A 69,280-nucleotide genomic window follows, 5' to 3' on the forward strand; every position below is an offset into this window, starting at 1 on the left:
CTCACCTGGTCCAGCTGGGCTCGCCTCCCTCACGCAGACGCCACGCCGTCACGTGACATTCTTCAAGCAAGACTGCGTCCAGCAGCCGCCCAGCTCATGTTCCCAAGGGCTGAGGGTCCTGCCCCCCTCATCTCGGGACCTCCTCGGGGTCTCCGGCTCGCCTTTAACCAGAGCACCTCAGGGTAAGAGCCAAGGCCAGCGCACAAGGGTCACCGTGCCGGGACGTGGTGGAGGAGGTCATGGAGAGGGCGTGACCGCCGGTTGACCCGTGAGCCCGACGGCCGTGGGAGGCTGCTCACAGCCTCCCCTGTCCAGAACTTTTGAGACCCGGCGGATGGATGCCGAGATCGACTCATCTTGCAGCTGCCCAAGGCAAACCTGTAAGTTCCCTTGCTTATTAAACCCGCCACCTAGCAATCTGCCTCTTTCTTGGTCTCTCCATGCCCTCTGTATTCAGGTCCAGATTCGGATTCCACCAGGGAAGCTCCTGAGACTTTGAACTAACAGGACTACAATGCCTTGTAGTCACCATTTCCACACCTGCCCTCCTCCATCCTCACTTACTCCCCAAACTTGGTCCTAAGAGACCCTTTCTCTGGTGCCAGAACACCTAGGACCCACACTTCCAGAGAGATGGAGAGTCCCTGCACCAGATGCTTTTCAAGAAAGGAGGGGAAACCTGCACATGCATTTGGAACCATCAACCCTGACCTCCCTTCTCTCACCGCATCCTCCTTCCTAGGACCAGCAGCTACTCCTCAAAATCCCCAAGTGTGCCAAACCTTTGGGTTACAAATTACAGATTGTTATTTAAACATAGGTGAATAGCACAAATACATCCTAAACACTATAGAAGAAGTTGGTGGTGTGTTGCCCTCCAAAAGCTTACAATCTGGTTAGAGAAGCAAAAATGGCCCCCCAAAATAGAGCCAGAATGAATAGCATATGGGCATATAACAGTTAAGAAGTGCATGTAAACCAGTGTTTCTTTAGCACACACTAGACCACCTGAAAAACTTACTAAAAACTGATTAAAACTTTTATTTATTAAAAAAATTTAAAAAAAATACAAACCATCACCCAAAAAAAGTTTTTTAAGTAGATCTGGGGTAGGTTTTGTGATCTTTCTAAGAAAAACTGTGGGTGATTTTGATGCTAGGCAGCCAAAGATACTGCACAGATATAGCACAATAAGCATCATAGATTAGTTAGCAGTTATGTTGCAACAACCAAATTACAACTAAAACTATTTAAAACTGTGTGTTCTCTACTAGCGAGTTCCATTACTGTATCAGTCACTACTCTTAGCAAAACCAATTATTCTATTTCAAGAAGGACAATCAAAGCCTGCAGAAGTACCACGCTGTCTGGAAAATCTCAAACACCTTCTTTGCCTTACAAAGCAAATCAAAAGAAACAAATAAAAAGTCCATTTTGTACCTCTGAGCATGAGGCGAAAAAATATATTCACCTTTTCTCTGGAGGAATTACTAAATTTTGTTGCTGTGGATTGAATTAGGTATCTGGGGCAGCTGCTTTAGTTGGTACTATAAAACTCGAATATTTTGAACTTGTTCAGGCCTTAGAACCTGAAACCTTAGAACCAACGCCTCCCCCACCATGTCTTCCTGTGATGTCACCACTTTACCAGCAGGATCCAGCTCTGCATCACTAGGGGGGAAAGCATTCCAACAAAAGAAAGCCTTAATTTGATTCCATCTGTATTTCCAGCTCAAACAGGTTCTTCTTAATAAATGTTCTTTCCTATAGGAATGCCAAAAAATTTTACTCTAACTTGCCCAAATTATTTTTCTGTAACTGAAAGACATCTGAAATGGGAAGGAAAATGAGTTCTTTCAGGGAGGTTCAGGTGAATTTTTCGGTAGAGGAGACTTCTGGCCTCTTGTGGTCTTGATTAATCTGCTCAGCCCTCAGGGCCATCAACCTTAGAGCCAGAAGTGGGGGTGCAGGTGCCACCCCTGCACCCACCCAGCAAACTCTCCTCCGAGCTCTTATCAGTCCCACCTGCTAGGATAGAACCATGCAGTTCAAAGATGGAAGAGATTATGGTCATCGCTTCACCTTTTACCAACCTCTTTATTTTACTAGTAAGGAAACAGAAGCCCAGAGACTCAAGGTCACAGAGCTAAGACCACCTCCCTGGGAAGTGGGAAGGGCCGTTGTGCCCCCTGCAGCCCAAACTCAGTGGCTCCAGTTTTCCCTCTTTGAGAAAAACGGTTACAGAGATGGGAGTGGGTTTCTCTTGCCACCTAGACTTGTGTATTTTGAAACCATCCATTAATCCACTCGGCAGCCTTGGGATGCCCATGTATTTCGCCCCGCTGGGCGCACAGGAAAGCTCGCTCACTGGTGGGATGTGGCTAAATGACTGGCAGTGAGTGAGATGACTCCCCCGGAAGAGAGAGGATGTCAGGAAGGAAACGTGGGCTCGTGGGGCCACCATCTCTCTACACAGAGCCCAGAGTTAAAGGACACAGGGAAGGCCCTCGCCCAGGCAAGGGAGCAGTTTAAGCTCCGGTTGCAGGCTTCCTCTGTGCGCATGGTTGGAGCCTGCAAGAAAGAGGGAGGTTGGGGAAGGCTCCATCTATACCCCCAAAGCTCTGGCAGGGCTGGGTTTGCCTGAGCCCACAGCAGATTCTCAGTGCCCAGTGTAGCCTAGCGCGGGTCTGGGCGGTGGAAAGCTGGCAGGGCCAGGAAGGGAGGCTGGGCTGGCCTTTCGTTCCAGTGCCAGCGGGGTGGGCAGGCGGGGAAGGAGGAGGCCCTTTCCGGCTGACTCACCTCCCCCACCCCCTGCAGCTGCTCTCGCGCCCCACCCTGCCCTCTTCCACTCCCACCCTTTTCTTCCGGCAGCTAACAACACCTGCTTGCTCAAAAACCTGGCGCACGGTCAAGGAACCGGCACAGAATCTACAATTTTGACACCGCACCTTCCCGCGAAGCTAAGATGCTGGAGAGAAAGAGAACACAGCCCAGTGGACTGGCCCCCCGCCACGTGGCCGCCTCGGAAGCTCACAATTGCATCGCCTGCCTCGGCCCCCATCCCGGGCCCTGTCAGTGGAGCACACAGAAACAGGTGGCAAGCATGGCCTCGGGCGGATGCACGGAGCGCCCACGGCAGATGCAAGAGTCAGTCTCCTTACAGGTTTCTTGGCATCTTCCGGCCCTTCCTGAGCCAGCGCCTGGCGGGAGCTTGCTTCCCGGGGCGAGATCCAGCCCCTTCTGCACAACCGTCCAGGGTCTGGCACTCACCCCACAGAAACTGGGCACGGCGTTTTCTAGGTCATGGAAGCCTCTGCCTACACCTCACTGCCGGCAGCTCCTGCCGGGTGGGCCACAGAGACGCCAGGTACAGGAGAGACCTAGATCATGGAGGCCTGGAGGAGGAAAATCATCTTCCTCAGGCAACGGCAACAGCAAAAGGAGGATTCTGGGACCCTCTGGAAGGTGGTCTCCAAATCGAACCACTTCCTTGTCCCACCCTGGAGCAGCCAAATGATGCCCCGTTTTCACAAAGCTCTCCCCCTACTCGCAACGGTTTGGATTAAAAAAAAAATTCTATTGAAATGGCTATTGCGTTTTAGCTTTTAGCTTTCAAATCTTCAAATCACTGGAACTTTCTGTGCATGAAGTCAAGTGCCTGACCTCAAGGCATCTATGGTCTCATAAGAAACTTCAGGTGAGCAACTACAGGTAATGTATGTGTAGCTGGTTTGCTCAGCTGCATGACATGAAAGGCATTTTAAAATACCTATTTCTTTATATTTTTGTCAAATTAAGTCTAATAAGACCTTCCTTTCCAAAAGTGATGAAAAGTCTAGTGTCTGTCACCTCGGAAGGTTCTTTCCTCCTCCCGCGAGCATAAGAAACCATGGAGTTTATGTGATTTAAAAAAAAAAAAAGAGGAGGATTCCGATGATCGCCCAGGACGAGATACACTGCCTTGCTCCTCATCCAGGCTGTATGCTGGGTGTATTCAGTGACAGGCAGTTGTAATCCTTCCTTCATGCCAAGTTCAGCCATGGGGGAGAGTCTTTACACAGCCCAGCAGCCACCGCCTTTGTATGTCTTTTCATCTCTGAGATGTTGAATTCAGCTGAGTCAAGTGAACTCAGCGCTTCCCTGTTTATGAAACTCACAAGCCTCTTTCCAGCCCTGGGGGACTTAGCCGTTGCCTCCCCATCCTTCCAGGCCTCAGCTCAGACAGCACCTCCTGGCCCTCTATGGCCCCAGCTTCTTCATAGCTTAGATCAGTATCTGAAACCATCTGATTTACGGATTTTGTGTTGGTTTTCTGTGTTCTTCAGAAGAATATAAATTCCATGAGAGCCAAATCCTTGCCATGAGAGGAAATCGTTCCATGAGAGCAAATCCTATTTGCTGATATATATCCAATGCCTAGAAAAGTTCCTGGCACTCGTCAGTGACAAATATCTGTTGAATGAGTAACTGAATATTCCAGGTCTCCCACCTCCTGCTTTCTTTATCTGCCAGCAGAGCCCACCCCTAGTGGACCTAGGTCTTCAAAAACAGCATAACTCAGAGGTGGAAAATGAAAGTGTTTTTCATTCTTTCAAGCTGAGTCCACAGCAGAAGAAAACTCAATTATTTTTTCAATCACTTGTCACACACATGTATATGCAGATATATCTATGATGTCAGGATTATTTTAAGGGAACAGTTTTTTAGGGTCAGAGCTGGACCACATCGCAAAACTGATCTGAGTTCAGTGATTTCAAGAATGATGATTCGGACTTGGTTTAAGGTTGTTTTGCTTTTGTTTGCTACCCAACTACCCAACAAGCAGTGAAGGGAATATGCACAAAAATAAACTATGGGTGAGTAGAATACTTCTGGTCGCCTCCTAATTCCTCACAGGGAGGCCCCCAGGATTGAGTGGTTTCATCAGGTCAAGTAGAGTAAGGAATCCACCAAGATGGAAGAGCCCAGAATCTCAGTTTGTTGACTTTCATAGGAACTTCCTAAGCTATATGGGAAACTCCTGCTGCATGGGGAAACATCCGTCTGTCTACTGTTTATAGCAGCACCAGTGGGCCAGCTTCAGATGTGGAGGGCTAGGCTTGGTCACAACCCGCCATAGAATTTATGGTAGAAAATAGCTTGGTATTGTCAAAAAATAATAATGATAAATTATTGGATTATTACTTGAATCTTGATGTATGGTTTAAGCAAGGAGAGTAATGTGCTATGGAAGACAGGAAGAAGAAGATGCTTTCAAACCTACAAAGTGGGGGGACTTCTCTGATGGTGCAGTGCTTAAGAATCCGCCTGCCAATGCAGGGGACACAGGTTTGATCCTTGGTCTGGGAAAATCCCACATACCACAGAGCAACTAAGCCCGTGTACCACAACTACTGAGCCTGCGCTAGAGCCCGTGCTCCACAAGAGAAGCCCACGCACCACAATGAAGAGTAGCCCCTGCTCTCCACAACTAGAGAAAGCCCGCAGGCACCAACGAAGACCCAACACAGCCAAAAATGGATAAATAAATAATAAATAAATCTCAGAAAAGAAAAAAAAAAAACCTATGACGTGGTTTTGTTTAAAGACTTGGAGAAGAGTAGAAATTGAGTGCGCAGAGGAGAATAACTCACAAAAGCAAACCTGGCTCAAAAGCTGGCTGTGGGCAGGGGTTTACATTGAGAGACTAGAGCCACCTGGTGGAGAACGTTGAAAACAACCAAGAATAATAAGAATCAGTGAAAGTCTGCTAGTGAAATCAAATTCCGGAAGTGGTGACTGTAAGAGACCCTTTATTTTCATATGTGATGAAACTGAGACCCAGAAAATTTAAGTGATTTGCCTAAGCTGAAAGAATTAGGTCATGGCATTATTAAACGGGTCACCTTGGGATATGATTTAAGTCCAATATAAACAAAAAGTGGAGACCCTGGTTTTGAAGAGCCTCAGTGATCAGGGGTTTGTGATCCACCCTAATACTTTTCAACACTTACTTCTCCCTTAACCCAGGAATCTATAAAAGAGCAATCATGATCTCTTAGTCAGTCTTGATTCTCTGCCTGGTTGAATGGAGAGAATGTGCCTTCTCCACACCACCTCTTATCTTTTGTGGCAATAGAAAGACGTCACATAAATTTCTCTCAAAGATTAGATGGGCCTGTCCTACCTCAACTGCAGAAGAATTATGAAAATATACCTTGTTCTGATTTATAGAGCTGCCTTTGGGCCTGAAACTTGCAGAATGGATCCACTGTAGACATGCTTTTGTACACATATGAGCACAGGCTGGTTCTTCTTTTTTTTTCCCCCCAATATTTATTTATTTATTTGGTTGCACCAAGTCTTAGTTGTGGCTCATGGGCTCCTTAGTTGCGGCATTCGAACTCTTAGTTGCAGCATGCATGTAGTTTCTAGTTCCCTGACCAGGGATCGAACCCAGGCCCCTGCATTGGGAGCATGGAGTCTTATCCACTGTGCCACCAGGAAGTCCCAGCACAGGCTTATTCTTAACACAAGTAGAGTATGGAGGTTACAATGCAGAGGGAAATAAAACATCATTACTTATTTTAGTTGATAGAGATAGTCTCTGAGGCCCTATCTCAAAGGTAATACAAGTAACCAAAGAAAAAGAAAAACTATGATACTCAGTATTTTTAGCTACAACCTGTGAAATCCACTCAGGCTACTTAAGCAGAAAAGGAACTTGCTGAAGGATATTAGACGACCAAGAGAATTCCTGGGAGGGGTAGAAGGCCAGGCGCTGAAGCTACAGGGCAGGAACAACACCCAACCACATTATGGAAACTTCTGGTGAACCACCTTTGTCATGCTGTTCAGTCGTATGGCTCTTGAGGCTGAACGTTCAAAAGCTCACCATCACTTTCCCCAAGAAATCAGTCATCTCTCACCATGCTAGTTAAAAGTGCAATTCCACTAGGTAGCAGAACTCCTACATACTCACCAAACCCATGACTAGATGTATTTCTGTTGCAGTTAGGTGTGGTGTGTGCCTGATTCCTGACCAACAGAATCTAAGGAGAAAAGAAACGTACCACTTCCAGGAAAAGCTGTAAAAACCTCCTACAAGTGGTTCTCTCTGGCTTCTTCCACTGCCTGAGTTTCTGAGAACCCACGTGGAAGTCAGCTCCACCAAGAACTCCAATATCAGGCTTTGTTATGAGTGAGAAGTAAGTGTACATTGTGTTTCAGTGCTGAGGATGAGATTTGTCTGACACAGCAGCTGGTGTTACCCTAAGGATACCACTCACATTAGATACCACTAATTTAGATACCACTTCTAAATTAAGTCCTCTATGGGAAGAATCTAGGTTAGACACTGCACCCTCACCACTAGAAAGCCTGGAGATGCAAGTGTTCTGACATCATTCTTGTGAAAGCAAGATTCTGCATGTGGACAGTTATCAAGATGCAGAGAGAATACTTAGAGCAGTGATAAGAGAAGCATGATTCCTACAGAAAGGAACAAATGGTTCACAAAAAATGAAACCCCAATCGTCAGTAAATATGTGAAAGGATTGTCAGTTTTACTACTAATCATGGAAGTATGGATTTATACCGAAAATAGACTATTTCATAACCAATAGATTGCAAAATGTTTTAAATTTTTCACAAATTGGGTAATGATGTGGAAAAATGGCCCTTTCACCTCATTGCCTTGGTCAAAATTAAATTATTACAACCATTATGGAGAGCAAAACTGGACATTATATAATAAAGTTGAAGTTGTACATGACAACGCAACCCAGCGTCTGCTTCTAGACATATATCTTAGCAATGGAGTGTCTCACACCAACAGATAAATGCGGCAGCCCAGAAGTGACAACAATTGCTTATATTCGTATCCCATCGGCCAGAACTAGTCAGATGCAAGGGAAAAGGAAGAGTATTCCTCCCACGTATCCAGAAGAGGGAAGAAAACTGGAGATCACTTAGCACTACAAATCTCTGCCACACTTTTGCAAAGAATGTCAATGTTGAAGCCTTTCTTGCATGAATCAGCAGGGAAAGCCTGACTACAGGACCTTCTCACAAAGCAGAGACTTGTCACTGAAGGATTGCAAGAACTTTTGATTGAAACAGCACCCATAGTAGGGTTCCACAGAGGGAGGTCAGCCCTCTGGACTCTGAAACAGAACCCACAGTTGGCCATTCTTCCTGCCTCCTGTTCCCACTGGAACAGAAGACTGTCTACCCATCAAGGGTGTGTGTGGAGAGTCCAGGAGCAGAGGGGGCAGGTGATCTCTCTCTGAAACTTAACAGAGAAACGCAAGAAACGGAGGGGAGTGTATTCATGGATAGTGTTATAGAATCACAGAACATGCATATTCATGGGTAGTTTTATAGAATCACATATTCATAGATAGTATTACAGAATCACAGATCGAACCACTAGAGTTAGAAGAGGTTTTAATTTCACACCTTCATTTAACAAATGAGACCCAAGGTTGCCGAGGTCACTGATGGAAATAATCACTCTTTTGTTTGTTTTTGCTCTTCCATTGCAGCTCTCTCTCCCCAGAATTCAATTACGAGATTATGAGGCTGGCGGGGGGCAGGAGCAAACCAAAGAACAGAGCTCAAATTGTGCCCAGAATTCCTTCTTCTCTGCCACTTTGCCCATTGTCTTTGAAGGAAGCAGGTACACATGACTGTTTTGGTTTTTTTTTTAATTTTTTTCTATTTGTGGCACAGCATTTTTTTTAGCTCTTTATTGGAATTTAATTGCTTTCCACTGTTGTGCCAGTTTTTTTCTGTATACCAAAGTGAATCAGCTGTATTTATACATATATCTCCCTATGCCCTCCCTCCCTCGACTCCCTCCCACCCTCCCTATCCCAGCCCTCTAAGTCATCACCCACCATCTAGTTGATCTCCCTGTGTTATGCAGCAGCTTCCCACTAGCTATCTATTTTACATTTGGTAGTGTATATATGTCAATGCTACTCTCTAATTTCCTCCCAGCTTCCCCTTTGCCACCCCCCCCCCACACCCACCCCGCGTCCTCAAATCTGTTCTCTCCATCTCCATCTTTATTCTTGCCCTGTCACTGGATTCATGAGAACCATTTTTTTTAGATTCCATATATATGAGTTAGCATACAGTATTTGTTTTTCTCTTTCTGGCTTACTTCACTCTGTATGACAGTCTATAGGTCCATCCACTTCACTACGAATAGCTCAATTTCATCCCTTTTTATGGCTGAGTAATATTCCATTGTATATATGTGCCACATCTTCTTTATCCATTCATCTGTTGATGGGCATTTAGGTTGCTTCCATGTCTGGCCATTGTAAATAGTGCTGCAATGAATATTGTGGTACATGTTTCTTTTTGGATTATGGTTTTCTCTGGGTATATACCTAGTAGTGGGATTGCTGGGTCATATGGTAGTTCTATTTTTCTCTACACCCTCTCCAACATTTATTGTTTCTAGATTTTTTGATGATGGCCATTCTGACCCGTGTGAGGTGATACCTCATTGTGGCTTTGACTTGCATTTCTCTAATGATTAGTGATGTTGAGCATCTTTTCATGTGTTTGTTGGCCATCTGTATGTCTTCTTTGGAGAAAGGTCTATTTAGGTCTTCTGCCCATTTGTGGATTGGGTTATTTGCTTTTTCAGTATTAAGCTGCATGAGCTGCTTGTATATTTTGGAGATTAATCCTCTGTCTGTTGCTTTGTTGGCAAGTATTTTCACCCATTCTGAGGGTTGTCTTCTTGTCTTGTTTATGGTTTCTTTAGCTGTGCAAAAACTTTTAAGTTTCATTAGGTCCCTTTTGTTTATTCTTGATTTTATTGCCATTATTCTAGGACACATGACTTTTTCATCCCTAAGGATAAGTTCTTAGCCAAGAGGTATGTCTGCCCTCACAAAATGAACTCCCAGTGGGCTCACTCACTGTCCTCCACCATGTGCACATCTGTTTGACTTTCAGGGTGGATAGAGTTGGATTTTCAGGCTGAGACCTTTATGACATGAGAAAAATCCAACCAGCCACCAGTGAACCAACCATTCATCTCTAACTGTACCCTAATGGGAAATGAGTCTCACCTTTCAGCAAAAGTCATATGTTCCTTGAGTGACATTCTCTGGAATGCACTGATTAGTATAAATATGTCCCCAAATCAAAGGAATTAGCCTCAAAAAAAAAAAATCAACCAAAAAGGTATCTTACTTACTCCCTCCTTTCCTATAATAATAGAAGATAGATTTTTATAGCTGCTTAGAAAGCTACTAGCACACAATTTTTTTTAATCAGAAAACATCATAGTCTGAAAACTAAGCTAAGAAACATTAACATAAGATGGGTAATATTAGTTATCAACTGAAATACCCCAATCTTATAGATTGCAATTATATTTCCTCTTTGGCCCATGGAAGGTCATCATATAAAGATAACTGAGGTATTCATCACATATTAACGATGTGCATTTACCATTGGTTGAGTTGTGGTCTACAAAACATCGAGAGAAAGGGTGAAACAAGAATGGGAGCATCTTATTTTCAAGGAATAGAACTTCCTTACTAGACTGTGGCTCTGTGTAAAAAAGGAATGACCAAACCTTCACAATTCTATGGCAGAATCTCCCAAATTACCCAAATCCACACTCTGACTCTGCAGATCAAGTAAACACCTGGCATTAATTTAGTTACAGGAAAGAGGCAATATACCATAGGATTCCATTTAGTGAGTGACAGCAGTGTAGATGGCAGAGTAGGGAAATCTAAAAGTCCATCTCTACATAAAAGCAATGAATAAACTGGCAAAATTTATCAGAATCAAGTTTTTCAGAATGCTGGAATCTAATCAGCTTACAGTAACCAGGGGTTGTTTAATCAAACAAACAAACAAAAACAAACAAATAAAAAAAAAAAAAAGACAAAGAAACCCAGCTGACACTCGGGAAGAGAGCTCTGTGACATTTTTAAATTACCCTGGCTCCTCCCTCCAGTGGCCCAGTTTGGCAGTGGCCTTGAAGGCATCAGCCCACATTCCCAGTACAGGTACCTAGTACTGGAAGAGGAAGAGAAGCTTTATTCTTAGATTTTGGTTGCTTGTTTTGACCTGTCTAGTGGTTCTCTGAAAGACTAGCTCAAGGGCTTGACTTTATTTCAAGAAATTCAGATCTTTCCCAGGGCTGAGACTGCTACCTGGAGGGGCAGTGGGGGGACTCATTTGTTAAAAACACTTACAGGAGAATGTATTAGCCAGTGCCACCTGGGGCAAGGAATGACTGCTAGAATAAACAATAGACAAACTGAAAAGCTTGGAAGGAAAGGCTGGGGTGTGAAATGCTTTGTAGAATAAGAGCTTTGAAAAGCTCCCACATAGTCCTAGAAATCCAGAAGGCCACACACATGTCCAGGGCTGGACGTGTTCAGAAGAGACCTGAGAAAGCTCTAATCTCTCACTTCTGGCCAACGTTCGGGCTCTGCAAAGCAGGACATGAAGGGTAAAGCAGGGCTGTAAGTGCCCTGGCGGAGCACAGAAGCCATGACCCAACACACCCAGACTGTCTCCAGAGAATAGGAGGGTTTTGTTATGGTTCCAGGCATGAAAGACATCTCTGTAGAATCACTGGTTGATCACCAAACTAACAGAGCAGAGACTTCATTGGCCACAATGACAATAGACTTTATAAAATTAGTCCATAAAAGTCACTAAACAAGCAGCAACTCCAACAAGCAGTAACAAAATACCCTAGGTAGTTGCAGAGAATCAGATTAGCAGAGTTACCATGTTCTGATATCCAAAATGTTCAGTTTTCAGTTAAAAATTACAAGGTATAAAAAGAAACAAGAAAGCCAATAAATAGGAAATAAGGAAATTAACAGAAATTGCCCCTGAGGAAGCCCAGGTTTTGGACTTACTAGACAAAAACTTTACATTAACTATTTTAAATGTGCTCAAGCAGGCAAAAGAAATGATATACAAAGAAATAAAGGGCAGAGGCCAACCTGGGTTAAGAATATTAAACAACTCTGAGTTGCCTAAAAAAAAGAAAAAGAAATAAAGGAAACAAAAAAAGAAAACAGAGAATATCAGTAAACACCTAGAAATTATAGAAAGGAACCAAACAGAAATTCTGGAGTTAAAAATAAAGTACAATAATGAAATTAAAATTTCAGTATCATCAGTCATTAAGGAAATGCAACTCAAAACCACAATAAGATAAGATGTCACTTCACACCCACTAGGATAGCTGTAATTTTTTTAAAATTGGGGAATTGGGCTTCCTAGGTGGCGCAGTGGTTGAGAGTCCGCCTGCCAATGCAGAGGACACAGGTTCGATCCCCGCTCCAGGAAGATCCCACATGCCACGGAGCAACTAAGCCTGTGTGCCAAAAAATAAACAAATAAATAAATAAAATTGGGGAATTCCCTGGAGGGCCAGTGGTTAGGACTCCGAGCTCTCACTGTTGAGGGCCCAAGTTCAATCCCTGGTCAGGGAACCAAGATCCCACAAGCCATGCAATGCAGAATAGAATAGAATAGAACAGAATAGAATAGAATAGAATAGAATAGAATAGAATAGAATAGAATAGAATAGAATAGAACAGAACAGAACAGAACAGAATAGAATTAGAACAGAATAGAATAGAATTAGAACAGAATAGAATAGAATTAGAACAGAATAGAATAGAATTAGAACAGAATAGAATAGAATAAAATAGGAAGACTCATACATTGTCGGTGGAAATGTAAAATGGTGCAGCCACTGTGCAAAACAGTGGCTCTTCAGAAAGTTAGAGAGTTACCATACAACCCAGCAATTCTACTCCTAGGTATTACCTAAGAGAATTGAAAAATGTATGTTGAAATAAAAACTGTACACAAGTGTTTAGAGCAGCACTATTCGTAATAGCCAAAAGTTTCCACCAAGAGGTGGAAACAACTCAAATATCATTATCTAAAGAATGGATAAACAACATGTGGCAAATCCATACAGTGGAGTATTATCCTGCCATAAAATGGCATGAAGTGCTGATCTGTGCTGCATGATGAGCCTTGAAAGCTAATGAAAGAAGCCAGACTCAAAAGGCCACATAGTGTATGATTCCATTTCTAATGAAATGTCCAGAATAGGGAAATTCACAGAGACAGAAAGCCAAGAGTAGCTGCAGGAAGCTGCAGAGCAGCTAAGCCCGTGCACCACAACTACTGAGCCCACGTGCCACAACTACTGAAACCCATGCGCCTAGAGCCCGTGCTCTGAAACAAGAGAAGCCACCACAATGAAAAGCCTGCCACATCACAACGAAGAATAGCCCCCGCTCACCGCAACTAGAGAAAGCCCATGTGAAGCAACGAAGACCCAACGCAGTCAAAAATAAAATAAATTTATTTTTTAAAATAATAATAATAATGCCTGGCTCATAGAGTTGTTATGAGGATTAAATGAGCTAATGAAAGTAAACAACATATCATGGGACTAGAACATAGTAAGCTCTCAATAAATAGTGCAAAACATAACTGTATGCACAGATAATAGATACCTATACAGAGAGAGAGAGAGAGAAGAAAGAGAATTAGACTCCTACTGGGAAGAATGTGCTAATAATCAGCCCACAGGAACTTTCTTGTCTTGAAATTTTACTGGTAGGAATTTTATAATTTATCAATCATTCTCTTTTAGATTTGCCTAGAATGACTCAGTCCCCTAAAGGCAAAGTACCTGAGAAAATGACAAACTGAAGTCATTGAATTAAAATGTCGAGATCCTTCTCTCTCTCTCTCTCACACACACACACACACACACACTCCTGAGAGCCTGTCTAAAACACCATCAGCAATGACTGAGGAAAGCTGTTGGTTGCAATGGAAAGCAAATGTTGTGAATTTCCACTTTGTGCACTTTGTTCACCAAAATTACATCTCCACATAACCTGCAGCCTTTTTGCCCATACAAATCTTTCCAAGGCCAGCTAAAGTCTCACCTCAATTGAGCCTTTCCAATCATCCCAGCAGAAGATACTTCCTCTTCCACTGAGCTTCTCAGAGAAAGGGAGGGAGGGAGGGAGGGAGGGAGGGAGGGAGGGAAGGAAGGAAGGAAGGAAGGAAGGAAGGAAGGAAGGAAGGAAGGAAGGAAGGAAGGAAGGAAGGAAGGAAGGAAGGAAGGAAGGAAGGAAAAGAAAAGGCACTAATAAAAAAATCCAATCTCCTACCATAACCTTTGCTTTCACATGACTTTCTCAAGTTCCTCCCGTCCCAAGACAAGAGTTCTTTGACCTCATCAGTGTCCCCAACCCGCCAGCACTTCCAAACATTTTATCCAGCTCGTCCCTCCTCATTCAGCTGCAGTATCTCACGCTGCACTTGCAAATACCTGGAACTCCTTGATCTTCTGCTTCCAAACCCAAACCCTAACTATGCATGGATCCAATACCACCTACCTCCTCTGTGCCTCAGCCTGAAACACTGGTTATTGCTGGAGAAAAACCCCAACTAGGGAGAATGGCAACAGGTCAAATTCATAGTGACCAACCTCAAACTTACAACCTCAACCATGCTGTATCTTCCTTTCTCTGCTAAAGCCCTCTCCCACTTTTCATCATGTCATACCTCTCTCCTCCACTGAAACTCTGACTTCCTCCTTCCCTTCTACCCTCAGCTGGTGCTCACTCCTCACACTTTCATGAAGAGTACAGAGTCCTTCATGCCAAGGCCCTCGTATTTCAGCCACCAGCCCTACTACTCCAGCAACTACTCTCTTCTTTCTCTTCCTGTTACGCACAGGAAGTGCCTTTCCCTTAATGAAAGTCATTTTTCTCCACATCTGCTCTGAATTGAATCTTCTTTCCACTCAGGCTGACTGTCCACCCAAGGTGTTAATAAGACAATGTCTGAGTGATCATGGGGCAACTGACTGGTTTTTGCTTTTCCTTACTTTATCGTGGAAGTTATCATCAATTACTTTGTATACTTTTTTTTTTAAGAGAAAGGTATGATCCTTTGTTGTCTAAAAGTTCTGACAGGCTTGGAGATATGGTAATACACCCCCCACCCTCGTCATTCGAGTCAACATTCAGCCCCCTTTCCATTTGGGGGCAGGAATAGATACTAAACTCTACCAGCCACGAAGCGAGATGGGCCCAGATCTTGCAGAGATCGTACTGAGTGCTACTGACTATAGTAACTATGTCTTGAAAGGCTGTATATCTCAAAGCCTCTTCCACAGCAGGTTTAATTGTCACTAATTTTCTCATTTACCTTAATCACAAAAACTGAGTCAGAGAGGTTACCTAATCACCAATCTCGGAAAGAGTCTGACAGCATTTGAGGGGCTTGGGTACGGGAGGGTTTACTTGGGAGGGGCCACTTTTCTTGTCAGTGAGTCACACAGTCAGATCACATGAGCAAGTGACAGGAATTCGGCTGGATTCCAGCTCCTGCTGTCAGAAGGTTATTCATGAGCCCCGCAGCAGTAGCTCTCTGCTTGGCAGGGGATGGCGCTTCTAATTAGGTACTGCTCCCTGTGCGCCACCCGGCAGGACCTTTATTTTCTCCACAGTTATTAATCAGCTCTCCAGTGTTAACAAGAAGATCAGATCTGGAAGTATTCTTTGTCCCAGTCACTCAGCAGGCCACCTTCCCAGCTCACTGATGAGGTGGCAGCCATCTAACAAGCAAGCTGGCCGGCTCCCGTTCCCAGTGGTCACTTCCAAAACGGGACTTCTGAAATTTCCAATACATAAGCCAATCCAACACACTGAAACGTATCACTTTTCTGCAAGTTTCTGATAAAACTGTATCTAAACTAGGCCAAGTTAAAAGTGGGTAACAAAATTACAATAAAATTGAAGAAAGGCCCAGAATTGAAGAACTCAAATGGGCACAAATGCAACACCTGGGGACTTTTCTGTCTGTCCCCAGAGATGGAGCCCTCATCCGTATTCTCTTATCAAAATTTCATCCTTCCGATGTTTCTTCCTCTCCTAACTTCAAAATAGAATTTATACTCTGAAGCAAGTATTAGATCGAACCTTACAAGACTGCCAATTTTTGATGATTTTTGACTTACGATCACGGCAATTTCATACAGTTCATAATGCTCTCCTGTGGAGAGTTTTTGGAGGGGACTGAGTTTTTCAAGCATAAAAATAAATAATCGTAGGAACAAAATAGAGAGCCCAGGAATAAACCCATGCATATATGGTCAATTAATCTACAACAAAGGCAAGAATATACAATAAGGAAATGACAGTCTCTTCAGTAAGTAGTATTGGGAAAACTGAACAACTACGTGTAAAAGAATGAACTTAGAACATTTTCTCATGCCATGTATTGATACAAAGTAAATTAAAGACCTAAATGTAAGACCTGGGAAACCATAAAACTCCTAGAAGAAAACATAGGCAGTAGTCTCTTTGACACAGAGAGACTTGTCTCAGCAATATTTTTTTGGATCTATCGCCTCAGGTAAGGGAAACAAACATAAATAATGGGACCTAATAAAACTTAAAAGCTTTTGCACAGCAAAGGAAACCATCAACAATATAATATCTCACATAATAGATGTTTGTGTATATAACAGATATTATATACATAGAGATTGTATACATATATAAAGTACATTATAACATCTATTAGATAGATAGATAGATCCAAAATAGCGATGACAGAATTTTAAGACTTGATAAACCTGGGTAGTAGATACAAGGATATTTGATAAATTTTTCTCCATACTTTTCTCATATTTGTTATATTTTGTAATAAATTTTTAAATTAATAACTGTCCACAAGAAAATCCAAAACTGATCACTGAGGCTGAATTTGCAGTTTTGGTCTCCGCCGACACCTGACGCAGGAGAGAGGACTAGGCATCCAGATGCTCCCCACTCGTTCTCCTCACAAAATCCCCATCATACGTGACGTCACTAGCAAGAAAACAGCCTAGCACCTGGAATGGGGAGGAAATCGGACTGAGATGTACCTGAGGAAGATGGATAGAGTATATATTAGGGCAGAGATTCTCAACCCTGTTTCCTCTACACCATATCTGAGGAAGAAATCACATGTGAGTCACACTTCCAAGAGAGTAACCCAGATATTTTCTCATAGCTAAGATGCCTACGGGTTATAAGCAGCATGGTAATCTGTTGATTCATCAGCTATAAGTCCAACCCTTTCCCTTCCTCATATCAGGGGGAACAAAACCCTGACCTAGGGTTTGAAAAAAAATAAGGCATTGACTGTTGGGCATCTGACCACCTAACCAGACTAGACCAGAGGGCTGGTCCTCTACCTGGCCTGGGGCGTGGTTTGTGAGGGCAGGTGATGCCTTGTGGACAAACTCTGCTGCTTCCTTACAGCTTCCTCTCTCTTTCCCTCCCACAGCTGCAGTTCTGAGAGCCAGTCATCACCCCCAAAGGGAGGCAGGGGAGTGGGGAAGATTAGGGACTCTGAGAAAAGACAGAGGGACTGAAAGAGGATGCCTCTCCCAGTGCCGGAGCCAGTAGCTGACAGTGGTGGTTGGAAGTGGGGAATGAAGAGCTGTGGCCAGAAGAGTTGATGCTTCCATCTTTCCTGTCCTTCTCACTACCTCCTGTGCTGTTCTACCAATCCTAGTCATCTAAACTCCCCCAGGGCCCACCCTCTAATAGTATGAAAAGAAAAGAAAGAGGAAGAGTGGCCCCAGGCAGAAAGAAGACAGGAGACGTGAGGGAAACAGAATGGAAGGCAAGTAGACACAGGAGAAGGTCCCATGACAGGACCACTTCCAAGAGGCCGTACAATGAGCTGGGTCAGTGTGAGCAGGGGATTGTCAGTTGGGCCAAAACCAGTAGAGGATAGGGAATATACACGACAATGTTTTCAAAATACTGAGAACTACTTTTAAAAAAGGAGATTAGATAAGCAACAAGGATTTACTGTATAGCACAGAGAACTATATTCAATATCTTGTAATAACCTATGATGGAAGATAATCTGAAAAAGAATATATATATACACATATCTATATATGTATATAGATAGCTGAATCACTTTGCTGTACACTTGAAACTAACACAACATTGTTAATCAATTATATTTCAATTTTTAAAAATGGAGATTGGGACTCATAGCTTATATGATGCTCTTTTTTTTTTTTTATCAGATGCATTGGGTCTTAGTTGCTACGCGCGGGCTTTCTCTAGTTGTGGCGAGCGGGGGCTACTCTTCATTGTGGTGCAGGGGCTTCTCAGTGCAGTGGCTTCTCTTGTTGGAGCACACAGGCTCTAGGCACACGGGCTAGATAGTTGTGGCACGCAGGCTGAACAGTTGTGGCTCGCAGGCTCTAGAGCACAGGCTCAGTAGTCGTGGCACACGGGCTTAGTTGCACCGTGGCATGTGGGATCTTCCCAGGCCAGGGCTCAAACCCACATCCCCTGCATTGGCAGGCGGATTCTTAACCACTGCACCACCAGGGAAGTCCTCATATATTTTTAAGTGAAGGCACAAGAGGTGTCTTATTTTTAAAAAATGTGTCTCAATGGAACTCAAAATTTTAGTTAATAGGTGTTTTCTATGCTCTTGAACAGGTGTTCAGCAATCTGAGGAAATCTGGCCAAGATCCACACTGTTCCACACATACCCCATATTGTCTTAATTTGAACCCACACATTCTCCATATTGTCTCCCTAAAAAAAAAAAAAAAAAAAAAAAGCTTTCTGTGACTTCTTTGAAATCAAGGTAACCAACAAACCTCTCCATCCCCTCAGTATTTTCCCCTCTTATGCCCAAGCTTACAGGGTGAAGCAGGAAAGGAAAGCAAGGAGACAAAACAAGCTCTTTTTCAAGTGTCACATAATTATTTCTAGAAGGTAGTATTGGAATGGAGGCTGACAAGTCCCAAGATCTACAGGGTGGGTTGGACACCTGTGAGAACCAATGGTATGGTTCCAGTCCGAAGACTGGCAGGCTCAAGAGCCAAGAAGAGCTGATATTTCAGTTCAAAGGCAGTCAGGGAGAAGGAATTCTCTCTTATTTGGGGAAAGGTCAGCCCTGTTGTGCTATTCAGGCCTTCAACTGATGAGATGAGGCCCACCTGCACTAGGGAGAGCAATCAGCTTTACTAAGTCTACTTGTCTAAATGTTAACCTCATCAGAAAACACTCTCACGGAATAATGTCTGTCCAAATATCTGGTACCCATGGCCCGGCTGAGACATAAAACTAACCATCACAACACCTAAAGATGGAAGCCACCAGTGCTGGCATTTTCCCTACAGAAAGTGACCGTAGATCCTTTTACTTCCACGAGTCCATCAACTGACAAATTGTGAATCACTTTACAAATATCAAGTTAAGCAATACTGAATTAATACTAAGAATGCCTATGTAATGAAGAGTCTTGACTCCATTTTTGATGTCTGACTGCTAACAGACTTTAAGTCTCACCCCTCCCTCTCCCCCTGTGCCCCTGGCCCTGCATAGGGGCTGTCACCCCAGCTCCACCCCCTAATCATGATTAAAACTCATTTCAAACATGCTTGAGAGGCCTGCCTTATTCTCCTTAGACACTCAATTATGTAAATAATAAACTTTTTTATACCCTCTTGTGTGAGACATCACCAGTCTCTACATCCAACCCACACTATGGATGGATGTCCATGTGCCTTTGTAGGGACCATAACAGCGTGTATTTAAAATAACTGATTATGTGTTTGCCACTATATGTGAATCCAGCTGTCAAGATACTACAGTAAACAATATTATCAATCTGTTTATTGTCATGGTGCTTTTGGAGCTCCCAGGTTCAAAAGAATTCATTCTCCCAGTAAGCTATCCTACTTGTGAAGCCTTTCCTCACTAATGTGGTTTTAAATAACCGTAGGAAGTAATTTCTCTAATTCATGCCATTGTCCCTCTCTTGCTAGCCACAGCATATATGGTGGGCTATTGTAAGAGGACAACAAAACTGGTATATGAACAATTGCTTATTCATTCATCCAACATGTGCTTGCTGAATGCCTGCTGTAAGACAGACACTTTTTTGAGCAGTGCAAATGTAGTATAGGAAAATATAGACAAAAATCCCTGCCCTTGTGGGGGTTATATTCTAGTGAGAAGAGGTAGAAAAAATAATAAATTATATAGTAACTTAGAAGATAATTAAGTGCTATGGGGAAGACATGCAAGAGAGTAAGGAATATGCAAAGTCCTGGGAAGAAATGAGTTGGAAATTAAAATCTTTAAATAGAGTACTCTGGGTTCATTCCTGTTGATTACAAAACACATTTGGTTTTCCATTTCCAGGCCCAGGCTAGGATCGTACTTCCCTACCATACTGCATTTAGTCATGGCCATGTGACCTGGTTTGGCCAATGAAGAGCAGAAATGACATGTCATTTCTGGACAGAAGCTTTCAGAATAGTGCATGATTCTCCACGTGCCCTTGCCTCTGCTGCAGCCACAGCAGGAGAGCAGGCTGAAAGGCCGCTCCGGTCAGCCAGGATCCCTGAGTAATTGTGATGTAATCCCTGAGTAACCTACTCATTCGATTTAAGCTAGCGGGACTTGGGGATTGTTTGCTACTGGTCTATCCTAACGGATGCAAGCAGTCAGAGTAGGCCTCCGTGAGTGACAGACAATGGTGACTTGAACCTGAGTGGCAACAGTGAAAAAGATGAGATGTCATCAGAATCTGGGTTTATTTTTATGTATAGAAAGGAATTAAGTCCTATGTGACAGAAAATGGGAAGCAGTGACCCTGGTTCTAATAGTATGTCAGAAACATCTCGTGTGAAAAACAAGTGTGACATAAGCAACCCTCATGTTTTGGTAGTGGTCTGGGAGAAGAGTATCTATCTAGTAGGTCTACAACAGCATAAACAACCCACAAAATATTAAAGGAGAGACTTCACGGCGCTCTAACGTTGTCTAGAGGAGCGTTACTGCCCTCTAGTGATGAAAGGAAAAAAAGAATTTAGAGAACGCTGGGCAGAGGCAACCAATGCTGCTAAGAAATAATATACATTCTGAAGTCTGGGGTTCTCTTTGTGCCATGACAGGTTACTTCATAACAATTTTTACTTCATAACAATTTTTGATTAGGAGATGCCATGAGAAATGGTGTCAGCAAAAATATAATGTGGCACTGCTCTCCAAAGTTATCCATAATTTTCAAGAAAGCAAGAATCCTGGGGGAATTCCCTGGCGGTCCAGTGGGTGGGAGGAAGGAAGGACTCCTGAAAGTCATTGGTATCAAACTAGTGGTTACCAGTGGGGAGGGGGAGGGGTGACATAGGGGTAGGGGATTAAGAGGTACAAACTGTTAGGAATAAAATAAGCTACAAGGATATACTGTGCAACACGGAATAAAGCCAGTATTTTATAATACCTATAAGTGGAGTATAACCTTTAAAAATTGTGAGTCACTATAATGTACACCTGTAACAATATTGTATAGCAACTGTATTTCAATAAAAGAAAAATTTAAAGAAAAGGACTATATGCAGTGATAACAACACAAATCTGCTCTTGTCTTTCACAGCAAAATAATGACGTTTCGTGAGTATAACTGAGATTTCCTGAATTTGGGCTTTTTGTGTCACAGGGAGCTAAGGCAAGACTACGACAGAAATTACCGTTTAGGGAGAGAGAACTTCTGCATGAACCCCTTCTCCTTTGGGAAAAAAGATTAAAAAGTAACACCAATTTGTGTCAAGGCTGGTAGAAAAAAAGAATAAAACCCCTTGTCTGTTTTTATTTTTTTCTGTCATTTTAATGTAAGATTGAAACAGACTGCTACAACAACACTGAGATTCCATAGAGAACTACACACTTCCGCTATTAGAAAACCTTTGCTGAAGCACTTAAAAAAATGAACATGGAGGTTCCAAGCATTTTTGTCAGCATAGTCATTCACAACCACCTTCTAGATATTTATTTTCTACCTTATCCTAAAAAAAGGTAGTTCTCACTTACCGGAACCCCACCCACCACTGACGATTCAAAGCTCCTGAGCTCAGAAGTAATCAAAACACACAGATAAGTATAATCAGTAGTCCAAAGCTTGGTTTAAATGTTTAAAGAACAGCAAACACCCAGTGATACATACCAAATAGATCATTACTGTTTCTATGGTGTAATGAATCAACAACTAAGACCACCTAAGACTGAAAATCTCTGCACTCAGTCTCTATTAGTATAAAGCCTTCATTCTTAATGCTTCAATGGCATCACAGGTTTTAGAATTACACAATACATTCTCAACATTCCACAATAGTCATCACTTTCAAAAACTATAATGTACATTGCATGTTACACAAACATACATTTCTCTATATAAGCATTTTGTCAAACGTCAACTCTTAGCCTCACATAACAGAATACAAAAAGCTACACACGACAAAACACCACAGGCTTCTGCGTCTGCCCTTTCCCCAGTTGTCAGCAGGGAGCACGTTTTAAAGAGAAAGTGATGAGAAATCAGAAATTCTGCATCCAATGTTTGACCCCAACTTTTTACTTCCTTATCGTCTTCTGGTACCACCATATCCTAGAATGAGAAGAGTAAATTTTACGTTAGTTTCCTTAAATGCATTAGCATTGCTTATAAAATCACAACACTAATACACGTTTATGGTTAGCAAATGAATACAAGATATGAGGGAAGAACGAGAGAATGAGCTTGTGGACCAGGCTGTGAAGGACGCAGGGCGCCAACTCTTCACAACAGCCCTTCCAGTCTTCCAATCAGCATCATGTCTGCAAAACACACACATGCTTGCTGGGAATAACTTTTAGTCAGGAAACCAAAGATGTGTTCTATGGTGGTGCCAGCGTGGTACAGGCAATATCCAAAGTCTAAGCCAAAGAGCAGAGAGGCCAATGGAGCCTAAGCCAGACCCTGCTACTTCTCATGACTCCAGCGGTAAAGAGAGTGGTCAACATGGGGGAGGGTCATGGACTTTTGATGGCAAATGTTATCTAGTCACCCCTCCTCCACACACACACGCTAACTGACAGGTTACAAGACCACAAGTGTTCCCATCTGGAAACTCTTTTTATTTATTTATTTATTTATTTATTTATTTATTTATTTATTTTCAGATTTTCCTGTAGGTTATTTGGTAATGTCTTATGATTTTCTTCATAAAAGTCCCATACATTTCTAGTTGATATATATGGTTTCTCACCTTTCTTGTTTCCACTGAGAATGAGTTTTCTTTTGTCATGTTATGTCCTATGTAGTTACATTCTCATATACCTTCTTTCACCCCCAAAGTAACCACTATCTTAACATCTAACACCACAGATTAGTTTTGCTTGCTTTTAAACATGTATATTTATAAAACATGAATGTTGCAGTCATATTGCACACGTTCTTTTTTTTAATTAATTAATTTATTGGCTGCCTTGGGTCTTTGTTGCTGTGCATGGGCTTTCTCTAGTTGTGGTGAGCAGGGACTACTCTTCGTTGTGGTGGATGGGCTTCTTATTGCAGTAGCTTCTCTTGTTGTGGAGCACGGGCTCTAGGCATGAGGGCTTCAGTAGCTGTGGCACTCAGGCTCAGCAGTTGTGGTGCACGGGTTTCATTGCTCTGCAGCATGTGGGATCTTCCCAGACCAGGGATCAAACCCACGTCCCCTCCACTGGCAGGTGGATTCTTAACCACTGCACCAGCAGGGAAGTCCTGCATATATTCCTGTGTGCCAGGCTTCTTTCTTTAGATTTGGTAGACCCATCCACGTTATCGCATACAACTATTTACTCATTCACTCTGTTGCACAGTATTCCAATTTTTTTCATCCATTTTACTACTGGAAGATATGTGGATTTCTTCCAGTTGAAGGCTATTATGAATGATGCTACACATGTCCCTGTACTTCTCTTTCAGTGTGCAAGTATATGCACTTCTGTTGCTATGTGTCTGTGAAACTGCTCGGTCTTGAGTATGCTTACATTCAATTTTAGTAGGTGATGCCTAACAGCTTCTCAAAGTGATCGTATCAGTTCATTCACATTGACATTTTAAAACATACTTAAATATATTTTCTGTCAATTTCAAGAATTATTCATTGTTCTATAACTTCTTCCCCCTGCTGAAGACAAATCCAACCCACAGCAATCTAGTACCTCTTCATGATCCACTGCCTCCCATTCTCTGCTAATCAGCTGGATGTTTAACTCCAAATAATTTGCTTTTCTATATTACATCTCTTGCTTCTTTACAAAATTTCCTCTTAGCAACTGCAATAAGCATATTTTTGACAAGGATTTAAATTAAACAATGGCTCAATACATTTTTTTTTAATTGAGCTATACCTACTTGAAGAGTTCAACCTTCTACCTAGAAAATTCCCAGAGTTTAAAGGGCCCCTAGAAATTAAACAGAATTAAACATACATGGAAACCAAAGTCCGGGAAAGTTTAAGTTGAAACCTTGGTTAGTGATAGAAGTGAGTCTACACCAAATTCCTGTTTGAGTTTTAAAGAAAAGAAGTGGGAGGAAAGAATGAATCTGATTTATATTTTAATCTCAGTTAACTGTGCAACTAATATTTCTGGTGGGTATACCACATAAAACCATGACTGCTAAATGTACAGTTAATCATCCTAAGCTCCAAATTATTTCTGTACTTTCCTCAACAGGAACTTGTTGAGTTTTGCTCTCACCTGACGCTGTTCTGGTTCTTGGCTCTGAGCTTGAACATGCCGAATAGCTTCCTGGGTCCCCACGAAGCGGCGAGTAAGCGCGGCTATTCCATGTGCTGGTGTACGGGGGAGGGTGGGAGGGGTAGTACCACGAGTCTGAAAAGGGCGTTGCTGCTCTATAAAGACAAAAGCGGGACAAGCACTTGTCTTGCGACTATGATTTTTAAATACCTTCCTATTCCTAAACCATCTGAAAACAATTTTTATCAAGTGCTTTTTCCTTAGTGTTCTGGCATATTGTGACTAACATGACATAAATGCTGTTTCATGTATCTGCCATTGTTATAGTCATTGCTGTGAGGGAAGAAAGGCTCTTTCTTTCTGAATTCGCATTCAAATACAATCTAAACTTAAACGACTATTAATACTGAAGACATTCCAAAATCTGGTCACAAGCTCTTTCCACCCTTGCTTCTATCATTCTCCGACCAAACCAGGATGCCAACTGCGCCCCAAATGCTGTGTTCTTTCCAGCCTTCTCAGATGTCAAGGCAAGCTTTCTCCTAATTCATATTTGTAAGCACGACAGCAAAGAAAACAACACATGTAATATTGATTGAAGTACAGACAGCATTCCTTCCCCATCCCCAGAGGATCTGATTTAATAGGGTAATGTCACCATGACTTATTTTCCTCAACAAAACAAATCCAGTCAAATTGTAAGCAAAACAAAGATGCCTCTAAAGAAAGGCTGAATTAAAGAGCAGGTGAGATAAATGCAAAGCCTACCTATTGCTGCCGAACAAATATCCTAATATCCCTCCAGTTCCCAAGCCAGTCCAGAACCCTGGTCCTGAACTTTCATGTCCTTGTTGTCCGGTGAAAGCACTGCCAAAACCAGAAGCTGCACCATGCGGTCCTAAGAATAAAAATGATTTATTATGTGTCCTCTCTTAAACCATAGCCTACAAAACTAAAGATAATATGACATTTCAATTGTTTCAACTGTATGCTTTAATAGTAATACTGAGGCCTCAATTTATAAACAAGTTGTATTCAGAAAGTGTATTTATAAAATACTGGTTTAAAACTAAGGAGTGCCTGCCTTTCCCACACACTTGGAAAAGGAGGGATATATTTTAGGGCAGGGGAGGGTGGTTTCTTCCTGTAAGGTCACATCTGCCCTGCTCCAGATCAGCTACTAGAAGACAACCCCATGTGTCAGAGTTACCTCCTGTCTACACTGTGAACATTTCTGGAAGCTCCAGGTGAGATCTCTACCTGAGTGTCTAATGGAGGAATCCAAGTGGAGGATATTTGTTAGCTGGAAAGTCGGGTCTTAAAAGGGGTCAAAAAAAAAAAAAAAAAAAAAACCTTCTGCTCAGAGGAAGTTTTTCTTAAATTGCTGCATGATCTACATAAAGGAAAGTGTGCGGATCCCACAGGTACAGCGTAATAAATTCATATGCATGTAACGCATGTTACCACCACCACATCAGGAAAACCTTTCTAGCACCCAGAGACTCCCCCACGACAACTCCCAATAGATACCCACCCACGGCAGAGAAGCCGACTCTGACTTCTCTCCCTACACTTTGGTTTCACCATTCTTGAACTTCTTATAAACAGTATCACACGGAGGTACTCGTCTATGTCTGGTATATCATTACGTCCATGGAAGTTGACCTCCACCACTGCATGTATCAGTTTTGTTTTTGTTTTTTCCAGATTTATGTATAGTATTCCAATGTGTAGGGGAAAAACCACAATTTGTCTCATTCTAATGTTTATGGACATTCTAATTCCAGTTTTCGGCTGCTGTGAATACAACTGCTGTGAACACTCTTGTGCAGGTCTTTCTGTGCATTCACGCGTGCACTTCTCTTAGGTATGCATCTAGGAATGAAAGTGCTGGGTCATTGGGTGCCGTATGTCTAGTTTTAGTAGATACTGACAGTTTTCCAAAGTGATCATTTTAACTCCTTCCGGCAAGTTCCAGTTAACTACATCCTTGCCATTACTTGGTACTCTGTCTTTTTAATGTTAGCTATTATGACGATTAAATGGTGGTTAATTGAGAACTCAGGTTTTAATCTGCATTCTCCTGAAGACTAATGACGCTGAGCACCTTTTCAAATTTTTACTGGACATCTGGACGTATTCTTTTACTATAAAATGGCTGTTCAAGCCCTCTGTCCATCTTTTTAATTAGGATGTCTGTCTTTTCTAAGATTTATGGGCGTTTTTTATTTATTGTAGATACATGTCCTTTGTTGAAAATGTTTTACAAATACCTTCTCCCAGTGTGTGGCTTGCCTTTTCACTCTCTTAATGTTGTCTTTGATGACTAGACATTCTTAATTTAAATGAAGTCTAATGCATCCTTTTCTTTTTGGCTGATATTTTTTACATTCTAAGAAATTTTTGCCTATCCTGGCAAATATTCTCCTATGTTTTCTTCTGGAAACATAATTGTTTTGCTTTTATGTTAAGCTCTGTAATACTTAATGAATAAAATTTGCATATGCTGTGAAACAGAGCTCAAGGTAAATGCTTACTACCAAATCTGATCAAGTTTGATTAAGATGATTTACCATTTAATCATGCATCCTTAAAACAGCGATCACAATTAACACTTATAGAGAAACAGAACAGAAAAGGTAAAAGAAATCGAAGGTAAAAAATAAGACAAATCTGCTTTGGTTTCCCAATGCGACTATTTTCTATTTCAAAAACCAGCACAGGATTCACTACCTGACTTCTATGCTACTCACTGCCATTGCTTAGGGAAACATACCTGTGAACTCAGACTTAAAGCCTGCGGGAGGGGGTCCTGCAGAGTTGGTGAATCTCTGATAGCGACTGGAATATGGAGGATACTCAGAATACGGGGGAGGAGAATCATGACCATCGCTCAGGAAGAATTTATACACGCCAAAGGCAACGGCAAGCAGCACCACGATGGCAAGCACTCCGCTGATGCTACAAGATTCTGGGGAGTACAACTTATTATAATAACCAGAGAAAGAGTTAAAGCCATGGTTTTTTCCAGACTCTCTCAATTTCTTCAGGCCAAGTTCCGTGTAATCTAAGTGGTACTCCAAGCCACAGGAACCTCTTAGTACATACTGGTCTTCAGAGGATTCATAGCCTTCACAGCTCACCACAGTTTTCCCAAATCTGTACGCGATATCTAAATCGGTCTTACATTCCCACTGTGAAGAAAGACAGAAACAGGTTATCAGAACCAAAAGATTTTTTTTCATTTAATACACAATATTTGGGCTATATAGCTGTCACAAAACAGCAAAATGAAGCAAGGGAATGATAAACAAAGCTCAGGACAAGTGTTGGGGGAGGGCAAACCTGGGGCTTCAAAGATACTGGTGATGTTAACGTTCTACTTAAGCTAGGTGTTGGGGACACGAGTGCTCATTTTATTACTATTCCTTATTCCTTACATACAGATGTAAAGAATTCTTTTGTATATATTAAGCATTCCCTAATTTATAAATTTTAAGTAAATTTTAAAATGTCAACTTTTTAACCACTGTGAAGATGCTTTCTTTAAAAATAGAGGGTTTTTTAAAACATTAAGGCTCAAAAATCAGCATTATCTATGAATATCTGTTAGCTATTGTACATATAGCATCACAGGTAGTATATAACCTTCTGAGAAAAACTTTCTACACAAATTCTGTAAAAACCATGGACTACCTTTCCCAAGGTCCAATCCAGTAAGTAATTTTCTTAAGTTTTTTAAAAAGACATTTAGAAAAAATGCTAAAAGCATCTATGCTAGCCTCAAAATTTTCCAGCTTACAAAAAAAAAGCCAAGGTCTAGTTTAGATTCTGTAACTATTTTGCTAAGTAGGTAATATGCTTCTCTAACATTTAAAAAGAGATAAGCTAAAATAGATCTGATTGGTTCTATTGCTTTTCTCTTTTTTTGACAAATTATCTTCCTCTCTCAAACTTCAGATACACTATATCAGCTTTATTCAGATATAATTCACATACTATACATTCACCCATTTCAATGGATTTTAGTATATTGTACAACCATCACCATAATCAATTTTAGAATATTTTCATTACCTCCGAAAGAAATCTCATCTCCATTAGCAGTCACTCCCTGTTTCCCCAAGTCTCCCAGCTCTAGACAGCCACCAATCTGTCTACAAGGATTCCCCTATTCTGGACATTTTACGTAAATGGAATCATACAATATGTGACTGGCTTCTTTCATTTTGCAGAATGATTTCAAGGTTTACACATGTTGTAGCATAAATCAGCACATCATTCCTTTCTTATGGCTAAATAATATTCCATTGTATGGATATACCACATTTTGTTTATTCATTCATCAATGATGAACATTTGAGTTGTTTCTACTTTTGGGCTTTTATGAATAATGCTGCTACAGACATTTAGTATGTTTCTGTGTAGACACATGTTTTCAGTTCTCCTGGGGATTCCACACCTAGGAGTGGAATATCTGGGGCATACAGTAACTCTATGTTTGAACTTTTGAGAAACTGCCAGTTCTCCAAAGTGGCTGCACCATTTCACATTCCTAACAGCAGAGTTTCTCCACATCCTCACCAACACTTGCTATTATCTGTCTTTTTGATTACAGGCACCTTGTTGGGTATAACTGGTATCTTACTGTGGTTTTGACTTGTATTTTTTCACATTCATATCTTCTTGGGAGAAATGTCTACTCAGATGCCTTACCCACTTTTAAATTTGGTTCTTTAGCTTCTTACTGAGTTGCAATAGTTCTTCATATACTCTGGACACAAGTCCCCAGTCAGATATATGACTGCAAAAGCTTTCTCCTATTGTGTGTGTCCTTTTCACTTTCTTGATGGTGTCCTTTGAAGCCTAAGAGTTTTTAATTTGGATAATATACAAATTTTTCTATTTTGTTGTTGCTATACTGTTCCATTTTTTAAATGATTTTATTTGGAGGAAGATTTATCAGCTTGTTGATTCAGGTAACTAACACAAACTCAATCTCTATTGGTATTTCATGTTAACTGTCATTTCCTTAATAGTATATATTAAAAGTGGCTTCTAATTATTATACTTAAACTCTTGGAATTAGAAGAGGCTCTCTCCTGCTACTAAACATGAGTCAGCGTATGATGTCCTCTACACTTCTTTGCTCACGCCACTCAGTCCCTTCTCTATCTCTTCAGCTCTAAAAATCTTCTCCTTCCTTAGTAACACAGTACATACTTCCTGAAGTCTTTCCCAATCCCCACAACTGGACAGGACTTTACAACACTTTGTTGGCACCTAGATGTAATATGAGTGCTTGTCTTATCTTCTCCACCAGGAAGAGAGTTTCTTAAGGATTGTGACTCCATTATTCATTTTTTTATAATACTATTTAATGTGTTTAATGAATGACTACCATTAGTATCTTTTTTCCATCAAGACTGAAAAGTAATCTATAAGCAAAAGTAATTTCAGCTGTAACCTGAAGATTCTGTGATTCAGTTAGCAAGACTAGGAAAAAAATGTTGTGAAATAAGTATCACCAAGCAAATATGAACTCTCTCCCTCAACTGCATACACTACGCATAAAGGTTGTATCAAACAAGAACATCATTCTGATGGAAAGGGAAAGTGTTAATACGAGTTTCTTGCCGAATAACCAACCATCTTAAATCCTTTTTGAAAACAGGCAGAATACAAAGTAGAAATCTATTAGTATTGATCTAAACTGAATTCACTTGATAAAATCTACTCCATTTCTAAAGGATAATACATTCTGGAACTTCAAGGAGATAGTCTATCTTAAGTACAAAATGCCAGAGACCTAAACACAATAAAGCCCACTGAAATGCTTTCATTCAAAAGTAACCACCCTCAGTTTTAAAACAATTTTAAAATCAAGTATTTGAAGCACAGTAGGGTCACATGTACCCCACTACTTACCATCTACAATTCCTTATCATCTTAACTGTATTTTTTAAGGGCAGGTTGGTATTCTTTGAGGAATGACAGAAAAATGACAACCAAAAGAAATCCGCTATCCCCTACACCCAAGTATATGAAAAGTTTTGAAAATTTACCAATGTCTTAGAAGAAGACATTATGGTATAAAGATTACAATGAATATTTCCAGGCTTTAAAATCAGTTCATTTCTTTCAGAGGATGTTTCTTCCAGAGACTGAATCACTGATTTATATTTATCTATTTTATGGTAACCTGAGATATTCTATATGTGCTTCCGCAAAATACTGAATAATGTCACCATTAACACTTTACTGAAAAAGATTCCATTTAGACTGCCATCAACATAAAGAACATTACCTGCACATCATAACCGTCCCAGCCTTTGTTCTGACACTGTATGACTTTGGGGGTATAAGAATCACATCCAGCTGTGCCTCCGACACATTTCAACTGTGGGATCGGATCCAACCTGCGGGAAGTGGTATAGCGGTCATAGTGGAGGGTAAGGGCTTTTATATCCCGCAACAATATTCTGTCTGAAACAGTAAGAACACAGATAAACAGATGGTAAATATCTTGTCATACAGAAAGATTCATTCTAGTAAAACTCTTGTCGTAGGAAGTACTTTCAAAAGTAAGGGTCTTTCTTGCCTTTTGAGGATGACTAAGGAAGAGAAGATGAAACAGTTTCCCAAATCCCAAAGCCATAGCAACAACCTTCAGGCCTTTTGCACAAAATTCAGAAATTCACACCTTTAAGGTCTCCCTTCTTCAGGATGGATGTTCTATATTCTATATTCTAAGTTCTATATTCTAAGTTCTACGTAATTTTTGCAAAAGCAGGACCAAAAGTTCATTAACTTGAAATGTTGTACTATTGTTTGACATTAATGGTTAATCAAAATAGCAAAACATATACATGAATGTTCCTGAAGCACATTTAATGACTTAAATGTCTGTCAACAGATGAATGGTTTAATAAAAGTTTGGCCTATTCACAAAATGGAATATTCTACAGCAGTTAAAATGAGGGAACTAGAATTCATGTATCAGAATAGAAACACTACTAGCAAATAGTAATATTTGCTGCAAATATATAAACGTAAAAATTCAATAAAACTGGGTGGTGAGTATATATGGGTTTTCATTGTATCCTTCTGTGTGCTTAAATATTTTAAGTATTTCACAATTTTAAAAAAATTTTTAATTAAAAAGTTAAACTATTTCACGAATTAAAAATCACATAGACAAAGCAGTTTAAAAAGAGGACATCAAAACAAGGAAATTATGTCCAGCATTGACGTAGGAACACATAAATGAATTCAGACGTGTTATTGGAAAATGAATAGTCTTCCTACTTATCATCCTCGGATTATGATCGAAGATACTGTGGACCGGTTCACTCGACATCCATTTTGCCCTCAAACTGGTACAACTTCTCGCAAAGCTAAAAGACTCCTAAAACCTCTTGCAGCTACTGCTGCCAAAAGAGATTTCGGTTCTGTCAACCGGAACTTAAGCAAGAGCAGAGCTTAAACTCAGACGGTGCTCGGGCTAGCAAGCAGTCACAGGGGCTGGGGTTTTCCTGACACTGTCCAGTGCCCCTTAATTAGTTTCATGGATGCCAAGAGCCCTGACATGAGCCATCTGCTGCAGACGTAGCAGGCATCACTTTCTACCATTTTGTTGACACCCAATTCCCTCTATTCAATCAGTCAAATTCACAGAATTTGCTGCCTCTCAAATTCCACTGAAAGTACAGTAAATGAATTGTTTTGATGATGTGAACAAACAAGGTCAGGCAAAACAGAAAAGGAGATGGCAAGAGAACTTTGGAAGGTGAGAGCAGATGGAATAGTAGTTAGAGGTGACTAATCCTAAGAATAAGTCAAATGCCAGGCCAGCAGGTAGGAAAACTGAGAACCAACCTGACACATAAGGGAATCCCTAAAAGGAACAGAAAATGGCAGCTCTTGAATTGGAGCCAACTAAAGTAAGCACTACAGGTGAAAGCTACTTAGAAGAAGCTACATCCCTAGATCGTCTCCCCAATCCTTTCCACACACACTCTTCACAGTTTTTTTTAATCTAAAAGTAATACTTTTTCGTTTTAAAAAAGAGAAATCCATTCTTCCTCCAATTTCACATTCCTGTGATAACCAATATTAGCAGCCTGGTCAGTACCTTTTTCTTGCTCACACAAACAGATATGTATACAGGGGTTGTTTTGATTTTTTTAGTTTATTTTTATAAAATTGAATCATACAGTGCACATTACTCTTCACATGCTTTTGCACTTAGTCAGACATCAAGGATATTCCCTCATGTCAGCAAATACAGATCTTATTTATACTTATTTACCAAAAAAGAGCTTAATAAATTTGACTAAGCTGAGACTTGCCACATTCTCTCACCAAAATACAATAAAACTAGAAATAATATAAAGTAATATAATAACATATAAAATAGTAAGAAGACAGCTGAAAATCAGTAACAACAAAGAAAGGAAAACTGGGTTACAGCTACCGAACCATATCTGTAATTAAATCTATAGTAATGTACACAGTACCACAGGATTAGGAAAACTGATCACCATGTGCACAGTGTATAGAAATTAATCCCTGATGGTTAAACACTTACCACAAAACATACAACAAATTAAAAATACTGGAAGAAAGCACAACAGAATATGTTCATGATCCTGGGATGAGAAAGACCTTCAGACACCAAAAGCAAGACAGTGACTGTACTTGGCAAATCATGTTCTATCTATGAAAACCCAAGAATCCATAATAATGCTCAAAGAGAAAGCCAAAAACTCACTTGTCTATACTTAAAGTGGCTACCAATTACTTTGAAAACTAGTAATTAAAGATTTTAAATTAACTGTTTATCCCAACTTTCCAGCCAGAACCATAATCTGAAATAGTCTCAGCAGATAAGGAAAATCTCAACTTTACTGAAGTATATTAGTCAATAAATGCAGAAGTGACAGAATTAGAAAAATCATCATTTTACAACCCCTAAAGAAACAGATTCAGGTAAGGATTAATTAGTTTTAAAATCATTAAGTGAATGAATATTGGTATGGTGCCAAGTAACATTACACAGAGTGCTTTCTAGTCACAAGAGGGGAAATATGTAACTTCACAAGGAAGAAATAAAGCCACTGTAATCCACTAGTCAAACTTAGCACTGCTAATGGTAGAACAGATCAATATTACACCATCTCCTATGATGTAATCCCCAAAAGTATTTAATATGAATCTAATCAATCCTTTGGACCTAGCATTCAGTTTACTAGAAATACAGGGAAGAAAAAAACAAGCTAAAACAATGCAATGAGAAAACAGAATCCAGAAGGGAAGATATTCTAAAGCACAACTGGCCCAATCCCTTCAGCAAAGCAGAAGCATGAAAACAGAGACCATTCTACATTCTCAAAAGACTTAAGGGATAATTCAGTCAGATGCAATGTCTGGTCCTGGGCTGGGGCCTGGTTTGCACAAACTAGTTTAGCCATTTTAGGGACAACTGTGATATATCGACTATGGAATGAGTAATTAGTTGATATTAAGAAATCAGGGTTAATTTTGTTAGATGTAATGTTATTTTTACTATGTGGGGAAAAGTTCATTAAAAAAAAAGGCTTATACTAAAGGATTTAGTCATGGCCTATCATGCTGCCTGTAACTTACATTAAAATATTTCAACATTTAAAAAAGAGAGAATTGAAAGAACACAGAGTATAAGATTAATAACTTTCCACCAAAACTTAAAGTATTTTCCCCAGAATTCCTCCAGCAGACTGATGAGAATTACTTAGCATCAACGGATTCTAGTAAAATGAGTATTTGGCTTTTCCAGTATTTACATGGAGGAAGGCAAGCAGAAGAAAGTAGAAAACAGCTTCTGAGTAATCATCTAACAGTGTCTGTCACACTTGGTACAAACAGTAGAAGAAATAACATTTTATTTAGAGTTGTTGGAGCTACAAAACCTAAGAGAACTTCCCAAAAGACAACTCTGTTATATTAGGAGAATTTGATAAAACAGATGGATATTTTATCAATTACCAAAAGGCAAAAGCTTTTTCTATAACTGAAATGTCCAATTACAAATGAAAATGTAAAGCCTATCTCAAATTAGTGACAAATTACATACAGCCATAAAATATCTAAAAATAAACTTAAGGTCAATATGTGATCTATATAAGAAAAAAAATATATATATATAAAATAAAACCTAAATAAATTTAATGCACTTCCAACCAGGAACCCAACTGGGCTTTTTTGGAACTAGAAAGAAATTATGTTAAAGGCTTATGGAAAAATTAATGTCTATAAATAGCCAAAAAAATTTTTGAAAAAGAATACATTCCTTAAATAAGCAAAAAGGATATACTGTACAGCACAAGGAAATAGAGCCATTATTTTGTAATAACTTTAAATGGAGTATACTCTATAAAAATATTAAATCTCTATGTTGTACACATGAAACCAATATTGTAAGTCAACAAAAGAATGCACTGTTTTACCAGATAATAAAGCTGACTATAAAATTAAAATAATCAAAATAGTATGGAATAGTAACAGAAATAGACAAGTGAACTGTGAAACAAAAGAAAGTCTAGAAATAAATCCAGATACATGTGGAAATTCAATACAAGATAAAGTGGTTTTTTGGTTTTTTGTTTTTTTTTTTTAATCAAGCATCATATTTATAAAATGAAGCACAATAGCATCCTTTACATTTGACAAAACTCAATACTCAGCACAACTCTTTCTGCCCTGTTTAGCCTGTGTGAGCAAAGACAAATGATGCATCTCAAACCCACAAGTAGTTTAGAAAGTAGAGTAAACTGGGTCTGAGTTACGATGACTTGCAGTAGTAGCCTCAAGGAGGATCTCAATAATACTGTACAGAATAGCTCCTGAGAGATTACTCCTTAAATGAAACTTTTCTCCAACCAGCAAAAGTGGGCTTTTTAATTTAGTGGAAAAAGGATGTTTTCTTTAATAAATGATTTTGTCACAACTGACTATACAGCTAGAATAAAATCCACCTAAAGCTATATAAAAACTTAATTCCACATGGGCCAAAGATCTAAATTTCCAAGAACTATACTAAAATAAAATATGCTGTATTAAACCCAACCACCTCCTAATAAATAATTATAACAATGAAAATGTTCGATGGCTTAAAAAATCAGAATATTATTAAACTACATAATGAGAATAATAGCAACTTGAATTTGTTGTAGCAGAGCTGAGATAATGCAAAGAACACTGAACTAAATTCCCACCGCCAACTTGCTATATGACTTTGGCCAAGTCAATTTATCTGTATAAAAATTACCTGTAAAGTTAAGGCAATATCAACCTTAAAATTGGTTGTGAAGTTTAGATATGATTTACTAAAATTATCCAGCAGAGTACCTGACACATAATAGGTGATCAAGTATGATAAATATTACTGAGAATGTTTAAGGAGCCATATAGCTGTGGGTTATCATTACGAAAACTCTACAGCATCTTTCCTCCCTAGAGGTCCTAAAGGTTGCTGTTTTGTATCACCCAAAATTCACATGTTGAAGCCTTAATCCCCAATGTGATGGCATTTGGCGGCAGGGCCTTTCGCAGGTGATTAGTTTTGGATGAAAGCATGAGGATAGAGCCCCAACGATGGGATTAGTGCTCTTGTAAGAAGAGGAAGAGACCAGGACCCCAACTCACCCACTCACCCCCACCTCCCCACCCCCCCCACTCCCCAACTCTTGTTATGTGAGAACACAACAAGCAGACAGTCCTCTGCAGAGCAGGAAGAGAGCCCTCACCAGACACCAAACATGCCGGCAACTTAATCTTGGACTTTCCAGCCTCAAAATGCGAGGAATAAATGCTGCTTACCACCCAGTCTATGGTATTTTGTTATACCAGCCTGAACTAAGACACGTTCTAAGAACAAAATGCTCACAACCTTACTCCACTGGTACATCAGTCAAGGGTCACACAGAGTTCCCCAAAGTCCAGACTCACAAATCGAAATCCACTTGCAGGTCTCAAACTTAAGATGAACAAAACCAAACTCCCCCAAACCTGATTCTCCCACAATCCCACATCTCAGGAAATGGTAATTCCATTCTTCTAGTCACTCAGACCACTCTAGTCATCTTTGTCTTCTCTCCTCCTCAAAACCCCTATATCCAGTCCATCAGAATATCATGTCAGCTCTGCCTTCAAAACAGCTGAGAAGCCAACCACTCTCATGAACTCCACTGCTTCTCCTCTGGCCCAAACCATCACCACTCTTGGAACTTACTGTACAAGCAGCCTCTTCACTGGCCTCCCAGCTTCTCCTCGCCCCCCCACTCTTGCCCCCCACAGTCTGTTTTCCACAGAGCAGACAGAATGCGCCTTTAAAATATAGGTCATATTTTAAAAATAGAATAGAATAGAAGGTCACAGCAGACCCGTCTCTTCGTTTCTAATCGAATGTTACCTTAACAGTGACGTCTTCCCTGACTAATGTATATTTTGAAAATCCCTGCTTCTGCCTGCACATTCTGTCCTCCTTTCCATTTTATCAATGTCCATACCACTATTCACAATACAACACACTATTTACTGATTTGTTTATTTTCTATTTCTCCTCAATAGATGTAAATTCCTTCGGGGCAAAACACTTGTTCATTCACTGCTATATTCCCAACACCGAGAAGAGTGACAAATATAAAGTAGCTCAATAAAGAATTCCGAAAATTTTTAGGTAATCTCTTTAGAACTGGTACAATTCTTTTTTCTGGACACACTGTTGCTTTATGTTAGCTAAACACAAAGTGAGTACATCCAAAGTCAAACAGAAGACAAATAGGAGACTGATTATTGCTTTACTAAATGACTTGATAAAAACTAACTCAATAAAATGCCTTCATGAAATAGTTCCTTAAAAGAAATTTAAAGCCAAGTAGTTTGTGTTTACTCTGCAAAATATTTTGGTGCCTTTTGTTCCAGAACAATAGTTTTATAGAGTAGGTAGGCAAAGAGCTACCAGGAAGCGGTTCACCATTAATTTAAATTTGGTTCCTTTTTTTTATTCCCCTGACTCTTCATCTGTAAACCTCCTTTTTTAATTTAAGAACTGAATGAGGGTTAACCTAATTAATGTTTTGGTTTATTTATTTATTTATTTACTTTATTGGCTGTGTTGGGTCTTTTTTGCTGTGTGCAGGCTTTCTTTTTTTTTTTTTGTTCTGATCCCTTTTATTTTTTTTATAATTATTTTTTTGGGGGTACACCAGGTTCAATCATCTGTTTTTATACACATATCCCCGTATTCCCTCCCTTCCTTGACTCCCCCCCAGGCTTTCTTTTTAGTTGCGGTGAGTTGGGGCTACTTTTCGTTTTGGTGCAGGGTCTCCTCATTGCTGTGGCTTCTCTTGTTGCGCAGCACAGGCTCTAGGTGCGTGGGCTTCAGTAGTTGCAGCGCATGGACTCAACAGTTGTGGCTCACGGGCTCTAAAGCGCAGGCTCAATAGTTATGGCCCACACGCTTAGTTGCTCCAAGGCATGTGGGATCTTCCCGGGGCAGGGCTCGAACCTGTGTCCCCTGCATTGGCAGGCGGATTCTCAACCACTGCGCCACCTAGGAAGCCCCTAATTAATGTTTTAATCCATTTTTAAATTGTAATTTTGATCAAAGTCTCCTATCTATATAAAACTTTCTAGAAAAACATAAGGAAAATGTACAAACATTTAAATCAACTTGGCTTTTTATTTATTAGTGACAAAACATCACATCAAAGGAGTACTCAAAATCAAGTACTTACATAATAGCACCTTCTCTTTTATTTTAGCATTTAAGAATAAAAATAAGAAGCTACAGAAATAAATCTGTTGCCTAAGTTCAAAAACACAGGCATTTCCTATCACCAAATCAGGACTGAAATATTGGTGCACTTTCCATGCTTTAATATCTTTACTCTCCAAACGAAAAATGATGTTTGTTACCTGAAAGTCATTTTTTTACATCACTCCAATTTAACCAGCATGCACCATTTATTAAATGGAAAACTGTACGTATGTGTGTATACATATATATACACACACATATTAATTACATGGAATATTCTCGATACCATAAAAATTAGACACTTCTAATAACAGTGATATAAAAAAACCTTTTTTCCTAAAAATCACTTATCGTGTACCACCACATACACATAAAAGTTTTTAATTCAATGAGGAAAGCTGGTGCAACGCAATGTACTTCACTGTCATGGTCAGAATAAGCAACATGACTTGTGTCCACAAAAGTAGTAGAGTCTATGATTCTGCTAACCTACCTCCAAGGTTTGCAGCCCTGTCCACTCAGTGTGACTCAGAGACTGCCGGTGCCGTGGCAACTGCCAGGTATAGCAACAGGCAGCCATGACAACAGTCAGCGACGATGACATCAGACCGTCTTGACAACAAAGCAAGATGCGCAGGTGAGGGTCAAGCTTTCCAGCCAGACCCAAGGGATGAGGGCTGTAGCCCGAGAAAGGAGTAGGTGCGCAAACTCTAGGGGTCCAAGGAAGGGAGACAGAAACGGTAACAAGACTGAAGACGCCCCGCCCCGCCCACTCCCCAACAGTCCACACTAGTCCAAAAAGACATCCGGAAAGAGCAAAGGGGCCAGGCAGGGCACAGACGAAGAGCGAAGAAGATGGAAATGAGGAATCAGGGTAGAAGGGCTCAAGGGGCGGCGAACAGCGATGGCGGAGCCTCTTAGCGCTGGCCGAAGGCAGCAGGAAGTGGGGAGTGAGGGCAGCACTCACCTGGGTCGTTCCAGCCCCAGGCAGAGCCCGCGATCAGCAGAAGCAAAAGGAGGCTGAGCAGAGGGCAGCGTCCGGCCGCTTCGGGCCCGCCGGCCGCCGCCATGGCGCTCGATGAAGACGCCAAGCGGCTGCCGGGCGCTCCCGGGCCGGAACCCCGGGTGCGGAAGTCCGCGCGCCGCCACGCACCAAGGTCCCCGGCTCCCTCCGCGGAGAGAGGAAGGTCTGCCGCAGGGCCGCAGCCGCCGGGAAAGTCTGTGCGCCAGTCTGACGTCACTACCGCTGCGGCGCGTGGCGGAACGGGAGTGGTCGCTGCTGGCCCCGCCCCTGGAGCCCAGCGCGGCTGCGGGGGGGTCGAGGGCGGGGCGCCGCCGTTGGGGGTGGGGCCAAGGGCGGGGCGCAGAGGCTGTGGGAGGGGCCAAGGGGCGCGGTCCTGAGGGTTCAGGGCAAGGGTTCAGCCGCAAGACTGAAACCATCACAACGCAAAATCTAAGTATAGTCAAGTTATGTATTTACAAAACTTTGACAACCTTCCTGGAAGTTACTGTGCCTTACTCAACTTTATGTCTTCAGCAACTAGCATAGCGTCTGGCGCATGATTTGTGTTCCATTACTGTTTGCTAAATACAGAGTGGACTTAAGACAGAGGTAGCATGGAAATATATTGTCTGGTTTCAGAAGCTCAGAACCTTGACATATTTTCTTCTACGTGGAGACGGTGGGGATTTACAAGATATCCGGAGGAAAAACTACCACCTAGAGAAAACAGTTAAGAGTGCATAGGCATTATCTTTGAGGTCTGACAGTCCTGGGTTTCTCTCCTTTATTCATTCATTCATTCAACGAATATAGGTTGAATGCCTAGTATGTGTCTGGCGCTGTTTTCAGCTTGGAGGCTGCAGACAAGTTCCCTGTACTCACGGAGCTTACACTGATGAGAAATAGGACAAATAATAAATTAATAAACAAAGATAATAGTGATAAGTGCATTGATGAAAATAAAACAGGATGATACAGTAGAGATTAGGAGGCAACTTCAGGGAAGGCCTTGCTGAGGAAGCGATTTTGAAGCTTTGAGACCTGAATGAGAAACTACAAAGATCAGGTGGAGAGCCTTCACCACCTGGGGCACAATGGATGCAAAAGCCCTAGCTTTGTGTTTTGAGGAACATCATTCACTAATTTGATGAATACCTTTATATATTAATCCCGTAACAGTACCTAACAGTATCTGCCAGGCATTGTTCTAGGCACTGGGGATACAGCAATGAATAAAACAAAACTTAGGGGTTGGGAAAGACAAACAAAGCCAGTGCAACTGGAGCAAAATAAGTTTGGGGAAGAGTGGAACAAGAGGAGGTGTAACAGTGGTGGCTTGGAGTGGGACCAAATGGGACTGGAATAAAGCTAATAGAAAATTCTGGTCTCCACATGTTAGATTTGAGGTGACTGTTAGGAATCCAGGTAAAAATGTCAAATAGACATTTGGATATACAAGTCTGAATTTCAAAGCCAAGGTAAACTTGGTAGTTATGTTATCAAAATGAAGACAGTATTTAATGCCACAGGAAGAAATACAATTCATAGGGAGAGAATTTAGATATAGCAAAGACAGAGGCCCAAGACCAAATTAAGAGAACACTAACATTTGAACCTTGAGCAGAAGTTCCTAGAGTCTGAAAAGAAATCTCTGGCGAGGCATAAGAAACAAACAGGAGAATAGTGGTATGGTAGTTGAGAGACAGAATGATCACCAGTGTCCACTGTTGTTGAAAGGCTGGATCAAAAAGTGACTTTTAGATTTTGAAATGTAGAGGTCACTAATGACCTTAAAAAGAGAATTTCTGTTATTTGAGATCCCATCAATTGCCATGGACAGTTCTAGACAGTGAACAAAACATAAAAGGTTGTACTAATTTACACTCTAGTGGGAGAGACAGCCAACAAATAATATAGTTCAGATAAATAATAAGTGCCTTCAAGAAGAAAAACAGGGTAACATGATGTGAAGTGGTAAAATAAAGAGACTGTCCAAGAAAGGTTCTGAGAAGCTACCATTTGAGCTGAGATCTAAATGAGAAAAGACAGTTTTTTTAAAATGTCTCTGAATCATATCAATAGCAACATACGAAACTGATTTGGATCTTGAATCAAAAAAACTATAAAGTAAATGACATTTACAAGAATTGGAAATTTGAACACTGACTAGATATATAATATTAATTATTGTTTATGAGTGATAAATGTTCTATGGTTTTGTTAAGAATCATTTTCAAAGCAGACTGAACTATTGAAGATAAAATTATACCTGTAATTTTCTTCAAAATATTATGGGGGCGGGAGGGAGGGGATATGGGGATATATGTATAAATACAGCTGATTCACTTTGGTGTACCTCAAAAGCTGGTACAAAAGTATAAAGCAATTATATTCCAATGAAGAGCTTAAAAAAATTACATGAAAAATACCTAACTCAATAGCACAACATAAAAAAATAATAATAATATGGGAAAAAATAATATGGGAGGTAAAGGAAAGTGGATGGGGAGTACAGATAAAACAACGTTGAGTATGTGTTAATTGTTGAAGGTAGCTGATGGTATATGGGAGTTCATTAGATGATTTTGATTACTTTTTTATATATTAAAATTTTTCCATAATAAAAAGTTTTTTAAAAACTTCTCTGAGATTTCTCTGACTTGAACTGTAAGAGTTAAGAATTTCAGGTTTACAAAAGTGTGGGGAGGATTAAATCTGAAAAATGTTTAAAGCATCAATGTTTATAGCAGCTGGTCAATAAAAAAAATAGCTCCCTTTCTCTCATCCCCATCCCCATCTTTGCAAATTGACTTTGGAAGATAGGAAGCCATCTAAATGAAAAGTTTTGAAACTATGAATTTATGTAAAAATATTTAAAGGACATTTAAAGGATGTAACATTAATGTTTAGGATTCACTTGGAAAACTGATGAAGAGAACTCCTGACATTCCCCCTTTTTCAGACAATTATTTTCAAGCTTTGGTTTGCATAGGAATCCTTTGGGATGCTGATTAAAATTTCAGGTTCCTGGGTTCTGCCCACAAAAATTCTGAGCCAGAAGCTCTGGAGTGGGACTCAGGAATTTGCATTTTTAAGAAGCATCCCAAAGAATTCTGCTGTAGGTGGTCTTTGAAATACAACATTTACAAATATTGTTTTTAAGTTCTCAACTGACTCTAAACAGCTGTTGGCCAAAAAATAGTGTTTAGGGGAGTGAATTTTTTTTGCTGGAAACACTGTGGATCTCATGGAAAAAGTCAAAGGAGCATATTCACTTGGGATTTCTTCATGACCACGGATGCAAAAAAATACAGAACCCTTTAACCTGAAGAATAATCGCAGTTGCCCACTAATGTCATCGAGGACAAATGTCTGCAATGCCTAACCCATCTGTATTCACAAAAGGAAATTAGGGGACTAGCACTTCACTCAGCCACCAGGGCTTGTGCCCCGAAAGACTTCCTAAAATGTGACCTTCCCTTCCTCCACCTCTGTAAACACTATCCCTTCCCCATGATGGCTTTTCCCTTTTCTCTCCTAGTTACACACCTGTTCATCCCGCTGTTGACCCTCCCTCGGGGAAATCGCATCTGATTGATCTAAATCAAAGACTGTCACAGGCCTATCTATCCGCTTTCTTAGTAATTATCATTGGTGCAATTTTACACTTTTTCACGTTTGTCTCTCTCACTAAACAACAAGTTGAGGACAGAAACCGTACCTAGTTTTGCTCACTTCAGTGTTCCCCACACATAATACCAAAAAGCGTCCAATTTGTAGGATGACTTAACTAAATGTATTTGTACCTCTGCTTTCTCCTTTTTTCCTAGCCCCGTTACTATTAAAAAAACAAAAACAAAAACAGAAAACCACGATTCTCACAGACTCCTAAGAGCTCGGATTTGTGTCAAATCCACCTGTTACCGCGTCCCGCCGCTCCTCCCTCTAGAGGTGGGTCTCACCAGAACCCTAGTTCTGTGTGGGAAAGCGAGGAGCCCAGTGCAGACCACCCAACTTGGCCTTACTGCTCTTTTATTACAAGATAGGGGAGGAGAGAGAAATGGGTGGGCTTTGAAGGACGCAAAAAGGTCCATCGCACCAGGCCTCCCGAAGGACGGCGTCGACTCGCGCTCCCTCCTCCGAGGATGTGGGAGGTTGCGGGATGCGCGCTGGGGGCTTCGGGACCGAGCGTCCCCGACACTGCAGGGGACACGGGAGCCCGAGTCTCCACCGCCCCGGCGGCGGGGCGGGGGCGGCGGCAAGCCTCGCAAGGCTGCGGCCGCACAGGAGCCCAGCCCTGGAGCAAGGGGTCGGCCCGACGGCTCGCAGCCCCGCGCGCCCCCCGCGCCCCCGCGCGAGCGCGAGCCGCCGGCGGAAGTGCTGCGTCGCGCACTTCCGGGTGTTGTCTGGCCGCCGCTGCCGCGCGTCTCCCGTCTCCCGGCTGCCGCCGCCGCCGCCTCGGGTCCCGGAGACAGGAGCGACGTCACCGCCATGGCCGGCATCAAAGGTGGGCCTGGGGCGCTGGGCGGCCGGAGAGCTGGGCGGGCGGCCGCCCGGAGAGACAGGGAGGGGGGCCCACGCGGGCCTCTCACGCCGCCTCCCGGGGCCCGGCGCGCGCCGCGGGGTGCCCGCGCTTGGCGGCAGCCCCCCCGACCCCCGACCCCGACGGCGGCCTCCACCCTCGGAGCCGAGGTGGGCGCGGCGGCCTCGGGGGGAGGACGGCGGGGTCGGCGGCTTCTCCGCCAGCCCCCACTTTCTGCTGAGCTCGGCAGCCCCGCTCCCACTCGTCGCCCCCCGTGCGGAGGATGAAGTGGCCCGCGGGGTGTTCGGAGTCCCGCAGCCGCTCGGGCCATCACGCACGTCTTGCGGGAGTTTGCCTCCGAGAACGAGGCGGGCCGAGCGTGGTTTTGAGGGGGTCGAGGTCACTAGAGATGCCAGTTACGGAAAATCAGTGTCGTTTCCCATTTAAAGGCTCGAGTGCAGTCTCGGGTGCTGAGCCGAACCGAGTCCCCCAGGAACGCCCTGAAAGGGCTTAGGGATGATTTTTTTCCCCAGACCTCATATCCACTCCAGGACCCGTACTGGAGCTGTACGCTCCTACAGCGGTTGCATTTTGATTTGTGGTGTTGGTCTGATAGGGTAGACCAGTGAGCGACCCCAAAGGGCTCCTTTTCCTTGCCTTCTCTGCAGTTGCACGTTGAGGCTTTCTCACTTCAAAGTTTTTATTTAGCTGTGGTTTTTTTTTTTTTTTTTTTTTTCTTTTCAGATAAAAGAGATTTTCATTAAAACTCAATGAAAAAGTACTCGTGTATTCGTCTGTTTCCTTTAGAAATAAGGAATGTTGCATTCTTTCCAACTGTTTGGTAATTTTGTTAGGGTGGTAGAAGTAAATACCATTAACAACGTTTTCAGTTTAATTCTTGACAACGAATTACATTGATTTCCTGACCTGCGGCTTTATAGAAGGGACAGGCAAGCAGGAAGTGAAGGACTTCAGTAACAGTGTTTTTTCTGTGGTTTTTATTTTCTTTAAGGACAGCGTTTGCTGAGCTGTTTCGCCAGAGTCACATTGTTACTGTTTGTCTATATGGAATGTCTAAAAACATTTCATTTCCCATAGAGAACTTTGTCAATTGAGCAGTCTAGATACTTTCCAGTCTCCTTTTGAACTATAACAGACCTTTTAAAATCCCTGTGGGAAAGGCAGTTATGGTGGAATGCTGTGTTTTTTAGGATGTTGCCAGTTTCCCAGTTCTTCCCCATTTCTTTACTGTCAATAAATGCAGGAGCCTCTCTCTCAAGAAAAGAACTTTGTAATTGTGGACTTAGGTGAATATTAATCAGCATTAAGTGTCTCAGATGGAATTGTACTTACAGTTTTGGTTTCAGTAAGATTTTCTGATTGATGTGACTGTTCATCAGGATGTTTTCTTCCTGTGGCCTATCCTTATATTAGGCGGGAGTGTTGCTATAATTGAATCCATGACTTATTTCTTAAGCCATTATTTGCCTATTATTTTGTTATATGTTGGATTTTTCTGGTAACTCCCAGGTTAAGGAACTGGTCCCTTCTCCTACTCTAATCTCTTTGTAATCACAGAACCAGCACCCAGTCTCTTGAGAGTTTAGATAAATTGGGCTGAGGCTTTGGGAGTATAAACCAGACTTATCTCATTTTTGCCTTCTGGATGTTGCATCACTCAATTACAGTATAAAATTTTGCCTCTTTGATGTGTCAGCTAGGACAACCATTTATACACAAGTGATGAGTTTTGTGTATAAATCAGCCTAATTGCTGATTTCATAAGACGAGAAACTTTACAACCTTTGAGAACACTTTTGAGCGGTTTATTTAACCCCATTGTCATTTATCTTATCCAATATGACTGGGAGGTAAGATGTCACAGAAAATTATTTTTTTATATCTGAATTTTATCTCATTTCAATTTTTTTTAAGAAATCATTAACTTTTTAAGAGTGTACTCAAAGGAAATTTAGACTCCTTTTTGATGATAAGAACATAAGTAATTTTTCTCTGTCATAGAACAGAGTTAACCTCAGCAACCAAGTCCTAAAGCCACTTATCTCTTGGCCAAGATTATCTATGCAAATCTGATATGCTTTTTGAGATTTTTTTATGCCTGATATAACCGTTGTTGTTTGGTTTTTGGGTGTTTTTTTTTTTTTTTTTCAGTCTTTCCTCCAATCAGAGGGTAGTTCTTGTATGCAGCTTGTAGGCAGCTCTCCCTCCTAATTCTCATCTGTTTAAATATAGGGGGGACTCGAGGGAGGGTGGGGGGGGGAGTCGAAGGAGGGAGGGAATACGGGAATATGTGTATAAAAACAGATGATTGAACTTGGTGTACCCCCAAAAAAATTAAAAAAATATAGGAAGCGAAATAAGCTTACAAAATTTTGTCTTCACAAGATACAGACCACAATAATCACTTCCAGGAAAGGAAAGTTACTCTTCACTTAACTTTGTTCTGGTTACATGAATTGCTTATAAATGAAATATATATGTATAAATGAGCATAGATGATTCTTAAAAAGATTTTATTCCGCTGTGATTCACACACAAAATTGTCACCAAAAAATGAATAGATAGCTTCTGACACACAACAACTGTCACAAAAAAATGGATAGCTTCTGAATAAGAGCCTAAGGGTCTGCTTATAAAGAATGTTGGCTTTAGTGTATGGACTTTGTGACATCTGTGTTGTCTCTGTTTCCTTCAGGATTCTAAGATAAATGGCTTTTGAAGAAATAAGGTGTTACTATAGTGATGAACTTAGCTGTTTGGCAATTACATTTCAAAAAGCGGAGATTTTTTTTATTTCTTCAGCGTGTCTTATAACAAGTATCTTTAGTGTTCAGAGAATTATTTGCATTTTAGATCTAGTCCAACCCTTATTTATAGAAGAAAGAATTGACCTTCAGATAACTTATTTAGTCAGCTAGTAACTGGCTGGTGAGAGCTGGGACCTGGTGCCTCCTGACTCCCTTACGCCTGTTTCTCCTCTGCTGCCTTGGGCTCTCTTTTCCTCTTTTCTCTCTTTTCATCTCCCTCTCTCTTTCCCCCTTGCTTCCTTTCGTTCATTGTACACATATTTATTATTGAGTGTTAAGAGCTGAGGCCTGAGCATCAGCAACAGAAAAACTCTTTCCCTGCTCTTGTGGCATGAACAGCTTAGAAGGGAAGACAGATACAAATCAATATAACATTGCAGCTGTAATAAATGAGCACAGGGGAGGTGACCAGAGCAAAGAGCGCCTCTGAGTGTGCATGTTCCTCAGCCTGGAATGCTCCCCCCACATAGCCACACAATTGATTAACTCCATTTCATGTAGATCTCTGCTCAGATGTCTCCTCACCAGTAACGCCTTCCTGGCTAATGCATCTATAATAGCGTTCCCACCCCCTTACTTGATTTTTTTTTCAAAACATTTGACATTTATTTGCTTGCTTTTTTTAAAATCACTTTATTCTCCCATCAGAATGTAAGCATGAGAGCAAGAGCTTTAATTTCATTGCTCTATCTCCAGCGTCAAGAACGGTGTGTGATGCACAGTAGGCACTCAGTAGATATTTGCAGGATGAATGAGTAAATAAACATAATAAGAGGAATCGGTCTAGTCAGGGGCTTTGCAAAAACGTCACTGAGGAAGAGATAACTGGGCTGTGATCTGAAGGAAAAATAGGAGTTCACTTGGCGAAAAGAGGCAAGGACTGGGACAAGAATGTAAGCTCCGTAGTGTGACACAGCCTTGCCTGTTCATTATCACGTCCCCAGCATCAGTTTAGGTATTTGGCTCTCTTGTAGACATTGCTTGAATGAAATGAATGAATGGAAAAGTGTCTGAGCTAGAAGGGACAACATGTGCAAAGGCCCTGTGGGTGAGGGAGCCGGCTGAGGAAAGGGGGCCGGTGCAGCTGTAGTGCAGAGACCAAGGGGTGCTAGCCTGGGGTGATGAGTGTCCCGACAAGGAAGTGGGACCATCTCATGAGGACCTGTCTTGAACTGAACAAAACAAATGGTATACTTGGTATTTTCCTCACTGCTTACATGGCATTCCCTTGTAAACATAAAGTTCCTCTTGCCACAAATTTAAGTGCAGATGTGTCTTTTACTGTTCTTTGTGCGACTGAAAATCTAATGGCATTAAGGACTAAGTAAATGTGTTTGGAGTTGACATGACCTACATCAGTAATCTGAATGAAAACTAAATCTGCCTGGCTCCCATGTCAGGGGGTGTCCTTGATTATGACCATTTTAATTCAGGGAAGGATATCAGTAGTACTGAGCAGCATTTAACCCCCTTAGTGTTCATTTTGGTTTTTATATGTTGGATTTTGTCTTGGTAATGTGTAGACTTTTGACAGCTCTTTTGAATTTTAACGTTTCTGTTAAGGTTAATTGACTGCATCATTAAAAAAAAAAATCTCTTAGCCACTGTAGTTGCAGAAATAGAGGTTGTATGGAACTCAAACTAAATTGATCATTTATTTATTTGCTTAATTCTAGGCCATTGATTAACTATGCATATTCAAGGAAGTTGTTTCTATTCACTGATACATGTGGAAACACTTTATAAAATATAATGCTATGTATAAGTGGGGGAGAGGGGGACTTCAGAAACTATGTTTCCCCTGTAGCATGGGTCTGTTGCTTGTGATAATGTCTTAAAATAGTGATGCCAGGGAAGGATTGTACCTGTTATCCTGCACATTTTCTAATGTGTAGGAGCTTAGGGAAGGAAACCCAGCTATAGTTTTGCTAACTATTCAAAGATCTGTGGCAGAATTAATTGATTGATATTATTGACTATAGATACCCTTGGATGTTTTTCATCTGTGCTTGTTGGGGGCGTATGTGCAAGAAGTAGAAACTGATGAGGAGAGGTTTTCCCATAGATGAGGTCTCTGAAGTCCAGTAAAGCTGACTGCGGAGTGTCTCCACGTACCACTTTTCAAAACTGTAATGATCTGAGGAGTGAGTATCATACTAATGCCTGGAGGAGCATTGATCTCGCAGACTGGGATGCTTGTTTGACATGAAACCAGTAATTTGGGAATGTGGTGACGTGCTAGTGGTAGGTCAGGGCTTTGAAAATCTGGATCACTGTATTTTGCTTTGAAGATGCCACAAAAGACTTATTCTGAAACCAGATACTTTCAATTTTTGAAGATGATTCACTAATATATTTGCTTTTTTGGTGTGTTTTGTGTTGCTTTTTGCTTCTGGGGTCACAGGTAATGTTCAGACTGCTAATAGTAATGTTAATAAAAAATAATCTTAATTTAATTTAATATTTCTATTTACTTTGCAGCTTTGATTAGTTTGTCCTTTGGAGGAGCAATTGGGCTGATGTTTTTGATGCTTGGATGTGCCCTTCCAATATACAAGTATGTAAATTTTTTGTCTTTTTGAGTGTTTAAGTATAAAACTTTTCTACCTTTAAAATTTTTTAAAAATTTTTTATTTTTATTTTTTTTACTGCAATAGAAGTAATCCTGAGAAATGGTCATTTACCAAGGACAAACTTTAAGTCCTCACTTAAAATGTGTTTGAATAGATTTCAGGATAGCAGCATGCAAAAAAGACTTGGCTTTTGTTCCTTGACTACTGCCAAGTCTTTAATGGCAGGATAGTGACACAGTAGCCCAGCACTACTGCTTACTTTTGAGAACCAACTGATTAAATTAATTACAAGAACATGTAAAACGTCTTTTCAGCAAAAACAAACAAAAGTGTGTAAGCAAAGAGCAACTGACAGAAAAAGTCATGTAAACAATTACTTTCCTTAAGACAGAACATTTTTTTAAATAGGATAAATTAGTAAGAAAAATACGGACAATGCAATAGAAAAATGAGCAACAAATATGAAAAAAGAACTGCAGATTGCTAATAAGCACATGAAAATATACTCAGCCTCACTCAAAAGTAAATGAAATCCATGGCAAAGATAAAAGATACAGCAAGCAAGAGAAAGCAGGAACGACACAGGCAACCTTGGTTTTTCACTTTTTGTGCTTTTGTATTTTTTGCATGTTTTTCCCCTTAAACTTACATCCATTTGTAACTTTTTTGTTGTTCTCAAAATATTTAGGAAAAGATTTTTAGGAAAAACATATAGGTAAATTTTTGCTTATCATGACCCTCTAAGTACAAGCAAATCTCCATCATGATATGTGCTTTATTTTATGGCGGTTTTAAAAGCCATCTGCCTCTTTTTAACTTTTTATTTTGAAATGATGATGGGCTCTCAGAAATTGCAAAAATAGTACTGAGAAGTCCCCTGTACCCTTCACACGTCTTCTCCTGGTGGTAATATCTGACATAAGTGTTTTATGTTATCAAAAACAGGAAATGACATTGGCACAATACAATAGCTAGACTGTAGACTAAAAGCCACCTATTTTTATTGTGATAAAGTTGATATTCTGACTGAGAGCCTTCAATATTACTTTCAGTTCATAGTCTGTATTTTGATTTCAGTATTTTGGGAGTTCCTAGTGACCTGAGGAAAGTTTGGGGGTGTTCCAGCTTCATGCTGAGGCAGCGTATTAGAAGTCAAGGGCATGGATCTTGAATTTTAAAAATTACTGTTAATAATCCCATTTTTCATATGCCTTTTTTATTTATAACCTAAAATGGAAAAATATATTTTAAATCTTGGGCTTTCATTCCAACTGCTACAATTCATAAAGCATTTTCTTTTAATTTAAGAAATATTTAATCATTGTATCATAATTGACTTTAGGAATATTGTGACTCTAAATGTTTCTCTTTTCAGTGTTGAGGTTATAACTTATTTTTAGACTGTATCCTATTTTGTACCTTACAGTATGCTTCGGTCCTTATTTTTTTTTAAAAACATATTTTGCATGAGGGAAAAAGACAAAGATAGCAAAAACTACATTAACTTATTTTTCTTTTTCTAGCCAATACTGGCCCCTCTTTGTTCTGTTTTTTTACATCCTTTCACCTATTCCGTACTGCATAGCAAGAAGGTTAGTGGATGATACGGACGCTATGAGTAACGCCTGTAAGGAGCTTGCCATATTTCTTACAACAGGCATTGTGGTCTCAGCTTTTGGACTCCCTGTTGTGTTCGCTAGAGCACACCTGGTAAGTGAAAGCATCCTTCTACTAACGATCTCACGTTAGACTGTGTTGTTTTTCTCAAAAAAAAAGTTTTTGTTAAATGACATGAAAAAGAGACATAATAGCCTAGAGATGAAGAGATAAAAATTTCACTTTCGTTGTTGTTGACGGGTGGAAATCCTGGAGAGCATTGGCAGCATTGGTTCTTGCCAATACTCCACTCTCAGAATTGGGCATGTGGACTCGCCCAGTGCTGAACAACCACAGGTCTGCCGTGTACAGCTTAAAGCAGGGAAGACCCGAGGAGATCTGTGTTCTCTGCAGGTGGGAAGGTACCAAAGAGCAGAAGGGGCCTCCCAGACTCCCCAGTGAGATTCGCTCCTCCATCTCTGGGGAGGTAGAGATGGCAGAGAAGACAGGTTGGCCACCCTTCCACGTGGAGAGGGCGAGGACTCCCCCTGCCTCTTTAAAAGAATGTACACAAGTGTGTTTGCATCTCTGATACTTTAAATTTAATCTGCTCTCTAGATAAAAATTTTCAGATTCACTAAGGAAGAGTTGAAGCAAACTTCTTTGTAAACAGAAAATTGTAGAATTCTGTGCTGCCTCTTCATAGCCCGGAAGTCAAGCTTGCTTTTGAAAAATTGTCGTCTTCCATGACTTTGTCTCTTTTAAGGAACCAGAGATATATAAGAACAGCATTGTATGTTCAGCAGTGTCAAAGTTATTATTACAAGTTGTATTTGTTTTGGATCATGATTGGCTACAGCTAGAGCCTTGATTCACTTTTCATTTCCTTGTTGTTTTTCTTGTCTTTTAACTGAGCGTTTCTGTCTTATGTCTGTAGATCGAGTGGGGAGCTTGTGCACTTGTCCTCACCGGAAACACAGTCATCTTTGCAACCATCCTGGGCTTTTTCTTGGTCTTTGGCAGCAATGACGACTTCAGCTGGCAGCAGTGGTGAAAAGAATTACTGAACTCTTGTCAGATGGACTTCTTGTCATTTCTCAGCCGTCGGCACACACAGGAGATGGGGCAGTGATACTGAGCTATGGAGCAAGCCTCTTGGGGGTGTTCTAGGTGCTCCCTTCTCGCTTGTATTGTAAGCATACTATTTTCACAGAGACTTGCTGAAGGATTAAAAGGATTTTCTCTTTTGGAAAAGCTTGACTGATTTCACACTCATCTGTAGTATGCTTTTTGTGGTGTCCTGCTGAATTTAAATATTTATGTGTTTTTTCTGTTCATTTTTTTTTTAATCAATATGCAATGTTAAACATTTTTTAAATGTAGTAAGCATTTTCATTGGTTAGGAATTAGAGTTCTGCTGGCTATTACTGGGCTAAAGTACATTTTTTTTTCTCTTAAAGTTATTTAACCTCCATTACTATACAGAGTTATAAAAATAAGTTTTTCAATCAGTCAGGATGACATGACTCCCAATTTTATGCAAACATGCAAACCATTAGCATACCTTATAGACTATATACTCAGTGCAAATATAGCTGCATTTATACCTCAGAGGGGCCAAGTATTAATGCCGTGCCCTCCATAAGGGTTGCTGGTTTTGCCAGAAAGCAGGTGTTTTGTGAATTGAAAATTATTTTATGAAATTGCTACAAAGGACTGCTTTTATTCTCAATTGTTAGAAGAGCTTATTGTTAAAGGTAAGAGTGTAAAAACAGATTTTTGAGATACGGTTTTTATTTATGTTTATTATAGGAAGAGTGAGTTGCATTGTGAGAAGAAATGACATTGAAATTCCATTTTTTTATCCTGTTTCTATTTATAAGTGAGATTTTTGATCTTCTTTCAGCCTTTCATGTTTTACGTGGGTAAAGGGACACACATGCAACTACTACTGATACAGGAAAGTGTACGTTTGCATCCTGCATACTAGAAAACCTTTCCCTGCCTCCTCCTCATAACTTATTTTATACATTATATGTATTAAGTAAAATGACTTCCCATATAGTTTAGTAACACGTTCAGTTAGAGGTGTTTGATGCACCTGGAGAGTGATGGCTCCCCCGCACATTGAGCGCCCCTCCCCACAAGGCCTTGACGTGATCAACAAGTGATTTGTTAGTTTCGCTGGTATTTCATGTATTAACAACTCAAGATTTAGACCACGGTAATTAATAGTTTTTATCCCCGAAGGTTATATCCTATGTAATTTTAAAATATTTAAGACAAGTTTCCTGTATACCTCTCAACTGTTTTGATTTTTGTTTCACGCTCATAGATCTGCTGTTTTCTTTTATAAATGCCCTTGATTGTGTGAATTAAAGTAGCCAAATCTAGCTGTATAGCAGCTTCAGACACAAACCTGACCAAAAAATTCCCAGTAACCAGGCATTATCAAATTGTAATGGCCATTTGCATCTCACGATTATCAGTGCTTTTTTCAGGAGCTAGTTATGAAAATGTTTAAGTTGGTCTGACAGTATTTTATTAAGGACATTTGTTTATATGTTTATTCAGTAAACTTACATGGATTCTGTTTTGCCTTCAGATGAAACAGTAATCATGACAACTCTCTTGTTCTATAAAGTTGATTTCTCCAAAAAATGGGAACAAATTGTGGGTTTATTCAGCTTTTTACTAAAGCTGCCCCAAGGCCACGGGCTTTATCACCCAACCCAAGTTGTTACTTTGAGCCATGAGCTGGGAAGCAGAATGGAATGCCTGCGTGTGGCTGTCGCATTTACACACAGGCTGAAAGCAGCTCGCAGTGGTAGGATGCGGTAGGGACAGCTACACGTGGATGACCAAGGGACAGCTACACGTGGATTAGGCAGCTGATGATACAGTTGGGAACTCAGTGCCTGTGATCTACTCAATTTTGTTTTGCCAAAACTACATTCTCTGGTCCTTCCCATTTTCTGTTTCTAGAATGTCAGTGCAGTGCACTGCTACCGTTTCATTTACTTGGCCATAGACTCTTTTTCTAACAGCTGCATATTTCTTCTGTATACTAATCGCACTGGCAGCATTGTGTCTTTGACCTTGCACACTAGCTTGGCATAGTGCTGTCTCTGGTTTCTAGGCTAGTTACTTGAGGTCTGAATTTTCCATAGAATATGCACTGATCCTGCATTGCCGTTCTTCTATGGAAAGAGAACTTTTGATGATAAAACAATAAAGATTTTAAATACCTATTTTAGTTTGTGGATGTTTTTGAAATGAAAATATACAACACACTTCAGTTGCTGAAGTGCATTATCCATGTTAGCAATGTGATATAAAGCAAGGATGACATTAGTTACAAAGTTCGTCTTGCAGAAGCTTCACTTCTAAAAGAAAAGTGAAACCATAGTAATAAACACTACAGTGAAGCCGTATGATTTTGAGCTGTAGTAAAGGGTTTGGTAATCTGGGGAGCAGAATTTTTACTTGACCTTTTAGGACAACAGCCATGGAAGATCTCGTTGACATAAAAAGACCACCGACCATCTAAAGTCAAGGTTGTACTTGTTCTTAAACTTTCAGAACTTTTTTATGACTGCACGTTTTATGATATTTTTTTATCATTCATCATTAGAGCATTTTGCTTTTGGCAAACATTTCAAACAGTTAAAGGTAAAAAAAAAAATTCATCTCTGTGATACAATGTGAACAGAGAAAAGTACTGTTCTATCAAACATGACTCTTGTCCCAAATGGTCCTAATTATAATCTTACTATATACTTAAAAAAATTTCACATCATAGGTTCTTAGTGTCTGCTTTAATATGATTTTTTTGGGCATTGTGAAAATAATCCAGACTTTTAAAGTAGATTCTAGAATATTTATATTGAATGTGACTAGATTTATAAGTTTCAGATAACTTCAAATCAGCACATCAAATTTAACAAGCAGCCATGCACCATTACTATTAAGTGGTATGTACATCTTAGATCTCAGGAGGCTTTTTGATTTATAATTTGCTAGGAATTTCACATTCATATTTCTTCTATATAAGCCTGCATTACCTTGTCTGTTAGAAAAGATTAGGGAGCTCTTGTTTTATTGCAGGCCTTCTAATTTTCTGGCAGTCTCAGAGAAGTGAACATGTCCTGTAAAATAAATATTCCAGATAACTAAAGCTTATCTCAAAAAGAACTACGCTTGTTTTATTTTAACTATTTTGACCTAAGTGTTAAATGGATCATATTCTTTTATACTTTCTTAGAATATATTAAAACATTTTTATTTTTTTCTTGGTAATTTAAGGTTATCATAAATTATTTTCCTCTGTTTTATTTTATTTTTAATTTTTTATTGACATATAATTGATGTACAGTATCATATAAGTTACAGGTGTATAATATAGTGATTCACAGTTTTTAAAGGCTGTACATTTGTAGTTATAAAATATTGGCTGTAAGCCCTGTTTGTACAATATATCCTTGTAGCTTTTTTTTTTTAGCTTTTTATTTTATATTGGAGTATATTTGATTAACAATGTTGTGATAGTTTCAGGTGTAAAGCAAAGTGATTCAGTTATACACATATCTATTCTTTTTCAAATTCTTTTCCCATTTAGGTTGTTACATAATATTAAGCAGAGTTCCCTCTGCTATTTCCCCCTATTTTAAATGGCCCCAGACCTGTATTTTTCTGAAATTGTGTCTCTGCTGGCTTTTCTTACAGCTGAATGTTTGTCCCTAACACTCCTTAACTTCTTTTATTCCTAATTTTACAGTCAATAATATATTAGTAAGAATGGTATGTGGTCAGGGGTAAAAACTGAGGTAACCAAGCGGACTGAATCAAGCATATTACATTTCCGTAGACAAACATCAGTGAAGTTAACTAGGGTGTCTCCCACCTCTTATACAAATGAAGTGCTTTGTGATGGAAGTGGCTCGTTAGAAAACTGTCATTGTTAACTGTATACAGATGGGGGGATGGGGGGGAGCATCAGATAGGGAGGTGGCACAGGGCCCTGTGGAAGCCTTAAGAGTGCCGTTTTCCACGCTTTCATTCAGGAGTTATTCTGAGCTCAAGGTCCTCACAGACCTTTGTCTCACTTCTGAAATCTTACATCTCTCTTCACCATTTGCTTTCAGTTGCAGAAAGTCTGGAGATGGAGACAATTTCTTGCTCTTTATTTTTATAGGAAACTTCGTACTGTATGTTTTACTTCCAGTCTCCGGAAGAGTATTTGTATTCATCCCTGTGTTTAGGACTATATGCTGTAGTCACAACAATTCAAATATTAACTCTTACTCTTGTAAATTCCAGCTGGAAAGAATAAAACAGAGAAAGTCAAAAAATGTTTCCACAAGTGAAATTAAGACTGTAAAGCATTCCTATTTCGACTATAGTTCAGTTTTCTTTTGTGTATTTAGAGTGGGTACTAAAAGGGGAAGTCAGGAACTTTTTATTTCAGGAGCCAGTAGAATGGCTAATGCTATGAGAGAGAAACTTTGTTGCAGTTTACAATCATAAGAACCATCAAATAGAATAAAATATTATAGAACAAACATGAGTATTTCCATATGTGTTTGTAAGAGCGTTACTACCTTATAATTTAGTTACCCTGATTTATACTTTGGTATTTAATATCAGAAATGTCTTTTTCTCTTGTCAGATCAACTTGCTTAATATTATGTAAATATAGTGAGAAATAAGTGTCAGTGAACGTGTGTAGATGTGTAAACCTCCCCAAAATAGGACAGATGTTTTCCTGAAAGCTAGGTATACTTACCTGAAACATTTGAAGATGGTTTCTAAAAGTGTTCACAACTGAACAATTTCTTAGGATTAAACTAAGATGGATGGATTTTGATTTATTTGTCATGCTGTAACTCATCAACTTCCAAAACATAGGTAAGAATCAGCTCTAAAGCATAGTTATGAGTATGGCCATGAAGTAGAGGGTGTTAGTCTCCTAAGGATTAAGAAAAGTTGGTTTTGAGCCATACTCCATACTAGAGAAGTCCTTTGTTTCGAGTGGCAGTTATGTACTTCATAACTACAGTTATGTACTACAGGACCGCATTCTCGATACTGTTGGGGAACAGAAAAAAATGGGGGCACATGGTCCCTCTCTGAGCTAGCCGTCTAGTGAAGCTAAGACAAAACACAAGAATGGACCAAAGGAAGCTGATTCCCACACATGCCAAAGGAGAAGTATGTGGGTTCACAGGAGGAAACGCTTTGGGAAGCAAAAGTGAGGTGGAGGCAGTTTCCTGTTCTGCTCTGGCTGGTCTGCTGCTGGCAGGCAGGGTCATGGACAGGAGAGCGTGTCTGCAGCGTGGTGTCCTGGTGTCAGTTCTTCAGCTCCCTGGGGTTGGGGAGGCGCTGCAGCCATGGTTGTGGAAGCTTCTTAAATCTGACGCCCTGATCTCTGGGTCCCACGTACAGTGGAGATGGGAGAGGTGGTGAGACTTAGGGTGTATTTTAAAGGAATTGATGAAGCAGATTTGCTGATAAATTGTGTGGGAGAAAGAGAGTAGTCAGGGTGGCTACCAGGGTTTCAATTGTCCACATCAGGGGAAGAAGATGTAATGAGGGAGAGTTTGAAACAAACAACTGAGGCCGACACCATGTGCAAGATACTGGTTCGTCACATCCATTTGTAACCTAGGAATATCATCATTTGCCTTGTTTAAAACCTTTACCAGACAAAACAATACTATTGACACTTTGACCTTGTAACTACTTTATAAACTCCTTGAGGGGTGACATTGTAGCACACATCTTGTCCTTGTGGTTACACTGTCGGCTCTGGAGTCAGACTGCCTGGTCTCCAAGCTCTTCCTTATACTAGATATGTCACATCAAGCAAGTTATTTTTCCTCTCTGGATCTCATTTCCACATCTGTTAAAGGAGGATGATAGTACTACCTACTTCGTAGGGTGGTGGTAGAGTTCAAGTGTGACGTGCGAGAGCTCACAGTGATGGTGCTTGTTCAACGTTAGCCATTATTACTCATTTCTTACCAGTTCTCTGTACTGCTAAGCAGTCCCTTCTTCTCACACAAGTAGACAGACTCTTTTTTTCTTTCCCCCTTTGGTTTGCGGGATCTTAGTTCACTGACCAGGGATTGAACCCAGGCCCTTGGCAGTGAGAGCATGGAATCCTAACCACTAGACTGCCAGGGAACTCCGAACAAAGTTTTTAAAAATACATTTAAACAATCCAGTCTCTTGAGAGAATATATTACAGGTACAAATGGCTGTAAGCCTCATAGTATCTCTTGGAAATGCTGTAACCACCTTGTTCCCTGTCATTGTCACAGTACTTCAAGGTAATCAAGACGGTCTGTTGACCAACAGACATTGCCAGGTGCTGTGACACATGCTTCCAGTGGACTAAGGACACATGATCCTCCCACCCCCTACTCTTGCCTCAGAACTGAGATGTTGTACAAATTTTTTTTTTAAGAATAGGGAAATATCAGTATATTGCCAAACTTAAAACAAGAAGGGGAAGTCATGGTGGATCTGAAGCTAAGCAATCCCTGAGAAAATGAAAACCCCAGGGATCAAATTGAAGACAGATGCTGTAGCCTGAAACACCGGCGGCAGATGGGGGCCACTGAAAGATGGCGGCCGTGCCAGGGAGGCCCAGTACTACTGCAAGTGGTGGAACCTGGGGACGGGGGTGGGCTTGGGCAACGTACAGAGAGGAAATTCACGGGGCTTACATGGGGTGCTATAGTGGCAGTAGCCAGGCCAGCAGGTCCACCTATGTGACATACACACCCATCCCCATCTCATACCCTCTAGGGTGGGAGAACCTGTATCCTGCAGTAGCAAGGATGAGAATACCCAAGTCCAGAAGACCAGCCATCAAGGTACCCTGCTCTGTGGCACACCTTTTCGGCAGTGAAAACACTGCCTCTCCGTTGAGGCAGGCTGTGCAAGCAGGAGCAGCAGACGGTCTACCCAGGGGGTCTCAGCAGCAAAGGGAAGGTCCCAGGCAGGGATAACCAAACGGTTCAGGAGAGTCCAATGGAAGAAAACAAATTCACAGAATTTACCACTGAGGAAACAGTTGACAGGAAAAAAAAAGATGCTCCATGCTTACAGCTTTGAGTACTGGAGCCATCCACTGGCCCAGTTCATACCAAGTGTTGCACAAAATCAGGCTGGTGAAGTCAAGTCACCGAACATTTTGCATTTTTCATACCCGAACCCAAATAGGATTCCCCAGAACCAAACCCTGGAGAAAACACTATTTTTCCTCAAGGCTCTTCTTCCTATAACGATAGATTTGATTCAAAGACACAAAGAATAATCTTATTACTGATAAACCTTTTCCCACAATGTGTTCGCTCCCTGTGGCATCCTGTCCTGAGACAGTGAGCCTAGAACCTGCTTATCTGCGTGGATGGGAAGGAGGAAAACTATACCCAGTACTGTACGTCTCATGTGATGTTTTGGATTTCCACCTGGAACGTTACATGGCCCACCATCAGCATTTATTCATTCCACAGACTTTTGGAACCAGACACCAAGACTACAAACTAAATAAAAAGGAAGGTGAATAGGAATTTGGGAGTAGCATACACAGACTACTATATGTAAAATAGATACAGACCTACTGTAAAGCACAGGGAACTATACCCAATATTTTATAACCTACAAGGGAAAAGAATCTGAAAAAGAATATATACATATAATTCAGTTTTATATATATATATAGAACTGAATCACTTTGCTGTACACCTGAAACTAATATAACATTGTAAATCAACAATACTTCAATTTTAAAAAATTAAGAAAAAAACGAATATATCCCCCCCCCAAGGGAAAAAAAAAAGGAAACGTGAAGTGAGAACAAACAAAAGTAAATATCTTGGCGATCTCTACTAGGCTGTGTCTACAAGGTTGCTACGCCTAGAGGAAGTAGGCAGGAACTGGGAAGAGGGGATAGAGAATGCTAAACAAACAGAGCTCCTAAGTAACCATTCAAGCCCCTAGCCTGTGTGACATTAACATTTTTATGTTGTTCCTCTTCCAAAATATTCCTGGGAATCCTAGGAATTCTTCCACGTCGCGCAAACTAGCTGTGGTTGTCACTCGCACCTCAGCCATCTCTGGCTCTGGGCTGGCTTCCATTTTTCTGCAGCCACCTTTTACCATTTTCTAATTGCTTTGCAAGCTGCGACCTCTCTCCCTAAATCCTGTTCCCCAACCATGGATAGGATCCTGCAAAGCACATTGAAATTCGGGCTGTAACTTTAAACAAATTTTTTACCAAAGGCCTGAGGAAAAGAGAGAGGAATTCAACCTACCCCCACCAAAAAAACCCAACCTTGTAACTGGGCATCGGACTCTGGCTCTAGAGTCTATTGGCCAAGCACTTGGTGGAGGCTGCCTCGAGTTCTGCCTCCCTAGCTCTGACCTGTGCCAGGTTGCAGGTACCAATTTACCTCCCCTGGATGGGAGCGATTCTCAGACAAGTTGTCCTGAGACCAGGCCCCCCCTCCAAAACAACACAATCAGCACAAATGCAACTCGGCCCCCAGAGAAGACAGGGTTCTTAATAATTAAGCACGTGATCCTTTCAACCCTTTTAATCCAGAAGGATGATTTTGTGTCATGTGGCCAAGAAGCTCATCAAAGTTTTCCTTTTTCCACCCTCCCTGAACAAGAGCAGACTACTTTTAAGATTAATTCAAAAATTGTTGATAACTTTAAACAGCAGTTTCTCCTACTTAATAGCCATGAAGGCATTAAAAATGTCAGGCTCTGATAGCATCAGAACATCACACATTCTATATCAGAAAAACATTGATTTACCTATTGGAGCATTCATTAATGTTATGCAGTCGGGTTAAGAAAGCATTAAATTCCAGTGCTGGCAGCTGACGATAGAATTCAGACCAGAAGTGTTAGGAAATCCTCCTTGCACCAGTTAGGGTGGGCTCAGCTATGCTGCAGTAGGAAACGACTCCTAAATCTCAGGGTGAAGAACAACAAAGGTTTATTTCTCACTCAGTACATGTCCATGACAACTGGCTCTCCTCTGGCATCTTCTCTCAGGGGCCTAGCTGACAACTCATGCTCTATCAGCAATGCCCTCAGGCTCTTGGCAGAGGAGACCAAGTGCAGAGACCCACGTGGGGGCTCTGAGAACTTCCACCTGGAGGTACACACTCCCTCCCCTCCCCTTCCACGCACCAGAGCAAGTCACGTGGCCAAGCCCGATCTCAAGAGGCAGGGAAGTAAAACTCAGCAACACAGACCATCACTCTGCTTTTGACCACCCTTCCCTTATTTCTCTCCTGTTCCTAAACCTCTTATCCTGTACTTTAACTTCTCTTCTGATTTAAATACTCTGAATCTAGTGTTATTATGAACAACAGCATTACTCATAGTAGTCAAAAACGAAGACTGTTCTTTGGTGAAGTGTCTGTTCAAATTTATTGCATTGTTTTATTGTTTTGGAAATGGGGCAGCTGAGAAAGTTCGTATAAAATATAATCACTACCCCTTCACCTCTCAGTGATGAACGCTGAGATTACACAGGAAACCAAGTTTTCTGCACCATCTGCTATGACCTAAAAACCTGTAAAGAAGAATCTATTGGAAGTGACTTGAATCTACAGTCCAATGGTTTGTATTTTAACCAGGATAATTGCTCATGTTGCTATTAATTTTTTTATAGCAATGGGTCATTGCAATGCCCACAATCTGTTGGTCTCTACAGTGCTCCCATGAATACAGTGGTCAGATCTGTTCTTTCACAGCCGCTGAACCTGCTTCAGCATCAACCTCTTTCACATTGTTTGATCCCTTTCCCTTCACCCAGGCTTGGCAAGCTAGTTGCCAGGGTCTCTCAGGTGACCAGTGAGAGAGCTCATTGCCTGCAGCTTGTCGGTCACATGGGCTGAGTTGCACCCTTAGGGCAGAGGTAAAACTTGGCTTTCAAGATCTCCAAACTATTATTATTTTTTTAATTTACTGGCTGTGTGGGGTCTTCGTTATTGCACGTGGGCTTTCTCTAGTGGTGGCGAGTGGGGGCTACTCTTCATGGCGATGCACAGGCATCTCATTGCGGTGACTTCTCCTATTGTGGAGCACAGGCTCTAGGTGCGCAGGCTTCAGTAGTTATGGCACATGGGCTCAGTAGTTGTGTCTCACAGGCTTAGTTGCCCCATGGCATGTGGGATCTTCCCGGACCAGGGCTCAAACCCATGTACCGCACACTGGCAGGTGGATTCTTAACCACTGTGCTAGGGAAGCCCAAGATCTCCAAATTCTTGCCAGGACAAACTCCTCAACACTCTCCATCTGAGCCTCCTTTCCCGTGTTCTTACGGAGTTGATGACTCAAGGATTGATGGCTCAGCAGGCTGGATGTATATCAGTGAAGTCTCCCTGTCATTTGTGTTATAAAACTACATGGATAAAGAAGTTGGTGGAGTAGGAGGACGTGTGCTCACTCCCTCTTGCAAGAGCACCGGAATTACAACTAACTGCTGAACAATCATCGACAGAAAGACACTGGAACTCACCAGAGAAGACACCCCACATCCAGGGACGAAGGAGAAGCCGCAATGAGACACTAGGAGGGGCGCAATCGTGTTAAAATCAAATCCCATAAATGCTGGGTGGGTGACTCACAGAATGGAGAACAGTTATACTGCAGAAGTCCACCCACTAAAGTGAGGGTTCTGAGCCCCACGTTAGGCTTCCCAACCTGGGAGTCCAGCAACGGGAGGAGGAATCCCCAGAGAATCAGCCTTTCAAAGCCAGCAGGATTTGATTGCAGGACTTCCACAGGACTGGGGGAAACAGAGACTCCACTCTTGGAGGGCACACAAAAAAGTGTGCTCACCAGGACCCAGGGGGAAGGAGCAGTGACCCCATAGGAGACTGAACCAGACCTACCTGCTGGTGTTGGAGGGTTGCCTGCAGAGGTGGGGGGCAGCTGTGGCTCACTGAGGAGACAGGGGCACTGGCAGCAGGGGTTCTGGGAAGTGCTCATTGGTGTGAACCCTCCCAGAATCCACCATTAGCCCCACCAAAGAGCCTGTAAGCTCCAGTGCTAAGTAGCCTCAGGCCAAATAACCAACAAGGTGTGAACACAGCCCCACCCATTAGCAGACAAGCAGATTAAAGTTTTACTGAGCTCTGCCCATCAAATCAGATTAAAGTCTTACTTAGCTCTGCCCACCCAGCCCTACCCACCATCAGTCCCTCACATCAGGAAGCAGGCATCAGCCTCCTAGATAGCTTCCTCCACAAGAGGGCAGACAGCAGTATCAAGCAGTATCAGCAGTATTTCGTCTTGTGGAACTGAAAACCACAGCCACAGAACGATAGAGAAGATGAACAAGCAGAGGACTTTGTACCAGATGAAGGGACAGGATAAAACCCCAGAAAAACAACTAAATGAAGAGGAGATAGGCAGCCTTCCAGAAAAAGAATTCAGAATAATGATGGTGAAGATGATCCAGGACTTTGAAAAAAGACTGGATGCAAAGATCAAAAAGTTTACCAAAGACCTAGAAGAATTAAAGAGCAAACAAACAGATATGCAACACAATAACTTAAATGAAAAATACAGTAGAAGGAACCAATAGCAGATGAACTGAGGCAGAAGGACGAATAAGTGACCTGGAAGACAGAATGGTGAAACTCACTGATGTGAAAAAGAATAAGGAGAAAAGAAGGAAAAGAACTGAAGACAGCCTAAGATACCTCTGGGACAATGTTAAATGCACCAACATTCGCGTTATAGGGGTCCCAGAAGGAGAAGAGAGAGAGAAAGGACCCAAGAAAATATTGGAAGAGATTATAGTTGAAAACTTCCCTAACATGGGAAAGGAAATAGCTACCCAAGTGCAGGAAACACAGAGGGTCCCAGGCAGGATAAACCCAAGGAGGAACACGCCAAGACATATAGTAGTCAAATTGACAAAAATTAAAGGCAGAGAAATGTTATTAAAAGCAACAAGGGAAAAACGACAAATAACATACAAGGGAACTCCCATAAGGGTAACAGCTGATTTCTCAGCAGAAACTCTGCAAGCCAGAAGGGAGTGGCATGATATATTTCAAGTGATGAAGGGAAGAACCTACAAGAATACTCTCCCCAGCAAGGATCTCATTCAGATTTGACAGAGAAATCAACAGCTTTACAGACAAGCAACAGCTAAGAGAATTCAGCACCACCAAACCAGGCTTACAACAAACGCTAAAGGAACTTCTCTAAGCGGGAAACATAAGAGAAGAAAAGGACCTATAAAAACAAAAACAAAACAATTAAGAAAATGGTAATAGGAACATACATATCGATAACTACCTTGAATGTAAATGGACTAAATGCACCAACCAAAAGACACAGACTGGCTGAATGGATACAGAAACAAGACCCATATATATGCAGTCTACAAGAGACCCACTTCAGACCTAGGGACACATACAGACTGAAAGTGAGGGGATGGAAAAAGATATTCCATGCAAACGGAAATCAAAAGAAAGCTGGAGTAGCAATAGTCACATCAGATAAAATAGACTTTAAAATAAAAAATGTTACAAGAGACAAGAAAGGACACTACATAAAGATTAAAGGATCCATCCAAGAAGAGGAGATAACAATTATAAATATATATGCACCCAATATAGGAGCACCTCAATACATAAGGCAAATGCTAACAACTATGAAAGAGGAAATGCAAGGCAGAAATAGAGACACAGACGTAAAGAACAAACACATGGACACCAAGTGGGGAAAGCGGGGAGGGTTGGGGGGGATGAATTGGGAGATTGGGATACCAAATTGTACACTCTAAATATATGCTGTTTATTGTCTGTTAACTGTATCTCAATACAAGTTCTTAAAAAAAAAAAAAAACTACATGGATAGAAAAAAACAAAAACAGAAAAACATGGATCATCTCCTTTGGAGACATGGAACGACTGGGGTGTGTCACTAAACCCAGTTACCCATTTAGAGCCACTGGCTGCCTGTTGGTCATGGCATCTGCCAGCAAATTAGCAGTGAGGCCAGCGTGAGTGAGTGGCTGCATGTGCATCAGGGGACAGGGCTGCCCTGTGAGCCTAGTTTATCCAAAACAACATGTCAAGGGACTTCCCTGGTGGTCCAGTGGTTAGGACCCGCGCCTCTACTGCAGAGGGCACAAGTTCGATCCCTGGTCAGGCAGCTAAGATTCCACATGCTGTATGGCATGGCCAAAACAAAATTTTTTTGTAAAAATGAATAAAACAATAGGTCAAGAGGTGATCTCAAGTTTTCATGGAACATTTACTAGCAATGCCATTTCAGTAGACAAATAGTGGCATCTACAGTTCCTTGGTCCTTTTAGGAAGGTGAATTTTGTAGCTTTGTAGCTTTTTTTTGTTAAATATATTTTCTAATTAAGCTTTGTCAGTGATGACAAACTGAAATTATAACAGAGTAATCACAGTTCAGGTGTACAAAAATGGAGTCCAGTGGCCACTGAGCATCTGGCCTCAGACACCTCTCTGCCCCACCGAGAACTTGGACTTTCTCTGAACTGTACCAGACCCAAGGACTCCACCAGCCGTTTTCAGAACAGCACCTGCCCGCTGCAGCCTTGTGGTCTTGAGGTCTCCCCTTTGTAACTATGCAGCCATTTAGGACCCCAACCAATCCTTACTTAACAAATACCCTTAGTATCTGCCAACTGCAATTGTAGTTCTTGATAAACAGTTCATGTAACTGTAACCTTGCGGGTTTTGCCCTTATAAGCCCTGTTTCCTACAATGCCAATGCTAGTACTCCTTTGGAGATAAGGAGAACCAGGGTCATGCTGACTCACTGCATAGGTACATGCTAATCTGTAACCATCTGTTGAAACCTTGAAGAAATGTACCCCTGCCATGTTTGACGTATGCCCTTGGTTCTGACAAGATATAAAACTGTACTGAAAACCATGCTTCTCTGGATTGCTTTCTTTTTTGGTTGGAGACTGCGGTCCCGGCACTTGTCCTCAGCCTGGTTCGAATAAAACTCTCTCCTACTCATTATTATAGATTGTTTATTGATTATTCGTGTCAACACCAGCATTCTGAGCTTTTCATCTATTATGGCTTATCCCACTTTTAGGAATTTCTTAATCACCAGAATCTCACGTGGTGATACTTTCAAACAATGGAATGAGGTCCCCTGCAGAGGGGTTGGAGGGAGAATCTGTCAGGGCTCCTACAAAACCCTTCAGAGTAATTATATGCCCACCAGGCGCTTATCTCTAGTGCTTGTCCCATAGCATCTAACTCACTTGTCCAGGGCTACTGCCCACAGGACAGAGGCGGATGGCCTCTTCCTTGTATTTGCAGAGGATTAGCATGATTTGTCAACATAGGAGCCAGAATGAGATGGAGAGCAGGGGTGGCCTGGGGGCCAGTTCTAGATCAAATAAGAGAAGAAAAACATCCAATAATCCAGTTTTGGCAGCGAGGTCAGAGTCACAAGATTAACAGTAAGAGAGGAGAATAAGCAGGAGCTGTCAGTCATGTGTCAAGGGTATTGGGGAGGCAATGGGCAGGGCCTTGGGAGGGATGGTCAGTAACCGAAGGAAAGGAAAACTAAGTTGCCAAGGATCAACCTGGTGTACCCCCCCAAAAAAAAATAAATAAATAAAATAAATTAATTAATTAAAAATTTAAAAAAATAAAAATAAAAAGTTGCCAAGGATCCAGGACTGAAGGAGTTAAGTCCTAACAAAGGAAACAAGGCTGGACTGGACGAGAAGAGGCAGACTCACTGTTCCCTGGCCTTCTTGGATCCCAGAATCTCTACAGCAGACGGAGAGTTTGCAGGTCTGCATCTCCAGCTCTGACTTTTTTCCTTAGATTAATACTCTCAAATTGCATTGTTCTTTTTTTTATGTCTTTTTTTCTTTTCTCTTCTTTTTCTTTGTTCTTTATACTGCCCAGCTAACTGAAACCCTTCCTAGAAGATGCAAATAGAAAAAGAAGGAAGCAGATGTCCCAGAAATTACCCCTGGGAGATAGGGAGATAGATTTGGAGACCAAATTGTACTTTAAAATACTTTATTAACCAGCGTCTTTTTAAAACTGAACATTTTCTCATAAACATTTCCCTAATCATTACAAGCAATCACTTAAAATTATTAAAGTGTATCATATATACAGAAACTTGTATGTATCTTATGTCTACAGTTTGAAGGATTTCATAAGCTAGGGAACACATATATCTATGTAGCCCGCGCCCCAGGAGTACCTCTAGAAAAAGCATTCATTTTTAATAGCTCTGAAAGAGTCCATCATTATTTGCTTAACGATTCTGCTTATGCTAAACATGTTTCTCTATAATAAATTATGCTGCAATGATCATGTAACTTTTCTCCCGATTTATGACACCACCACCACCACCACCACCACTCCACTTGCTTCTCTGGGTGGATTCTAAGGATTGCCATTTCAGTGCTTGTGATGGTCTTGGAATCTTAACACCCCCTCGGCTATCTGCTGTATCCTCTTTGACTGTTCCCCACGCCGGAAATCCCATTTGTCCATGTCATCTCCCTTGGGTTATTGAGTATAGTGACAGAAAGTGCAGAACCGTGCTGGTTAAGGCCATACACACTCATGGCATCTGTTCAAGGCTCTTGCTGCTTGTTGTGCTATGTCCTGTGTGCTAAGATCAGGGGCAGTTTGTTTGCCTTAGTGTTGGCAAGGGATATTGATATATTTTCTAAGTGGTGTATAACTTCTTAGTATCACCTTTGTCAAGCTTTAAAGATTAAAAGCTTTCTTGCAATTTTATATTTTGAGGATGAAAACGTTTGGTTTTGGAAGCTTAGATACTTGTACAATGCTTCCTAGGGTGGGACAAACGTAATCCTGGGGTAAGCAGGTGATTTAAAGCAGTACACAAACATTTCTTATTTAAACAAGGGTGTGTTTTGTTTTGTTTTTTAATTTTTTGGGGCGTACACCAAGTTCAATCATGTTTTTATACACATATCCCCGTATTCCCTCCCTTCCTTGACTCCCCCTCCCTCAAGTCCCCCCCACCCTCCCCGCCCCAGTCCTCTAAGGCATCCTCCATCAAGGGGGTGTGTTTTTTTAAGTGAGCACCAGAATAAAACATAATTAGTACACTAAAGCCAATTTTCACCAGTTCTACTGTTTAGAAAGTTTTTTTTATATCTAAATCATTTACTCCTTTTTTAATTAATTTTATTTATTTATTCATTATTTTTTTGGGGGTACACCAAGTTCAATCATCTGTTTTTATACACATATTCCCATATTCCCTCCCTCCCTTGACTCCCCCCCCACCCTCCCTCGAGTCCCCCCCACCCTCCCCATCCCAGTCCTCTAAGGCATCTTCCATCCTCGAGTTGAACTCCCTTTGTTATACAACAACTTCCCACTGGCTATCTATTTTACAGTTGGTAGTATATATATGTCTGTGCTACTCTCTCTCTTACTTTTTAAAAGTAAGTTAAGTTAAAGTTGATTTAAAGAAAAAAAATGTAATAGTCCAGGTGGCTCACAGATGTGGTAGTACTGGGAAAATGCTAGTTAAAATGCCATTGCTTCACTGTGACTTGGAGGTCCTAATGTCTTTCTCTGGGTACATTTTAAATCCTAAGAGAGGAAGAAACAGAGGAAGTTATTTAGGATGTGCCAAGAAAAAGGACTAGACCCTCAAAGTTGTACTAAAACAACGTTTCCTTCTTCTTATTGGCCTCTTCGTGTGACATATTTCATGAGTCAGTTTTGTATTTAACAATTACATAAGTAGCTATCTAGTTTTCGCTGGATTTTTGGTTTATCGACATATCTCTGAGATAATGTCAACCTTTCCATTTTTAGACCAAATATTTCATATTACCTGTGGAAACGGATGAGTCTCTCATTTATGTAACAAACCAACATGATAATATGATTTAGGTTTTGTTTTGTTGTTGCTTTTGTCTTGCTGAACTCATATTCCAGGACCATGAGGACACTCAATTTTTGTTTTTATTTATATTTTTTTAAGAACTTTTTTTTTAAGAAGTTTACTGAGACACAATTTTTGAATGTCTTTCTCCACTTACAATGGGGTTACATCCTGATAAACGCATCATAAGTTGGAAATATCATAAATTGAAAATCCATGGAGGGACCGCCCCTGGTGGCGCAGTGGTTAAGAATCTGCCTGCCAATGCAGGGAACACGGGTTCAATCCCTGGTCCAGGAAGATCCCACATGCTGTGGAGCAACTAAGCCCATGTGCCACAACTACTGAGCCCACGTGCTGCAGCTACTGAAGCCCACACGCCTAAAGCCCC

The 69,280-nt window shown here is 40.9% G+C and overlaps 2 protein-coding genes across 3 annotated transcripts; one reads left to right on the forward strand and one right to left on the reverse strand.

The window, feature by feature from the left end:
• Positions 1 to 21,327: 21,327 nt before the first annotated feature.
• On the reverse strand, positions 21,328 to 39,672 carry SARAF (store-operated calcium entry associated regulatory factor). Its single transcript, XM_057697536.1, has 6 exons — positions 39,395 to 39,672; positions 30,934 to 31,112; positions 27,403 to 27,820; positions 25,395 to 25,524; positions 24,627 to 24,781; positions 21,328 to 22,506 (listed from the first exon to the last, which is right to left on the reverse strand). Exons 1-6 carry the CDS (start codon positions 39,495 to 39,497, stop codon positions 22,481 to 22,483), a joined length of 1,011 nt encoding a protein of 336 aa, XP_057553519.1. The 5' UTR covers positions 39,498 to 39,672; the 3' UTR covers positions 21,328 to 22,480.
• A 3,829-nt stretch (positions 39,673 to 43,501) lies between these two features.
• On the forward strand, positions 43,502 to 52,209 carry LEPROTL1 (leptin receptor overlapping transcript like 1). Of its 2 annotated transcripts, none has more exons than XM_057697960.1 (4): positions 43,502 to 43,937; positions 49,262 to 49,337; positions 50,877 to 51,063; positions 51,887 to 52,209. In XM_057697960.1, the coding sequence occupies exons 1-4, from the start codon at positions 43,922 to 43,924 to the stop codon at positions 52,001 to 52,003; spliced, it is 396 nt and encodes a 131-aa protein (XP_057553943.1). In that variant the 5' UTR covers positions 43,502 to 43,921; the 3' UTR covers positions 52,004 to 52,209. The 2 variants fall into 2 exon arrangements, with proteins under 2 accessions (XP_057553943.1, XP_057553942.1); XM_057697959.1 differs by lacking the exon at positions 43,502 to 43,937 and adding an exon at positions 48,834 to 48,924.
• The last annotated feature ends 17,071 nt before the right edge of the window (positions 52,210 to 69,280 follow it).

This window comes from Hippopotamus amphibius, chromosome 10 (assembly GCF_030028045.1).
Source record: "Hippopotamus amphibius kiboko isolate mHipAmp2 chromosome 10, mHipAmp2.hap2, whole genome shotgun sequence".
In the NCBI taxonomy this organism is placed as follows: domain Eukaryota; kingdom Metazoa; phylum Chordata; class Mammalia; order Artiodactyla; family Hippopotamidae; genus Hippopotamus; species Hippopotamus amphibius.

Coding starts and splice junctions, on each gene's coding strand:
- LEPROTL1 (XM_057697959.1), top strand. CDS start 48,846: ATGAGGTCTCTGAAGTCCAGTAAAGCTGACTGCGGAGTGTCTCCACGT. Junction 48,925..49,261: donor AAACTGTAATGATCTGAGGA/GTGAGTATCATA, acceptor TTTACTTTGCAG/CTTTGATTAGTTTGTCCTTT. Junction 49,338..50,876: donor TGTGCCCTTCCAATATACAA/GTATGTAAATTT, acceptor TTCTTTTTCTAG/CCAATACTGGCCCCTCTTTG.
- SARAF (XM_057697536.1), bottom strand. CDS start 39,497: ATGGCGGCGGCCGGCGGGCCCGAAGCGGCCGGACGCTGCCCTCTGCTC. Junction 25,525..27,402: donor CTTTAAGTCTGAGTTCACAG/GTATGTTTCCCT, acceptor TTTTATTCTTAG/GACCGCATGGTGCAGCTTCT. Junction 24,782..25,394: donor TATTTGTTCGGCAGCAATAG/GTAGGCTTTGCA, acceptor TTGTCTTTATAG/AGCAGCAACGCCCTTTTCAG.